General features: G+C 38.8%; 1 protein-coding gene and 2 long non-coding RNA genes across 4 annotated transcripts; 1 reads left to right on the top strand and 2 right to left on the bottom strand.

Moving 5' to 3' along the window:
* Positions 1-300: 300 nt before the first annotated feature.
* Positions 301-31,787, bottom strand: LOC137257685 (Iroquois homeobox protein 6a-like). Of its 2 annotated transcripts, none has more exons than XM_067795059.1 (5): positions 31,294-31,787; positions 21,046-21,285; positions 12,417-12,526; positions 9,798-10,144; positions 301-2,185 (listed from the first exon to the last, which is right to left on the bottom strand). In XM_067795059.1, the coding sequence occupies exons 1-5, from the start codon at positions 31,354-31,356 to the stop codon at positions 1,587-1,589; spliced, it is 1,359 nt and encodes a 452-aa protein (XP_067651160.1). In that variant the 5' UTR covers positions 31,357-31,787; the 3' UTR covers positions 301-1,586. The 2 variants fall into 2 exon arrangements, with proteins under 2 accessions (XP_067651160.1, XP_067651161.1); XM_067795060.1 differs by having other exon boundaries at positions 21,046-21,282; positions 31,294-31,770.
* Positions 31,788-53,962: 22,175 nt separating this feature from the next.
* On the top strand, positions 53,963-56,481 carry LOC137258827 (uncharacterized). Its single transcript, XR_010954651.1, has 3 exons — positions 53,963-54,059; positions 54,406-54,505; positions 55,408-56,481. It is a non-coding gene; the product is annotated as an uncharacterized lncRNA (long non-coding RNA).
* A 2,287-nt stretch (positions 56,482-58,768) lies between these two features.
* LOC137258743 (uncharacterized) lies at positions 58,769-60,749 on the bottom strand. Its single transcript, XR_010954638.1, has 4 exons — positions 60,679-60,749; positions 59,641-59,680; positions 59,362-59,490; positions 58,769-59,109 (listed from the first exon to the last, which is right to left on the bottom strand). It is a non-coding gene; the product is annotated as an uncharacterized lncRNA (long non-coding RNA).
* Between the last annotated feature and the right edge of the window lie 199 nt (positions 60,750-60,948).

Raw genomic sequence — 60,948 nt, 5'->3', positions numbered from 1 at the left:
AGCAAATACAATGTGAATCTCTTGTGCTAATTTGTATGTGTGCTTGAAACTATGTCTTAAATAACATTTTACAAACCCTTCAGAATTACCACCAATATCTTACGTGAATAACGCAGACATACATGACAGCAATATTCCAACCTTATGGCGGCGGTTTGTAAATAGTCGAGTCTGGACCAGAAAATCCACTGATCAACAGCATGAGCATCGATACATGACAGCAAGATAACTTATCATAATTGAATTACCTCAGTTTTCAAGAGCTCCGAGGAAAACTGAAAAAAAAGTCAACACGTAAGATAACAAGAAAGTTTTATTTATGTAGCTCTGATTAACATATTGACAGAGCCGAGATAGACTGTGTATATGAAGACATAACTGGCGATAATAAATGTTCGATAAAATCCCCCTCATTTCCCCGACGGTACATTAAATACATAGCACTACAGGATGAAATGATCTATACAGAATACCTACAGCCGTCAAATGTACAGGAAAAATTTACAAATTTAAATAAATAATTCAAACATTCTTAAAATTGACAAACAGCGTGATATTAAGCTGAATTCAGATTACAAATATAAATAGATTCTAACTGGATAAGGGATGATTGTTTTGTTAAAATTTATTAAATTTTTTAAATTATGTTTTTATACTCAATAGTCTATTTTTCAGAACCTGCTCACGCAAGCGTTATTTTCATAATTATAATCAATATTCATGACGCATAATACATAACAAAATTGAATAGACAAACTTATTTTCGTGCCTCATGCGAAACTACAAAATATAGATTTTCTTGGACGATGGAGTAAACATTTAAATCTTTGTGTTTATTTATTGATTACAGTGCCTTTTTCATATGATTATGATTATTTGATCATATGTCAATCATCATTTTCCTGTTGGTTTTAAACGTGCTATTGTAAAGAAACTAAAGGTTTCCTGTGTTTACTCTTAATGCATCTCATACAAGAAACAGTCATCATTTAGGCAAATAAAATTACCAAACAAAAACGCATTTGCCTTCTAAAACTTTCAAAACCACGTCAAAAGCGTGGTCGGATTCTATCGGCAACAAGTACACTAAGAAAACATTCACAATTGTGCAATTGAAACATTTATACACGATGACCATGAGTAAGCAATACTCCACCTTCCAATATTGCCGTGTGTGATACACACTGGTTATCGCCCCTGTGTCATGGGCAATGTAAGTTCAGCAACGGTGTCGATGAAGTAGCTGAATTAGTACAAATACGCTAGGTATTTCACAAAAAAAAAGAAAAAAAGAGAAAAACTAACAAGGCTTTGTCTGTATGTGGTCATTGAACTTCAAATGTAAACATGAATGAAGATACATGTTCAGAAAAAAATGTTTATCAATGATCAGCAACAAACATCTTGTGACGTCGAGACACCTTGAAAGCGATCCTTTCAGTGTGATCTTCGCCAGCTGTCGGTTTTCGTTTCGCTTCGCCTGTCCAAAATTTAGGTGCAAAGAAAGGGAGATAACTCCTCCTAGGTGACTGAGGTACACAGAGTTGCGTGGCGTTGATGAAAAAGCACTGAAGAGTGTCATACTTTCAGTCGAGCGATAATTTGGAATTAGCACAGAATGAAGAAAGTTGTGAGTATGCCAAGCTACTAGCGCTCATGTTGGCAGAAAGGCCGCCTAGAGAGGGACCAAGATTCGCTGTCCCAGAGTTCTTGTGTCCGCCTAGACTCAGGGAACTTCCGGTGTAGGGGGCGCTGGCGGAGAGAGCGCTCTCCCACGGTTGACTAGCTGAAGGTAGAGGGGTCTTGTCCTCCATGACACGAGAAGATTCTGGGAAGGGACGCATGCCCACTCCGTTAAGGTACGAATTGTCCGACGTTGCCACTCGCGCCAAGGACCAAATCTTTGGTCGGAGTCCATTTTGTTCACCATTATTTCCTACGTCAGCAAAACTGCAGTTGACGTCACTTAAACCCGAATCATTGCTGTTGGAGCAGAGAGAGTCCGGACGTTTGTGTTCGTGGGGGGAGGGGCCGTTCACTACGTTCATTTGCCCGTGGGGTGAAGCTACAGAGAGATGTGTTGTCTCCCCTAGTGGTCTGTCAATCACAGTCTTATCAGCCTCGCTCTGGAAATGTGATGTTTGACTGACGTTGTCAAAGCCTGCCAGAGGGTCTTTGCTCATGTCTGAAAAAAGAAGACACGTTTTACGTCTGGGGCATGAAAAAATAGACATCAAGTTTATCTGAAACACACGAGATAAATCTGTGTACATATTTACATATACAACATATAAGTTGAACACACATGTATCACCCTTTCAGAAACAACGTGTTAGATAAGTAGCTAGTTTTATTATTCTCAAGTGTAACGAGATTCTTATCAAATGCCCTAATGTCTTGAATTTAGCAAGATAGAGCGAAAAATACACGCTGGTCGCATATTTGAAAGGAAATTAATATTTAGGATCGGGGAAACTAATCATAAACAGATAAGCCTATCCAACGCTAATGACCAAATAATCGGAGAGAGTTATTTGTAGAAACGGGTTTCCTAGCTAATTCACATTATCTAAATCTGCTAAAACTCCACCACACTGCGTTTTGTCCGTATTTCACGCCAATGCACTCAAGTCATTATCAAGAACGTATAAATGAGACTAGTTTGGGGCAAAAAAATGAGTCAAAGAACAGCGCTTTATCAAATTAAATCTTGCGTAGTGTTGCCACATTAACACCTACTGGCGAAACTTTTGAAAATCAATAAACAACAGTGTAAGCAAATGCGTTATGGATTTTATATCTTGACGGGGAATTCGTTCATTATAGACAAAACGCGATATGAGGTCTGTAGTCCAACGGCAATGCGTACGCTCTTTATCTTTGCATCTCTGTTATCGCAGAGGCCATGCTCGCTGGCTGTCATTCCCAAGCAAAATAGCTGTATTCATTTGCACTTTGACTTTCAGGACGATATTTCCATTGTAAAATTGTCATTCTATGTCAGAAAAGGGAGCTTCGGTTTAATAGTGTGTGAAAATCAGATTTCGAATCTCTCAGAAACAATTACTGCGCAACACACAAGGGACAGCCAACTCCTCGTCGACCATTTGGAGCAGGTCCCATAGGGAGACCCCGTTTCTAACAGAATTGATCCCTCAGCGACTGGCGTTTCCTCTGTGTGCCGGCGCACCGGCCCCAAGATCCCCTCCCGTTGATAAATCCCGTAAAAAATGTTGATGAGAAATGACTACACTTTCAAACAAGGGATCATAGGCTAGGAATCAATGGTATCACCGAAATGGAGTTTGGACGCTTTATATTGCCTGTGTAAATACCCACTGTCTTAATGACCATGCCTCGAAATAATTGTGATGAGTCGAATGGGTCAAACGTTGGATCAGCACATTAAAAGCTCGTGGAACCGCGAGGTAATGGCTGCCTCCTTGATACCATTTCCAGATTCATTTTTTGGAATCTTTTTCTGAAATTTATTATTTAGACGTGCAAACAAAACTTGCTGGTGATTGTCTGTGTGCGGTTGACGATGGATGGCAGTCCCGAATGAAAGCTGTTGTGATTTTTACGAGCGATAACTTCACGTGATAAAAGTCCGTTTTGAAAATATGGTTGCGGCTCTGGCTCTGTGTGTATCATCAATCATCATCATCATCATCATCATCATCATCATCATCATCATCATCATCATCATCATCATCAATCATCAATCATCATCATCATCATCATCATCATCCCCTAACAGCCATTTTCCTCCTTATCGTCAGTATCATAGTCCTATTACAGTATATTATATTATATGATACAGGATGGCTCTCGGCTTTGGAGCGTGGTATGAACAATGGTTACATATAGTCTCTCGATACGTGTATGCCTTACGGAACTTAACTGCTTTGAATGTCTCAAAATCCGAATAACTCGAACGTTTACGTTATCATCTACTATACACGTCAACCTGTGCTCAAGAAATTCACAAAAATGTGAAATACGTGTCTCTAAAACACCAGTGTTCTAAAGTATGTTGCTCTTAAATAGATTCTAATTACATATATAGTTACCGTAACAAATGAACAACGTCGTAAACAAACCAACACCGACTCATGATCACACAGGCAACGTCAACATGGTAAAATATGCCCATGTTTACCAAACAGAAACAACCCAATGACAGTGAAATACTGAAAAGAATATCACATAATATTTCTCGGATTTTCCTCCATATTCCAAATGACAGAGGCGGTGGTATTTATTTGGGGCAGCTCCCCCCGGGGGCACGAGGTAATTAATGAGGGGGAGGGGGTGAGATGACGCCAGCAGCACGGAGATGTATGAGCAGGGGACGGCTCCCTGAATGTTGCCTGGCTTATCTCCCACAGGTATTCTACCTGTCAGCAGTCACCCATCGCCAGACTGGCGGCACGGTACTTGACGTAAAGCAGGGTACAAATTATATCTTTCAGTTCCTAAATCCTTATCTGTGGTATCTTCCCTGTGGCTGTGGATCTCACCAACAGACGATCCATATCTACATCCGTCTCAGGATTACTACCTATATCCCAAGACTCGCTAGTGTCTGAGCGACCCAGTGATATCATTCAATATCAGAACCTCTCAACTGGCTGGAGCATTCTCATTTACCCCCTCAAATAAATAAATAAATAAATAAATAAATAAATAAATAAATAAATAATAAATAAATAAATAAATAAATAAATAAATAAATAAATAAATAAATAAATAAATAAATAAATAAATAAATAAATAAATAAATAAATAAATAAATAAATTCGTACCTTTCAAAACCCTAAAAAATGCAACAACAAACATCATGTGCCAAGTACCACATAATGTGCCCTTACAGCTGTTGCACCACTCGCCAATCATTACAAAAACTAAAACTAAAACTTTTGAACAGATCGTTTACGTCCATCGCCATTTGAAGAATCTGACTTCGTATGAAGTCTAAATGTCGTGTGACTTTGGAAGAATTTGATTTCAAAACCACATGTTGGCTCAAAAGAGGAAAAACGAAAAGTAAAAAATCATGTTTTTTCTAAAGGTCATCCAGCTGAGATTTGTGCTTGAATAATTACAACTTTGTATTTCGCACGAATGTAAAGAGAGCTTATCGTACACATACAGGTGATCAATCAACTTGTAGGCATTGACCCATGCGACAGGTTCAATTCTTTGAACCACTCCACTACACAGCCCTAACATCTCCTCTACTTTTTTTTCAATCATATTCTCACCACTGCCCGACTTCATGTTCACCCGTATTCTCAACACTCATATCTTCACATTCACTCACATTCCCGGCTCCTTTATATTCACTGTGATCTTCCCACCTCCACATTCACAAATATTCTCCTTGAATATATATATATTATCTTTTATTCTCCCCATGCTTCTATTCTCTCATATTCCCACCACCTTACATTCTCTCTTCTTCCGAGGGCGCTGAGGTAGCCTAGTGGTTAAAGCGTTCGCTCGTCAAGCCAATGACCCGCGTTCGATTCCCCCACATAGGTACAATGTGTGAAGCCCATTTTCTGGTGTCCCTAGCCGTAATATTGCTGGAATATTGCTAAAAGCGGCGTAAAACTAAACTCCCTCGCTCACTCTTCCCCAGTTCCCTGCACACAAATATTCTTATCTTATCCCCGCCTTGTTTATATTCACAGATATTCTCCCCACCTTTGTATTCACCCTTTTCCCCCACCTCCATATTCACACATATTCTCCCCGCTCTCTTTATGCTGCTATCCTGTTCCGAGTACTATGATGGACTGCAATGTACACTGACTGATGGCCTAAGAACTGAAATAAACACGACTAGCTTTCATATTCTCACTTGCACCTGTGCACACACCCCACACCCCTAACCCTTGCCCTCAGTCCTCTAGTCCATGTCTCCCCAGCCCACTTTCTTAGCCCGAATTCCCCAACCCCCCACCTGTTACCCTCGCTTCTCAACACGATTTATGTATGGCTTAATCACGTAGAAATTACTTCTATTTCCAGTGGAGTAGAGTCAGCAATAACGACATAATGATGCTATTATACCTAGGTCCGCAGGCGAGGCTTAAAACTGAAATACCTCCCTGTTATTTATTGAAGTTATATTTAAATTATCATACGGGTGTTAAACTCATGAAAGAATGAAGCGGGGTAATAAGCATTGTGGAAAAAATTAAATTATCATCCAAATAACATTAATATAATTTTGTGTATGAGTTCCGATTGAATGATTGTAATGATATGGAAATATTATTTTAAAATGAAGTGCCCGCACAAAGAGTTATACAATAAACAAATGATAGATTGGCTAAGCATTGGGTACAACTCTCACATCAATGCTTCGCTTACTTTTCAGTTTCAGTTCGTGTTGGAGTGAGTTTAGTTTTGAGCCGCTTTTAGCAACATGCCAGCAATATCACGTCAGGGAACACCAGAAATGGGCTGTACACATTCTACCCATGTGGGCTGTACACATTCTACCCATGTGGGCTGTACACATTTTACCCATGGGGAAATCAAGCCTTGGTCTTTGGCATGACGAGCGAACGGCTTCACCACTAGGCTACGCCACCGCCCCACATTTGAGCTTGAAGACAGGCGATAACAACAATGTCCTACTTGGCTCTTTATAAAATACGCAATGGAAATGAAATATATACATTGACGGTACCAAATGTTATCCTGCCTGGTGCTCTTGGCCGTAGGCCAGTGGCCTGAGTTCAACTCCCCACATGTATGAACCCTATTTCTTACGTCACCCGCCGTGATTTTGCCGGAATAATGCTAGAGGCGGCGTAAAACTAAACTCACTCACTCTTGGAAGACACGAGCAAGGGGACAAAATGGTCAGGTTCGGTGTAAGTTTCATCATGACAACACTCCTTCAGCAGGACAAAGCGGTTTCAGCAGCATTGCATCAGCATAACGCATTGATTCAGCATAGCAACGCCGTTTCAGCGTGACAACACTCTTTCAGCAGGACAAAGCAGTTTCAGCAGCATTGCATCAGCATAACGCATTGATTCAGCATACCAACGCTGTTTCAGCATGACAACACTCTTTCAGCAGAACAAAGCGGTTTCAGCAGCATTGCATCAGCATAACGCCTTGTTTCAGCACAACACCGTTTCAGCTTGACAACACTTCAAAACAGCACACAATGCCGAATCATGTCATCAATATGAAGTTTTCATTTCTCTTTCATTGCATTCTGTGACAAGACTTGTAGACGCCTATTACAACATCGGGACTGTAAAGCGTCTTATGGATATGAAACTGACAAATTTGCAATTAAATGTCTTTACAAAGTTTTGTGTAAACCATGTGCCTTAGGGCAACCAAGATTGTCCGTGAACAACGAGAATCTCCGACGTTAAGAACAGGTAATGCAACAAGACTCAATCTCATTACTTAACTGGACATCCTAGATTATCCAGAGTATTAGATTTTCATTTTGTTTTGCTAAAAACTCTGGCTCCCTTCCCTGGCGTAGCTTTTGACAGAGATTAATCATTACGTACTAGTAGCAGTCATGTCATTTCAAACTCGAGTGAAACTTGGAAAAAGTTCATAAGTGAGTAACATCTCTTCCCAAACAACTCTGTGGTGCGAATGTGTCTCCGTGTGCATGATGACAGAGATTTGCTGTCGCTCAATTAAAAACAACTGTTGGTTTCGGTTTCCTAGAAGTGAGCATGGTATTTGTGTTTGGACGTTTTAAACACATCACCATCGGTTAACCGAACCTCGACCTTCACGATGACTGATGAACTAATATCTTTTCCACAAGGTTCATGGCTAACGTAATGCATTTGTAACATTGTGTATATTAGTCGACGTGTATTGAGGATACAATTCGAACAACCGAGTTATCAGCTTACGTGTTATATCATGTGGTGCATGGGATACCTGCTTTGAATATTGTTACCTAGCAACCGATGTTGTTTGTATATGGTGACGATGAGGATGGGGGCAGGATCCGCTGTTTGGGTCATGCTACCATTTACGTGTATTGATTCGAATAACGTCTGTATATATATGATGTTGTTGAATGCCTTTGAACAAAACAACAAGAAACCATACAACAAAACAACAAGAAACTATACAATATCAATGATGACATAATATAACGATATGCAATTCCCTCGTGACTTATCTTGCCCTGTAAAAGGTCCATGTAGCGGTCAATAAGAAGTCTCTGACAAGAGGAACCTGTGGGCATTTTCACACGCCCTATGCAACACATCTTTTGGGTTGTTGCGTTATATTTTTGTTCAGTATACGATCAATTTTCCTGATTAAGTAACCTTCATCAATCACTGACAGTTTAAGGAAGCTACCACCTGAAGCCATTTTGGCGTGACTTATGTCACGTGCTTTGGATATACGTTTCAGTTGTCAATCAATCACGTGACGTATTATAGATTTCCTGGGACACCGTGACATACACTTCGATCGGATAAGCGTCAATTAACGGACACTTAACTTGTCATTGACTAATGAGCGCCAGATAAGTAACAGTATATATTAACGGGTTCCCACGACCAAGAGCGAGTGACTACTGTTTTACGCCGCTCTTAACAAACAAAGTTCTTAAAGCATATATGGATTGCTTACGTTACATGTAAATTCATTTCACTTTTGACGAAAAGACATTTCTCAAAAGTAAGCTTCTCAATTAATTTTTCAAAGGAGTTTTAAATTGTTACAGAAATTTACCGTACCAAAATGTTAATATATTAAATATGACATGCTACTTGTCAACCTGAAGCACGATTTTATCCTATGCTCTGACCTTTAAATGGAGTTTTCACAATTCGTGTTCACTGGCACTAATGTCTTGGTAAAACATATGCGAATGGCAGGCGCATCTGTTAGAGCAAGGCATTTTTCACTGTTTCACGGTTTCACTGACAGTAGGGACCCAATCATATTTTTACATAATTAAGTCTTTCGGGCAGCGGAAACTGTTACGGTGGATATTCGAGACTGATTATTTCCAAGCCGTGACTCTTGGAACTTTTTGTCCGAGCTAAACTTGAACCCAGTTCTTCCGGCGATACCGGCTCATTGTCTACTATCCCACCTGATATTGTCCCCGGATCTTATGTGAATTCTATGCCAGAAACCCACATCTTGTTGCACCATTGCAATCTGTAGGAATTGGGTGCTCAGTGGACAAAAACGTTCGCTTGTCACAACTCAGAGTCTGGTTCGATTCTCTGTTAAAGATATCAACTGTCCTATCTGGGTGTTCTCGCCTTAATCGTGGGCACACGTGGATTATCATAATTAGTTTGATCAGTGTAGTGAGTTTATTCAACGTTGTAAATGGACAACGTTCGGTCTTCTGACCCAAAACTGCTCAGTGCGGCTTAAAAGAATCATCACACACTGACCAATCCCTCACAGGGAGTGTATGTTCTAATAACCCTGTTTATTCTTGGTAACGACGGTCATTACAACGAAATGAGGTTGTTTCAAACATGGGATAATTTGATCCACACTTGTAGTAGATATAGTGGGTGTGATAGGCTTATCACTGCTGATAGTTCGCGTGGGGGAAAACTTCTGATCGGCCCATTTATTTGTCACATCCTAACCTACACCCTCCCAGTACCAATTTCAAACCCATGTGAAAAGCCCATTTTTGGTGTACCCCTTCGTAATATTGCTGCAAAGTTGCTAAAAGCGGCGTAAAACCACACTCACTTATTTAACGTTCAGCTAACAATGATTCAATGATCAAATTTCGGACATACCTATAGTTTCTTTATCTTGATCTTTATCATCTTTATCATTGTCTTCATCTTTGTCTACATCGTCGTCATCGCTGTCGTGACATTTGTCATCGTCGTCTCCATCGCCCGATCTGTTCCGAGGAGACCACGTCATTTTATTTTCTTTCTTTAGCCTCCTTCTGGCGTTGGCAAACCACGTGGACACTTGGGTCAAGGTCATTTTTGTGATGATGGCTAGCATGATCTTCTCCCCCTTTGTGGGGTAGGGGTTCTTTTTATGTTCATACAGCCAAGCCTTCAGGGTGTTCGTATTTTCCCTTGTTGCGTTTTTGCGCCTGGCTGCACTGTTCAGATCCATTGTTCCGTACCTGCAAGTAAATCAGGTTGCGTGAATATTGACTCGTGTGTTGAAATATTAATGGTGGCGACATTGATGAAAAATATTGCGAATGCAGTATTTTTTACAGTTTTAGTTTTTTTAAATTTCTTAGGGGTTGAGGTGACAGGTACATTTTACAAATAGACAAACAACAACTTTTTCTAGGAATACGTATATTTCTTGAGGTATTGGGATGGCGGGGGTCGGCGAGGCGAAACCCAAATCTCCTCACCTGGAACTGCTAATGTACTGGAACGTGATTAGTATACATCTCAAAAGAAGTTAAGCACAATCGATTCTTCACTACCTCTGCAGTTGATATGTCTTGCTACTTTATACTATATTACCAACAGTAATGTAAAACACTGTTAATTCCTTAACTTCTTTTGAGCAGTATACTAAGAGTGTCTGGAATTAATCATCAACTAGCGGTACATATAACATTTATATGTGAGGTACATAGCAGTATATAGCAAAGTGAACGTGATGATAAATCGGGTAATTTGAATTATATATATCCAATAATTCAAAAGGAGACGACAAGAACAACTTAGGCCTCCATCAGTACACATTGAACAGGTCAAGGTGTCACTCCGGGTTGTCTATTTCAAATGGTGACCGTAATAGGTTTAGTAACTATGCGTAATGGTAAAATCAATCAAGTCTGCTAAACATCATGACCGTCTTGCAGACAATAACCTGATACAGTGGTTTTCTCTCTACATAAAGAGACTTGCATTAGTGTTAAGCTTACTTGGAACATCTGATCCCAACTGGTCACCATTTGGGTAGTTTGTACTACATAGATATAATATAGTATTTATAATTAATAATCCCATGTCTGCATGCAATGCTCTTACAATGGCTACAATTGTAAAATATGTATAATAATATGATAATATATAATATGATGGGGCAAAGACAGGCGGTAATCAAAACGTTAGAAAAAACTAAAACTAGCAAGGCAGTTACATTAAAGCAACTTCCAACAATATGACTGAAACCAAAACAATATTGAATAAAAATTTAATTTGATAGCGTATTTAAAAAATGATAAACCGTCTCCAAGCTCAAGAGCTGAACTGACAATGTCACATTAACATTAATAAGTTATTACTTTTATCTATAAGCTTCTATAACGGAATTTGCTTTTAGAGAATGTCACATGTCAGTGGCATTTGAAGACCTGTCAATTTCTGTCATTTAAGGCCTCTTCAATCTGTCATGGGGACGTTTAACAAACGCAAGTGTATTAATCATATTGCGCGTAGTTCAGTCACACCTCGGTTGAGTAGGGTACTGCCGGTTTGTTTGAAATCGAATTATCGTGCCAGGTATGTCTTATCTGGGAATGCCGGAGTCCGCCTCCGTGTCTGCTCAACCTACTACCCCCTCAAGCATCGGGGTGGTGAGGCAACAACCTACCCCAGGGGTCCAGGGTTCACTCACGCAACTCAACATTCACAGTCTTAGGGTCAATGTATTTTTTGCACTTTTTCTCTACGAAATATACAATTGTACACTTCATGACTCTTTGTATAGTCATTTATACGTGACAGCAGTGTTGATTGCAACAAGAAACATGTATATTTCATCAAGCGGAAATATGTCAAGACTGTCTTGTATGTAAGTATAATGTCAGAGACGAGACAATGCTTTTTTAGCATTAACCAATTGCGAAGAAAAGATTCACTTTAAAGTGTCTTCATCGTATTCGAAAACCAATAATTCAACACAGTGGCATACGCATTGTTTAAAACTAAACCAAGGCTTGTCCTGAACTCTTGATTTAATTTGAGTTAGTTAAACAATTTCATATGTGAAATTAAAAACGAAATATACTCATGAACACAAAAACAACAACCTCTCTCTGAGAAGCATTTGTCCTCCTAACCTCAGTACAACTAAATAGCAATATTTTCAACCGATAAATATGCAAAGGCGAATCTGTATAAAACAAATTAGCAAAAACAAATTGTTATGAACAACAAGAACGCATTGTCTGTGTAATATATGCCAGTCTTCATCCTATAACCTATCCGGTATTATTAAAGTGTAATTTAACCATCCAACTGAAAACATTTAAATCTGAGTATATATCTGCTCGCTACATTCAATAGTTTACTGATCTTAAAAATAAATATACTTTCCAAATAGGTCTTTAAGAAGGAACATCTTTTGTTACTTCTGACAGAAGAGAACCATTACGAAAGGTCAGCTTGCTTCACGAGATTCACATGTTCCTTTACAACTTCACTTACGCATTGCCATAAGGATAAGCAGACACTGTCGGATCGTAAGGGTAGCAGGCAGTGGGCTGACTTATCCCGCGCCAGGTCTCGCCGGGTTCTTTGATGTCGTAATGAGTATTCTGTAAACATAAACAACCACAATAAACTCTCTGTAAACATCAACAAACATTATAAAAGGCATGTGCATCCAGACACACGGATGAACATGGAGAAATTGAGACAGCATGCAGCAGATTAGACTTCAAAGACATAAGGCTGAATCTGGGGAGATCTGTTTAGTTATTGCACTTGTCTCTCTGATCTATTTCGCGTTAAAATGTCGGGTACCATTTAGCCAGAATGATAGTTCTTACAAAGACAGGAATTACCTTTGGGTTAAAATGGAAGAAATAATTAACTGTTTCGATATTTGTGCGATCATCACACCGCTCTGGTTGCCAGGCTATACATGTATGTAATATGTAACCTTTGTATGTTAATCCTCTGTAAGTTATAAGCTTAATCTATAACTCCTTCTCATACATGAGAGAGTGAAGTGAGTTAATATTTAATGTCACATCGGCAATATTTCAGCCATATCCTGACGAGAACATATTTGACATTGAAGTCTGATATATTACCACGTGGAACATGGTTCATATTTTTAATTCATATATCTAAATTAAACTTCAGGTGGCATTTTATCCGTTTACCATGGTATAATGTAAGATGTAAATCGAAAATAAATTTCGGTTAACAATTTATTACCTACATAATCATCCATATGCACAAACAATAGACTATTCATCGTGGGATTTGCTCGAACCATTAATCACATGTTCAGCGTAATATATTTTGTAATATATCATGCGAACAAAACATCATATATCACGTTTCCCTCCATGTCTCTAATCCCTTTTTTTAAATTAACATCTTGGTAAAGATGAAAGATGCCGCATGTGCCTATCAATCACACTATTGATATCGGACGGGAGATACGAACGGTCACTTTTCATTATTTGTTTTTCTGTCCATCCACCTGTCTGTCACTCCCTCTTAGCGTTTCGGTAACATCAAAGAAAGAGGATATTCTATCCTGAGAGTGAAATTAATCACTTGAAATCGACAAGCGTTTACTACAGTGAATCAAGTTTCTTCTATTGTTATTTCATGTTCTGTCTTGCGCTTTGTTTTTGTTCTGTATGCGGTAACAACAATGAAATAGTTGTTTCATTGTTTGCGTTAATCTTTCCAAAATAGCAGGTTCATATAAGATAACTTAAACCTCCATACATTGTGCTTCTTAAAATAAACTGTATGTGCAGTAAAAGTAAGTTGCATTTCACAATGGGTGTGTCTTTTTCACAGACATCAGTTTCCAGTTATCCTATTGTGTACACTCCGTTAATCGGGACACTAAATATTTAAGTCATCAACACCAGAGAATGTCTAATGTGAGTATCCCACAGTTCCATTGGCGTAACATTGGTGAAATATACATGGCTGGACCTGTGAAAATGCGTGATTTATGAAAAGCAATGAACACGTTCGTTGTATGAAACAATTAATAAGCATTCTTGTTAATATTTAGTTATCACGCAATAACCAGAGAATCAAAGTACATTACGGAAACGGTATCGTTATATGTCAAGAAAAAAGTATGTCAGTGTCCGACACAAAAATATACACATTTTGTGTTGTAAATATTAAATAATACAGCGCGTAATTATCGTCAAATAGTAATTGGATTCAGTTTCAGGAGGATTTCGGTTTATGACACACAAGTGTATAAAGAACACGATCAATCAAACATAAAATTCACAAGCAAATCCCTTGTGCGAACGTACCAGTGACAACTGGGCACAGAGCTATATACACGCATTAATACGGAGTTATATTTGACAGAGACATCAGGGATCTAGACACATACATTCTCACAAGTACGTGTATTAAAGTGATTAACTTGAACTAAAACGCAATCAACACGCGTCCATGCTCAAACCTATCACGAATACAAAAATACATATTCCAAGAAACCCCCGATGTTTAAACTCCTAAAGTTCAAGATCCAATAACGTTCTCGCAAAATACTTCTTCACTCCCAATAAAAGTAAATATATTTCTGAAATTCCCATTTCAAAAACAAGCCCTCTTAGACACGAGCCAACTCACGCCATGCACGTAATAGTCTGTAGCAGTTTCTTCTATTATCATCTCATAGCCGTCTTATTTAAACCAGAAGGCGACAATTAAGAACCTGTTACGTTTAATTACTAGGATACCCCCCTACTGTGTTCAATTTGAATAACATTAAATCACTTCGTCGGCCTGGGCGGTTGGGGATGCTGTACTGGAAACGAAATCCTTAGTTACTGATGGACAGAAGATGAATTACTTTCTTAACCGATTCCGTCAGCTATTTTGGATTTTTAACATTTTGTTGTTGAAGCACGACGCGTGTCTCATACGCTTGAAGATGAATGTTACAGCGAATTGTGAAAATTAATAGATCGAGTTTAAAAATGTGCAGTTTCAAATTTTATTTTTAAAATGTATTTTAATGGTTGACGCCATACTTCCATAATTGTAAAAATGAAAATAGCAAATGATTATACCCATGGGTCACTTTAAAACACCCCCATCATGATAACAATTATATATAATCCGAAATAACTCTGGTAGAATTATTATCAGGTTGAATGGAAGAAGCACTACCGAATATTGAAATATCTCCACATCAGTTATATAAAACGTATGACATTAAGTGTTAAAACATACTCGTATGTGTAAAAAACATTTTTATTATATATGTATACGATTAAATAAAAGATGGAAATGTTACAACATTATGGACACTGGGACACATCTGATTGTTAGCTGTAATGAATAACCAGCACAAGAGACACGGATCAGATGAATGGTCAAATCAAAGCAGAACGCCCCAGACCCTATTTATGCAACGTGTTGATAACAGAATAATTCAGTTGTGACGTTCGGCAGAGGAATCCAATTTTATGAAATCACCTGATAAGGATGCTATTACATTTGGTCGTTTGATGCGCGGGAACATTAATCTACAACAGTTAGATTCACGCTCGGAAGAGGTATGCTTGTGCGAAGTGATGTTATACAAGTTCATTATTATCTTGACTTGATCAAATTGTGTTTAAACTATAGATTGAATATTTTGCATTAATCAGGGACCCCGAACGCCGATTTAGGCGCCGTCGCGGCATTCTTATCTCCCCTTAATTATTTCAAGAAGAGCCTCTTAGCTTAATTTCGTTTAAATAGCCATCTGAAGAAATTCTGAGAACCCAATTTAAAACTGGCATGACGCTCTGGGATATTTCATAAGAACTTCTCTCGCTTAATTATACACACACCCGGCAATTTATTGTGGCAGTTTTAGAAATTAAGAGGAATTTGCTTTGAGGGCATCGGATGATGAATAAATTCATTTTATTTGCAGATAGATACATTAATTAATTTTATTGGAAGCAGATGCGGTCAAGATTGCGTTAATTTACAAACTGTTTTTTTCCAGATTTAAACCTGCATGATATAGACAAGAGACAACCGCCGCCGGTTCGTCGCCTTTCATTACGCTATGTACATCTGTTACATATAAACTGTGTTACAAAGCTGAAGAAATACACTCTGTCATTTTTTAGATGGATCGAACTATATTATTGTGGCATTCGTATACAACAACGATGGTTCGATTATTAATTTCTAGAACAATCTTATTTGTTAACATCCGATCTTCATTTGTGTATTTGTCTTTCATATGTACACTTGCATATAGAGATGCACCGTTCATCCCACACATGCAACCAATAGTGACACTTTAAATTGCTCTGGATGTGCACATTTTTAGATTCGTTGGTTGGTATACTGATCTGAAACTGAAACTGATTTGTAATCATATTTTTATGACTCTTCGCCTTGTGTATGTTTGAGAAGAAAACAATAAATATAATCTATTCATAATCTTTGTAGCTTTTCTTCACCTTTTACCCAAATGTAATCTCATCATGGGGACAGCAAAGGGGGTGTTCTCACGTGTTTATATAATATATTTAACTCAGACAACACCTGTTTTGTCAAATGAATGTTACTTAAGAAGTCATGTGCCCTTGTCGGAAAAAGATGTCAAGTGATAATAAGAGATCGGATACCCGGCTCTGGCTTTACAGGAGACGAATAGCTACTGCTGCCGATGATGGTGCTGTTGTATTGCGAGAGCAACTACTATTTCTGCAGTCATTACAGCTGCCACTGCTGTCAATGTTAATACAACAACTCCGACTACTACACGTACTTCTTCCTCTTCTCTTATTACCATTACTGCTGCCATTACTACTACTATTACTGCTGCAGTTGCTCCCTTTACAACCATCAATGTTGGTGCTACTCTTTCGGCTACTACTACTACTACTACTACTACTACTACTACTACTACTACTACTACTACTACTACTACTACTACTACTACTACTACTACTACTACTACTACCGCCGCCACCACCACCACTACTACTACTACTACTACTACTACTACTACTACTACTACTACTACTACTACTACTACTACCACCACTACCACTACCACTGCCACTGCCAGTGCTACCACTACCACTACTACCACCACTACTACCTATGCAGCTATGACTACTATCGCTTCAACTGTTAGTGTTAGCACCACCATATACATGTAGCTGGAATATTGCTGAGTGCGGCGTAAAATTAACTCAACTACCTATGTTAGCAAGTGCTATATTGCTACCACCATTACCTCTTAAACAGCTACCTCGCCTTCTTTATTGTTCAGTCAGGAAAAAAACATTCCCGTTAAGATCCGTTTTAATATTACCCTGTCATAAGAAAGAACCAAGGGGATCCAGTGGTCAATCTCGCAGACTTCGTTGATGCACTCATATACCTTAGGTCGAAACTGATAATGTCTGGTCCAGACTCAATTACTTATCATATAGCCGAGATAGTGCGGTGTTCGACAATATTCAGACGAACCCTAAACCGACACGATCGTACAAACACCCACGCACCGACGTGGTAAGGTATAATCTCACAGAATGTACAAAGTCAGGTCTGACTATGCGCTAACGGCACCGGAGATGTGTACGACTGACTCTGGTTTCTAACATTGTACATTAATCCCCTCCACCCCCACCACCTCCCCCCTCCCTCACACACCGGCAGCGTGTGAACCACACCAGGAGTAATGGCGGCTATTGACTCAATCAATCAAGTGCGCCCGTCAATCATCGTCGATATTGACACGCGCAACAGTTAACACTCCGGGCCAGGAACGTACAGTGACCACAGATGACCACTCGAGTGGGCATCCATCATCCTGTCGGCATATTTACCTGTGCGAATACAGGCAGGAAGATTTTCACCTGAACCTAGAGAGATGAGATAGGACTTACAGGTAATCCTGTTAACTGGGTTCTTGACAAGCGATATTTGCTGTGCCTTTCGGTAATGTGATAATTCAATTACTGCCTCAGAGATACAGTAGACGGTTGATCTTCCTTTCAACCGATGATGCAGTTGTAGCCATCGCTGTTCAGGTACTATTTGTTTAGTTATTAGATAATGTATGTGGAAAGCTCAACACGCACTGAACAATAAGCCGAAGTTTACCCATTCGTCCAGTCACCGATTTATAAGTCCACCTACAGACCACCCACCTACCCATCTGCCAACTGACCCACCCACCCAGCTACTAAATGACCAATGGATCCATCTGTTCACAGTTATTTAAGTCCAAACATCCACAGACCCATCCTATGACCAAATGACCCATTCATCTAGTCACAGTTACACAGGTCCACCTAGCCGCAGACCCATTCATCTAGTCACAGTTACACAGGTCCACCTAGCCGCAGACCCATTCATCTAGTCACAGTTACACAGGTCCACCTAGCCGCAGACCCATTCATCTAGTCACAGTTACACAGGTCCACCTAGCCGCAGACCCATTCATCCATCCATATATGCACTCAACAACTGACCAATCCATATAGTTTCAGTTTCACAAGTCCATCCTCCCATAGATCCATCCATCCATCCACCGACCAACTGACCCATCCGTCTTTCCATCTATCCACCCATTCATCCAGCCATCTATATAATCAACACCTGATTTAGTAAATCAGACGTGCTTCTGCAACAAAGTCTTTTTGTGTTTATAAAAAAACCTCCACGATTCCAATACATATACACACACCTACATTTTCCATACTGTTCATTCATCTAACTGGCCCGCTAACATACATGTTTGTGTCGCTACTGAAATAGACAAACATGCATTACAAGCCGGGCACTAGTTCCCCGAGCAGACATCGATACACAGACACCGGTTCTGCTCTATAGGCTCCTGCAGTAAAATCATCGATTTCAGAACCCGTTCGGTTTGCCTACTGCGACAGAAAAGCGAATTTCAACGTCTATGGTGCATTTCATAATGCAATCGATTTCAACACAGAATAGAGGAAGAAATGGGTATCGACCAAGTCTTGCTTATTTCACTTACCTAAAAGTTTTTAAAGAAATTGATGGATTGAAAGCCGTTGTATATTTCAACATTTGACACAAGTGACGCCAGTAGATCAGGGATAATTTAATCACAAAGTTTATGAAAACATCTGTTAGAACCTACGTTTCAAGCCATACGTTACCATAAGACGTGACAAAGAGACTGATTCTATTTATAATATGGGAGACAGTTGGATTGAAATTAAACCTGATTGTTAATAACAATCGATGTTCTTGCAGTATGTAAAAAGCTCTAAAGATTCCAGTTTAAAAGTTATAATCGTGACTGCGGTGTAGAAATTGATTTGTCATCACTTGGAGAAACTGACAATAGAAGAATAGCATCTGTGACGATATTAAAATATGTTGTCTTGGGTTATTGAGTGAAATTGACACCTTTATAGCCGCATGATTGACATGTCACAACGTTTCCTTGGAAGAAGACGGAGACAGTATTCACAGCTTCAAATACACGTGGCTAGCTAAGTGTCCCTGCTGTCAGAACTCACATTCTTCAGCGCTCCAACATGCATCCCTAAGATGAGATGTTTTACAAGAAAACCTCTGCATCTTATGAACACATATTTTCTTAGACTTCTCACAAGCCAGTTTATAAATAAATAAATGTGTCCATGCATATGCATGTAATCATTGTTCTGCCTAATAACTCCAGAGGAAGTCATCTCTCCCGATAATGGAGACTGGTTCGTTTCTGTTCATGATGTATACTTTTTAACCTCACCCAGGGAAGTGATACATTCTGTCAATCAATCTTTTTTCCGTACTGAGAAGTACACAAACCATGCATGCACTTATATTCGCCCGAGTAGTATCTTTTACATTTTTACAAATATCGGTGGTTTGGTTTTCTTTGTAATGTTGTATGGAGCATTACAATATTTACATGTTTAGGTTTAATATAAATCTTGGAAATAAATTATCTCTAAAATAATACATTTACAAAAAATAATACATGTTTTCTTCTAAAATCAGAGTACAGTGGACAAACAAGAGGCCAATGGTACTCATCCTTGACAGTATCTAAATGATACAGTTGGCATAATCTCTCGTGTTGGTTAATATCAATATAGCATTCCATGTTGTAACGTTACGTGTGTTTTGTTCAAAAAACATTCTTTTAAGATAGCCGAATTCTGATTATTCAGGAGGCGCTCATTTGGCATTGGTGAGTGGGCAGTAGACCGAGTTTCGTTGTGTTACAACTTACAGAAATAGTTATAAATAGAGTGACAAGGGTCGAAAAGAGAATGGGGATAAAGGGATAAGTATGTATATACGTTTTTTGAACATGTATCCTAGGTTTGCAAGGAGGGTTAAAAACCTTTCAAACTTGTAGAAAAGGGTTCGGGCTGTATACGTCTCGTTAAACGATGAAAACAAAAAGGACAGGTTTTTCGTCCATAATTTATACCGATTACTCCAGGGAGAACAGTTATGACAAGGTTTTAATGTAAATTTACCTTAATGTTCCTGCCATTGGATATTTGCATGAAAGTAACATGACAGTTTCAAGCATTAGCGGGCATAAACTGCACGGTGAACAAAGGCGTGCTTGCAATCCACGTGGTTCACTGACCTTCCAGATCTGTCTGCAAATCTGATGGCTGCCGTCTGTGTCATGTCTGTTGGTCTGTTGTGTGATACCTGTGTCGTGTCAGTATGTCTGTTGTGTCTCTGTGCCACGTCTTTAAGTCTGTTTGTATGGTACCTGTGTCATGTCTGTATGTATGGTACCTGTGTCATGACTGTTATAGGTACCTGTGTTATGTCTATCATTAAGGTATATGTGACTCATATCTGTCATATCTGTATTTTTTCTGTCATTTGAGGGATTGGCGAAAAGGAGATTCGCCCGTAAGTGGAAACTGACTACCGACACAAGCCTTTTCCAATGGCACTGTGCCCACTGCAAATTATTTCGCTGACTAACAATCTTCATCAACGACTGCCCCCCATTAGAGAACATTAGGTATAAGCTGTTTTTATTGAAATCCATAAAAGAAAGAAATTCGGGTTTTGAAAAGTCATTTGTGACGTCATACGTTCCCGAGTTCACGGGTGCCATTTTACTCACCAAAGGTGGGTAGAACGCTGATGGGTCGGTGCCCAGGGGCACATAGCCCTGTGTGGCGTATGGCGTTGTGGGGTAGACGCTGTCGGCGAGGCCGGCCACGCGGGAATAGGAGAGGAGGGATGGGGTGTACTGGCAGGAACAGACGCTCTGACCAGTGTGGGGGTTGGTCACTAGAGTCCGGCCATTCTCGCAACATGAGTTGGACGTCGTCGTGGGCGGACTGCTGGACATGAGGATCTGCTGGAAATAAACAAGTTTCAGTGACATCCTTTATATATATACTGAGGAACAAAAGAAAGTATACCGAGCTTGTTTTATGTAACTGAGAATTGAAATTGTAGGTCTCATTCCAGCAAAAGATTGTAAAAGTAGTTTGTGGCTGGGCAGTTTTGAGTAAACATGATCCAATGAAGTGTGGAGTGAGGATAGAAAGTCCTAATGCATTGCTTTGCAAAGATAGAAGCCTAAAGTACCCATTATCAACTGTGTATGGTGCAACTGTTTTTATTTTTTAAATATTTTAAAACCATAACTACGTAGAGTGCAGACTAAAGTATGACACTTGTTGTTTCTTTGCCAAGTACATGGCACGGTTATCGACATATAAATGCACACTTTGAATAGAATACATTCAGGTAAATCCATGCCAAAGGTATATGCATCTGAATGTACATAATCTAGGGTACATGTCTTGGCATATATCATGACATATTTCCATCTTACTGCGATGCGATTAAATCATTGTTTTTTTTCTGTTACTGCGACGTCAATACAAATCTTTCTGTTGTTAAGATGTTAGTGACTTTATCTCTGCGCTGTTGACATTGTTGTTGCAAGGTTGCTAACATCTACATTTCTATGCTGTTGACATGTTTACTTAGACGTAAACATCTATATTACTATGTTGATAACATGTATACTTCCATTCTCTTCAAACTGATGCTTCGGCATTGTTAACATTCCTTTTTCTATACTGTTGACATTGACATTTCGACATTGTTTACATTTTTCTATACTGTTGACATTGCTACTTTGATATTGTGAACATCTATATTATTGTGCTGTTGACAGATATAATTCGACGTTTTCAATATCTCTTGACATTCCTTGCCAGTCACGACGAATGCAAACATACTAGATTGATGCTCACGGTGTTGATCATGGGATTGTCTGGTTCAGACTACATTATTTAAAGACCACCGCCACATAGGTGAAACTGTGCTAAGCGACAAACAAAAGTAGGCTGTATTCTAGATACGTAAAGAATTACTCCCAACACCGGTAACCATGGCAAAAGACCACTTTCGTTTTGTGATGTTCCTTATTTTCAATCCCAGTGATACATTAATGCTACAGTATATCAGATGTAAACATGTCTTATTAACACATGTAAGTCTAATCAGTTCGCAAACGTCTGGATACTTAAATACTTAACCAAGTGAATATCCACTGAGCGAGAGTGAATTTCTTTTTTCACAACAATCCGACATTATCGTGATGAATTATAGAAACACGAAATATTTTCTACAATAGGGTGAACTCAGCAATATTCCATCTATACAACGACGGTAAGTGAATAATCTAGTCTGGACCAGACAATCTAGTAATTGACAACATGAACACCGATCTGCACAGTAGGGATGGGATGCATCAACCATGCCAGCGGCTCTAACCATCCGATCCCGTTTAGTCGAATCTTAGACTGAAAGGGATCTTGACGGAGATGGGAGAATCGTATGCAACGTACGACCATAAATTATCCCAAGAGTTTCTAACACAATGCCATAAATAACATGTACAACGACATAAACATTAACAACGACGCATAATTAATCTCGATCATTGTCATACATTTGCAGCCGCACGCCCAGCATGCATTTCTCACTTCACCGCGCATGTCTGACATTGTTATTAAATGTGGACGTGTCTGGACTGTCGACGAAGGCAGTCTGTCTGGTCCCTGTCTACCCAAGCATCCGTGGAAGACATTCGTATCGAAATATGTTCACCTCGAAGTTAATCCACAAGCACATCTTGGACACATATTATGTGCATACAAGTTCAAACCGACCGAGACATATTATTATTTATCCCTTTATCTCAAAATGTTTATCTCGAAGTCGCTTGGCCAATTCGACCAAGAGACTAATATTAATTTTAAAGTCATGTGACGGCTTTATCTCGAAATTATGCTTAACAGATCCAGCAAGCTAATCGACTAATGTATATTAACGTGTAATACGAGTTCCATATTACAGAATTATGCTTAACTCGAAATAGCCTAACAAGAATCCATTGATGTATAGTCGAGAGTTCTTTCGCTCGAAATTTTAACCACGTGGACGCTAAACAGGCCAGATCTACATCTCAACTAAAATGTGTGTTCTGGTCATATGAGTCTTTTGTCTTAAAATGTTGACTTCAAAGTCAAATAACAGACCCAATAGACCAATCTAGTAATACTGTTCTTGCTGACATATGAGTCTGTTATCTCGAAGTCGTACAACAGACCGAGCAGACCATTCGACCAAACTGTGCCTTTCAGTCACGGGCACAGGGTCGTCAAACAATTTGCACCATTCTCACAAAGTATTGATTATCTATGGGTTTTAACACTATCAAACACATATAATATGTATCAACACTCGTCATATTATATTCATACAATTATTTCGTATTGTGTTGTGACAGATAGAATAATCTATCTTTCTATCTTTCTATCTTTCTATCTTTCTATCTTTCTATCTTTCTATCTTTCTATCTTTCTATCTTTCTATCTTTCTATCTTTCTGCCTGCCTGCCTGTCTTTCTCTCTGTCTGTCTGCCTGTCTGTCTGTCTACATTCCTTGTACACCTAAGAGCCGTTGAACGGCGAAATATATTGTGCAGATATAAAGGAGTTTTTGCAAGAGGAAATATCTGGACTCATCTTTTGTATATTTACTACTCGTACACCTGTACAAATCAGTTGTGTGCGTGCGTATTTGTTAAATGCGCGTCACTGTATAACAGTTGGGAAACAATTCGAAATATGTGACAACATATCATAAAACGTATATACAATAATATGATAACATTAAATTAACTCAAAATCTCAAGGTCGTAAAACACACAAAGTAGACCGCAGAGCGATGAAAGTAGACATGTGTATCTTCTAGGCAGAACACACAGTAGAATAAAACAACAAGACTTTTGACGCGTGAAAGACACGTTGACACCTTGGAAGATCAAAGCACTTGTTTTGAGAACATGCGTACTTGGGACTAAAAACTTTTTCAGTTATTCACAGGCGATATTCCAGGATATAAGAATGTGTGGCTGAGACCAGGTTACTTGGATGGCAAGTCGTGCTGGTGTTGCCTTTCCACTCCTTACATACTAGTCTACATATATCTACAACCATCGCTGTAAAGACATTTTTCTTTACCCTCCCCTCGGCCGTGGAACCCGTTAGTCCAGATACCGTTAGTTTTAAACCACCGTTACAGCGAGTGCATGTATAAGAAAGACATGTAAACCTCCTTAAACCGTACATTTCAAAGTCCGGACAAATTTACTTGGAAATACTGTCCGGATTAATGCGGGTTCACAGTATCTATCCATGTGTAAATTTCTCTAGTTACATACTTTCCAACAGAAAGTCTGTCTCCTCTTATTCCTTAACTAGAAACAAGTCGCATATGCTTTTAGTCACTAGATACAAATCACGCATGCTTCTCGTAACTAGAAACATATCATGCGTCTCAGGCATTCATCTAGCTTTTCTCGATGGTGATTCAAGCAATTCCAGCAATCGATCACTCACTCACTCGAACTGAGCTACGAGCACAGATCCATATCTACGTATGTACATACATTAAACCTGTTGGTGGGCAAAATAAAGGGGTCTATCCTTACACTCATCTATGTTCTATAGAGGTGCCCATTCCAGATACAAAGTAGACTCCTACTTCTTTCAGTCATTCTTATCGTTGTTTCAGTTTGCCATCAACGTCAGAGAAGACGATGCCTCCATACTTAGAGGTACAGAGCCGGCGTGAGCGGTGATGGCGGTGTAGGTAAGTTCATCCCGCTGCTGACGATGCAAGGGCGAAAAGTCCAAAGAAACCCATGTTCGGACATTAAGGCATAAGGTTTTCTGCTGTGTTTCTCCAAAACCAAAAGCCACAGAATGATTTGTTCATGACAATTGGAAAATTTGTCTTTTATAGAAAAATAACACAATTCAAGGGCTTGTTTGGGATGATTTCTCACCCCTTGGGCGGAACGATGCACTACATATCCTCAATCGTCATGATAGGGTGAAATAATTATTCGGAGACACGTGTGTCCGCAACATTAGAATATTTGTATAAATATGAGTTTATGACTCGCTCGAAATGTAAAACGAAATATTCAATCGTCGTGCAAATTGGACAGGTTCTATGCATTGAGATTTGAAAGAAAATGAGTTGACATATCTCGGGGCTGTTGATGTATTCTCTTACCACACACACACACACACACACACACAGAGAGAGAGAGAGAGAGAGAGAGAGGGAGAGAGAGAGAGAGAGAGAGAGAGAGGATAGTTAAATATAGACACGCCCACCTCAGTTCTTAACACACGATGTAACATAGACAATCTTATAAACAGCATAACCGTCTTTGCCATCCGCGTATTATGAATATCACATCCCGTAATAAAAAATCTAAGCTCCACAGTTGCCGTTTCTTGGTAAAAGAATATGCTTCCAAGTCATATCCAATGATAATCAGCATATCGGAACAGTTTGGAAACTAACTTGCTTCATGTGAATTGAAAACTATGCAATACAAACATTACTGCACAATAGCAAATAAAGTACTCGGTTGATTCTAGAACAAAATAATACCAGCACAAGACAACCAAACCGTAATTGCAAAGCTATATTCCAGCAATATTACTTACTCGAGTAGGACCACTTCGGCTTACCGCAGGAGAGTGTGAGTCGAGGAGAGTATGAGAAGACGCCGTATGTTTCAATATATTGGCCTCGGGACTAATGGCGCATAAATCATAATTTAATCCGCGTAAATGCGAAACGTTTAAACTTTATCTAAAAGCGAACGTATCGGGCTTTTCACCGACTGCGATAGATTAGCCCATTGACATTAACACGAAGTCAAGCCACCATTAGGACTCGTGAATTAAGGCTTAATTACGATGCTTGCGTTCGTTTTTAGTTTCAACTTTTGAAAGATATATTTCAGCAGGTGTGGAGGACCGTATGGTAAAGGCATCCACGCTTTTTCAGCTTCCCGAAATATTCAAGGCTGTGGCTGAAAATCGGAAGTTTTTTTCAGGTTGTGGAATGTAGAATACTAATTCAGAATTCCTATTCGTTTCATTGTTTTTATTGTTTAATTTTGCAAAGCATGTGTCCTTTTTATTCTGCTTTGAACATTTTATAATACTGTTTTGTTTCCCTCTCCAGTATCTCGAACATTCGAAATTGACATGTTGTTACCTAATTTGAAATCGACACGTTATTTACAACACGTGCTATTTTGCTTACTTTTCTTATGACGTTGAACCGCTGTCAAAGTTGGCAAAATGATGTATGCATAAAGAGTTTTCACTTATTCAAGACTATGGATTTCCATAAATAGCAAAGTCAATCCTAAACCCAAGCAAACACATCATATGTGAGCGTTATATATGAAATAAAATAATCAACAATATGAATATGATAATTAATATCTTCATAAGCACGTCACATCAGGTTTGGAGATATTCCCAGCTGGTCAAAATACATGAAAATGCATAAACACACAATAAAAACTTGTACAACACAAACAGAAGTATGTTTTTCAAAAGATTTATTCGTTGCTAAAAAGTTTTTTTTGAAAGATTTAACATCTGATTAATTAAACATCCTCGAGTCATAAAAGCTAGGTCAACAAGATTTTTTGGGCAAAATATTTAAATTGATTGTTGTAAAAACAGGTTTTTACGGGTTGACTATTTCCATCTAGGTCAGCGCTGTTTACTTTCCAAATCAACTTTAAAAAAACTATTTAAATTTAACCTCTGCGAGGAGTAAAGTTGTGAGAAGCGCAAACGGGCTTCCGGTAATTTCGCTGACAGCCTTTGAAAACGGCTAATTTTCCTAATCGCTATCAGATGTTAGCAATGGTCACGTGACACCAGCGTTCAATATTGATTAGCAATATGAAATTGACTCGTCTTGCTGTCAATCATCTGCAGTGATAACGACATTGGGGTAAAGATTGAATTAACCTGCACGGGTCTTTCAATTAACACCGATAACAGGGCCGACAAAAACAATTCACGGACACCAAATTAATTTAATCAAGAGAATAAAGAGTACAATTGATCACATCGCAGAGAGTTACTTCAACGCGGGAGTTTTTATTGTGTGGACGTGGGGTTAACTTGTTCCTCTGAAGACACAACAATCCCAATTTGTGGGTTAGGATGATTTGACTAATTGTTGAGGAGGAACTGTTTCATATTTCTTTTGATTTTATCTGTATCTTGTGAGCTGTCAAAACAAATTTAAATTTTAAGGGTGACCGCGACTGTTCTCACTAACACTCATTGTAAATCTATTTTTACATTGTCAGAAAGCTTGACTTATTTAGTTATGATTTGGTTAACGTTTCAAAATCTACCGCTTAGACTGAGATATAAATCCAACAATGACATTTGTTAAAATGTTTTACATCATCTGACAGCAACATTTGTTTCGAAAGCAATTATTTCATGACATATTTCATATATCTGTAACACAAAGCATTTTTATGTTCATATTTGAGACAAAGCGTTTAAGAAATAATACGTAGACATTAAAAATAGCATACAAGCCATAAATATTTTAAAATTCTAATAAAATAGTATTTTCCGTTCTAGATCAGATGGATAGAAAAGTCTTGTTTTAACCCAGCTCAGCTTTAACACGTAAGACTTTAGACATGTTTTCCTGGGTTTATACTCTCCAAAATTCAATAATAACAGCAGAAGATACCTGCCTCTGTTCATCCCTCTTGATAACATTTTCAATGTCGTATCGATTTCATTCGTTTACAGAGTGAATGCATTTTATATTAAAACTTTATGTTGTTGATTACATCTTTTCGCATGTCTGTTTCAGTGAACCGTTCCATGTCTGTTCCAGATTGTAATCGAGCTGTGATGTGCATTTCTGTCGCTCTCCGCTTGCTTGTCTATTTCAGTGAGAGTACTTGCTTGGAATGGTGATGTTATGGCTAACTTTAGGCGAAGATCGATAACATATCGGATTTCACACCGTCATTTTCATTTCTGTTAAGCTACGCCATTCATCGGGGATTCGGAACGTTTTGCAGAATCTTGAAATTGACAAGGTCGGGAAATCAGCATCGATGACAAGAACACGCTGTCAGCTGGATGTGTTCCGTTTCTTCTTTATATTGTACACACTGTTTCTTAGGAGTCTGATACATTGACTTTTTAACCTATTCATGATAAAATATGCGTTCTATTCATGATAAAATATGCGTTCCTCAATCGTATATCGATGTTGAATGTAAGTGGTTTAAAATTTCTGAGTTAAATGAACATTTCTTTGTGAAATTGACAGACATGGATACGTTTAGAACGTCAGTTTGAGGAGAAATTTGAATACATAGTAATGACCAGAAACCAGATGAAACTTATTTGTCTTGCGTTATGAAATACACGTTTACGTCTCAACCAAAACAATATCAACATTGCTAGGAAGATTATGTCCTTTCAAATATAACTGAACCAAACATGATCACAGACACAAGAACTACATGACACGTAATCCCACCGCCGCAACAGTGCTTTCCTTGCATCTAGACTTACAAGCTTTTCTTATGACCAAAAAGTAGAGAAAGGGAAAAAAATACAAAAAAGGACGAAATCAAAGCCAAGGGCAGCCAGACTAGTGATATGTCAATGTCACGAGAACGATTTTGACACTCTGACTATACTCTACATCTGTAAGGCAGTACAGAGAGGCGAGGTTGTTGTTTCCAATGGCGAGATTATTACCAGCAGAAGCGGTCCACGGCTGATATCACTTGATCCGAGTTTCCCCATTCCTGGGATATTTCCCTAAATAGCGACATGGCGCTGCATGGTAATTCTAGCTCAAACTATGAATGGTTTATCAATCTGTTTTTGTTTGGTCCTGGTTATTACGTCCTTTCTAAAATGTATCTGCCATCTGCATTCCGATTGTATGCTCATTCGCATCGCTGTTCAATGAAATGATATTTTACTTACCTATGTACCTGTGTATGTACCTATGTGTGTACCTAAATATGTATCTTTGTATCGCACCGGATCTACATATCTATTTACCCTCTCTCCATCTTTGATTCAGCTCATGTCTCGTATCGTCCTTCCTTTTCGGATCTATTTACGTAACAGTTTTAATTCATATACAGTGTCGTTTATACACAAGCTGTCAAGACATTGTGTATACAGACATCGTGTATATAATGCACTGTGTGTATATTAAGACATGGTAACGAGCAGACCAGCTGTTCAACAAGCTGTATCTCAAACTGGTTATTCATTCTTCTGTCTATCCAGTTACAAAAATACACTTATATTTGTGTGTTCATACACACACGTGTTGTACTGACATCATTAAACACGATTTAATGCTAATGTGCGTGTTAATGGATCATATTTATGTACGCACATGCTTTTTATTACGACCACATGCGCGTTACACGTGTGGTTTGCAAAATGTCCATTTCATCAGAAATCGACAGGGAAATTATCATTGATATAGATTAATTTTACTGTTTGTGATTTGCATTCTAGATCCGCGTTCCTATACATCAACTTTAGCAATGAACAGATACGGCTATGTGTGGTACATGAAATGCACACCATATCTGTTGAAATGTACATCACGTGTCAGTTGTTTCTCTGTTCAGCATCCTGACGTATTTATTTGCTATCGATGCTATCTACTCTCTGGTCATGTAAAGACACGTGTAAGTTTCACCAATCATGAAATCGACTCATGTTTATTCAGATGTCATTCCGATAGCGCCATAATAAATAAAGCAAACAAAGCTTGTCGATTTCAGCTGAAATCTAAAGGCAATCAGCATGCTATGAGCAAATTAAATGCTTAATTGTTACAGTTATTATTCAGTGATGTGACTGAGTATATCGAACAGGTGCTTGCCTCATCAAAGCTTCTGCAGCTCTTTCTGACTTAATTATCAGATGGGTAAACACATGCTCTGTCCAATGTTTATTATGCAATTGACAAGGTAAATATAACTTTTTGATGTAGTTACAATTGTGTGTATGTACCGCTACATGTTGTCGTTTTCATGCTGAATGAGATTGATTAATGTAATTAGAAGTACAGCCTGAATGCAACAATCAATAATAATATTGTTTCCAAGTAAACACAATTATAAAAAAGAATTTTACTAAGTGAAAAGTACTTTAGAATCCAATATCGTTCCTAAACAAGCAATATGAAATGTATGAATTAGCTTGGACTAAACTTTAACATAACATTAATATGAAACAGCCTCCTTATAATTGCTTTAAGATGTAATGTAACAAAAGGTGTAAGGTATTAAAACAAATTGCATTACATAAATCAGTATAATAATTATGTCTTGTATGAAATATGAGAAGAATTATTAGCAATCAAAACGTCGTAGGCAGCCGTTTTAATGAACTATATTTCAGACCTGTGTTTGTCAGTCCGGGACAGGTTTAAAAGAATTATTTCGAGGTGTCCACGTGTCACAACAGAAGCAGTTAATCATATTTCATAGGCACTCATAGATATAGAAAAAAAACCACATGTATCATTCTCGTCATAGGCTTTCAGGACTAGACAAACAATGACTGCATGCGTTGACATAATACATTAGCCTGATACCAATATATACACTACAGACGCAAAATCTCATGTTTAGTCAAAAATTATTTCCAAATCATGAACACCCATCGAAGAGCAAAGCATTGGTCCATATTAAAATACGCAATGGCATTAATTTATGTTTCATATGATTTCATTTGGCATACATAAATGAATATATATATTACACGTGAGTGAGAAACATAAACATGGAATTACAGCTGAATTACAGTAAAAAACTTCATGCTGCTATCAACATGCTGTGCATGAAATTGGCATGGCATGTTGTGAAATAAACACCAGTTACTCTGTAGGAATGTAGTGATATCTATCGGATATATGCACGCATATTTACCTGTGATGATGATAGTGATGAAGCTGTCGATGGGTAGCTATAACCGAACTGAGGTAAGGACATTGTCAACAGTCAACAAGGTACGTAGTTTACTGATAAACAGTCCGCATAAATAAACAATCCTTTCCAAGCCGCTCTTGAATCACAGGTGTGTGATTGTCTTAGAACCTCAGGTAAGTCATTTACCACCTGTCGTGCTCATCAGCTGACCACTGGCTATCTCGGGGTGGACCCCTATGGTCACTCCGTCCGTTCACTGTCCAGTTTGAGACCTTTGGTTTAGAGGCCAAGAGCGGATAATTCTTATCATGCGTTCCCTATACACTAGGACAAGACATAACCGTTTCCCGTGCGTTTAGTGACCGGCTTGGCTGTCATCATGTCTCTTGCTTGTCTAAGCAGCAGATAGTACAAGCCCACGGATTGGCTACACTCGGAATCCCCCGAAGCTTTGGGTGAAAACGAGCGTCTAAGTTCGACGAGAATAGCTCTACGCGCAGGGAGGCCAAGCTCCGCCCCTCACGTTTGATTGACAGCCGCGATAGTCATTTCATCTCATCTCCCGGCCGATCTTCTAACTCATTACTTGATGAAATAATTTCCTTTGCGTTTTACAGCTAAAACGGGGAGTACTTAGGAACGGCAATTTTTACACATTTATTTTGTGCGTTGGGTACAGGTAATTCACTAGCGTTTGGAAATGTAAATTGAATTTTCAGGGCATTTGGAGGATAAATATTCATCTGCGCCGAATCGCCCATTGTTTCATTATCTCGTCTAAGTAGACAAACCCTTCGGTCTCATTTCTCTCAAGTAGTTATCAAACATGCGAATAGATTTTTCTCTCCACACTAAAAATTAACCGTCCGCTGAGCAAGAATGCAGACTAGAAAATCATTGCAGTGCGCCGTCCGTGTTGACTTTCATCATCCAACTGACTCTCTGCAAAAGAAAACCCATCGTTTCACGCAATGCCCACGCTCATTTGAACAAACTAGCCGTCGCTGATGAAATTACCTGTAAAAATATTGCATTGTCGCTCGGTTAAGTGCCTTCAATCGATTTTTAGTATTGACTTTGTATTTCTGGCCCGTGTGTGAATGTAATGCTCGGACTCAGTAAACAGAAGGTGTGTAACACTCGTTTTAGCTAACTTAATCGTTCTCTAGGTGTGTAGGGATTGCAATTCAAGCCTAATCCATTTGACAAAGGCATTGTCATTGCAGCATAACAGTGTCCAAACAATAGTGGTCATTTTCAATAATATTTAGATACAGAGAAATGAAATATGAGCACTGGCGTCATATTTTCAGCGAGGTTGTTTAATGCATAGACAGCACCCAACTGAGTTACATTCGCATGGCAAAGTAGAAACGAGTTATTGTTAAATATTACAAGTCTCCTGGGTATTGTCGAAAATAATTGGGATCGACTTTTTTATCACAACGATTCAATTGTTATAAAACAACTTTGCTCTTCGAGTGATCAAGCAATGTTCCTGTGTACAATTTGGTAGGAACATTTGTCGTGAATACCATTCACAATGGTAGCAATCGCTGAAAATAAAGCCTTTTATCAGCAAATTTCATTATTTTCGGGTATCAACGAAACTATAGACATAGAAAGGCTTTGTGACGCTCTTGACTGGAAATCAAAGCAAACAGTACAGACAGCGACAAATTATACCTGTCAACATGGTAGATTTACTTTTAATTAAACAGTTGTAAGTCGCTTGCTTATTTCAATATACGACAGTCAAGTACTCGCAATTATATTGTTGTTGAATCAGCGTGTTTATTGTTCAAAGCTTGTAGTAAGCAGTGCATTTTCAGTTCTGAAACACTGGACGATTTTAATACGATGTCAGTAACAACTGTATACTGTTCTGGAACAAATAATCTAATGCTTTTTATTTGAGAGGTTTTCCTATTCAAACAAAACATTTCTAAACACGAACTGGTTGTGTAATTATTGCAAACATTTCAATACTCTAATCTTCTATATTTGATGTTTGACTTCATTTCACTGTTTTAAACGAATGAGCATGAAATGTCTTAGTTAATATTTACTTAATGAATCGATGAGAATGGTTTGGGAAAATAGATAATGGTTATTCGTAGTTTAATTAACTAATCTGTATTAATCTGATCTGAAACATTCACGTGCAAATTATAATAATTCGATGTATACCAAATGTTGAAAATACATATATGTCTTAAATAGTCCTGAGAGGATTTTGTTTAGTAACAGCACCTTTTTATATCTAACTATTTCCTGTCACGTATACAGGAACAGATTTCACTCATTTTATCTTAAATATCATCTGAAATTGTAGCATTATTGTTTCCATGTGGAGTGATGACGTCACTACACCAGTGCGTCACATCCGTTTGTGAGTAGTACAATGTTGTAGTAGGGACACCAGTATATAACAAAACATAAATGACAAGGAACAAAACATAAATGGCGAGGAACAAAACATAAATGGCGAGGAACATTCACTTGATCGCGGTTGATATATATCTTGTGTTGTTTAAAATTCACACTGTACGAGTTGACGTAATCAACAGTTTTCGTGTGCAGTTACATGGTGACTGTCATATACTATCACGTATCAAATGTTCACACACGCACACACACACACACACAAACAGACAGACACACACACACACACACGCTGAATTTATATACACACACGCTGAATTTATATAATATCGAACTGTCATGGACTATGTGTCTATGACATCGAACTAAGATGGCCTTGGCGCGTATGATACCGAACTAACATGGAACATGGTCTGGGGGTATGTAATATCGAACTAACATGAACTGGGTGTACATGCACCGAACTAACATGGAGTGAGCATATATATAATACCATACTAACACAGACTTGATGTGTATAATACAGAATTAACATGGTCTGTATGTATATAATACCGATCTAACATGCCCTGGTAGTATATTATACCGAACTAACATGGACTTGATTAATATAATACCGAAATAACATGGATTGAATGAATATAATACCGAACTGCCATGTATGTGACACATATTATACCGAACTACCGTCCATACGCATATTATAACGAGCTAACATAGACTTTGTGTATTTAATACCGAACTAGCATGAACTGTACATGTATGAATACCAAATTAACATGGATTATATGTTTATGATGCCGAACTGTACATATTTATCTGTAAGGGTAAACACGTGTATTGTCCCCAGAGAAGGATGTCATGCGAAATCCGCGGTGATAAGGCAACGGCCAGCAACTACCTGAGTGTGTTAAATGATGGCTTGGTGTTAATCTATTTCAAATCAACAAACCAAAATAGTTTGATAACAAACAAAGCGTTAAATACTCATTGCTGTATGTCTTCGTATGTCAGAACGCCATGTTGTTCATTTCAAACAACGCGTTCGTCGTTGCTTGCCTCTTCCGTTTCTGTTTAGTCGACTGTAGTTAGAGTTTCAGTTTTCGGTTGTGCGGCTGATCAGTTTCAATCAGATCAACAAACTACAGCAGCCAAACACCAAATAACACCTGAAATACTCATAACGTTGTTCATTTCCCCAAACAAATTTAACACTGTTTGCCTCCTGTGTATTCGACTGTTCATTTTTTAATTTTCAGCTTTCGATTGTTTGTTCTGATATTTAGTTTCTACCACCCATATCACACAGATAGCCTTCTATTGCACATTTAACACTACTGTGGTGTCACTATGTAACGTACATTGATGTATAGAAAACTACAATAGATATGGAATAAATACACGTGTAAAGAGAAATTGAAAAATCTCAAGGGTTGTCATTATTAGTGTCATATCCACAAACAATATTAAAATTTTTATATTCTAAAATCATTACAGCTGAAATATTGATGACGTTAAATATGAACTCACTCACTCATCCCAACTCAGTTATTACATGTGTGTACTATTGTTTGAATGTAGTGAGCTGCTGATAACTTCCCAACAATTACCTTGTGATTAATTGTGGTGTCAATTTCAGTTTACCTATTGTACATTTCACATCAAGATAATGACGTATGTGGGCATGTTCTTGATTGTCAACACCAAACTCCATGTTAATTCTCACAGAATTCCTCTCAAAATGTGCCACTGTGGTAAATATGAAGGATGCAAATTCAACAATTCCATGACGTTTTTAAGAAGAATATTCACGGCATGCCGAGCAACGTAGTCAAAGTTCCCTAAAATGACCGATGGCCGTGTATATACGCTACATTAACCAGAGTTCACATCGTGAGACTATATATTTATTAAATGATATATACAAGAGAAATGTACATCAACACTGAAATGTACAAGCAATCCACGTTCTATGTAATGAATCATTTCCAAGAAGGAAATTGATTGTCATGTTATACCTCAATAATTTCAAGTCAAATACCAGTGCATATCCATGACATTAAATATCATCCATACAACTTAGTAGAGGTCCATAGTAAATTAGAAATAATTAACAGGTTCACATCTAGTTCAATAAAACAGACATGAACATCTTCAGTCTTGTTTTTTTTAAACCTTTATTTATACAGAGAGAGACGAGGCATAATAATACCATTCATTTTAATCTAATTGTTTCAAATATTTCTCAAAATAGATGCGAAACTGAATACAACACCTTAATACAATGCACATATTATGAACAAGCGTTGAACAAGCGTTGAACGACTTGAACAAAACTGCAGGGCCAAAGGAATTCGAAGTGTAAGCTTCTGTTTAATGGTCATACACTTGGAACAAACAAGACATGGTTATTCAGTGTTGATGGATTTGCTATTGTTATTATAGTTTTGTTATAGGTCTCCGAAATGTAGTGTCGCGGCCGTTGTTTTCAATCTCGTTCTATTCCCATGTCGTTTAATTTGCCTCGATGAGTGTGATACTGGTCGGCAGCTTTCCTGGCTCTGCAATCAAAAGATATATTTATTCCTTTTTTATTTTGGGAATGATGTGGAAATATATGCAAACAATATACAAACAGAACAAGCAATTCGTCATAAACTGGGTTCCCCTGTCGATAATCTGCAGTTTAAAAACCCGAACGTGCATTCAGTTAAAAACCTGAACATACATTAATTCTTATGGTGTTTTCTGTGTGATATTGTTGAAATATCTGTGAAGTGATGATAAACCCACATCACCTGCAAGGATACATATGACGAGACATTAAAGATCCTCCGAAAAAGAAGGAAAACAACCCTACATTTTTACAAGTGACAATAGCTAATCAACCGTGAGAGGAAATATTAACTTGGGGCTTATGAAAACAAACCGATTTCTTTTGAGGATTATATATCGATCTCTGAACATAACAATCGGGCGTTGAAATCCTAGAGTATATACAACACAGGTATTCGTGTACATGTCTAAAACGCGTACAAACACTCAGTTGGATCAATATTAAATACAAATTCAAACCCTGACAAATTTAATTTAATCAATTATATATTCGATATCTGCATCAGTTAACCTGACAAATTCTTTTTCAAAACTGGATTATATATTTTAAATATAATGCTCTAGATTGTTGCTGCTTGTGTGCCGCTTAAGTAGCTAAATGTATTCAATAGAAAGTCTTTCTTTTAAAAAAAAATGCAACATCTCAGACGAAAAGATTATTTATGCAGGTGTCTTACAAATTATATATCTGGCGTCCAGAGGACGGTGGGATTCCAGTCTTGTAAACATGTAAAACTGCCCCGATTTTGATAATTACAAGTGATAATTGATTTCTTATATTCGCGTGAATCTTTAAGTACTGTGTACAGTCATGGAAAGTGGTGTGAGTGAATTCGTTCTGCGTGAAGTTTGTCAAATTTATTACATACAGTTTAGTCATGAACGATTATTTTTAAATTTTTGTTTTTACTAACTGGCCTTAATCCAGGCATATGATTCAAATCACATTGCATGTTTATTACAAACTGTGACGAAAAATGAATATTCATATCTGCCACTTGACGCCCTCATTTGTAGAACAAAGTTACAAGGATCTTGGTACGATCCCCTCACCGTCTCCCCCTCCCCCTACCTCTCAACCCCTCCCCTTCAGGGGTTACCCATACATCATCGTCAAGTTCCATGTTACCTGCATACCGGTTGATATGACATAGCAATGGCAGGTGCCAACAGAGCCCTCTAGCGGCGATCAATTACATTAACGAGGACACCTTGGGAATGCCGAGACGGAGACCTGTCGTGAGACAATGTCGGAAACAGCCGAAGCATATTCGTTCATTTCCGGCACACGGTTCGGGATTATTCGGGTCATTGTTCAAATTGCCTATCAGTCCTTACTTACGCCAGTCGACAAAAGTCGAGTGAACGCCGTCAACATCTCGGGACACATCGGGTACTTTCGGTCAAACTCGGAGAACGCTGACAAATTTGCAAGGTCTTGGTCATTAATTATCTCATTTCCATTCTTGGCAACGCCTTGCTTTTTCTTGTGAATATCACTTCGTTGAACAATTAGCTCGATATTACATGATCGTAAGTTCCTCATTCCAGTTACACAGAACCAAAGTTTCAAGGACCTGTATATTCTAAATCGCACTGTAGGTTATGCTGTGCACTCCAGTCATTGGATTATTAAACAAAAAATGCAAGGGAAGAAACAGCATCTAACCAAGGCAAGGGAAAAAATTGAAAAAAACCCCCCCACTTTTATGTATATCATGTAGACTCGGCATGGTTTTCGCTACCATCAAAATGTCGAAAACGAGAATACGTGCCGGCAAATTAAATAATGTTTTCTGCTTGCTGCCAAGTTACTTGTTTCTGTTTTAAACAGTTGCCAAAGAGTCAGGTTCTCTTCAGGTACATCGTGTCCTCTTGACTATGACTCACCTTGATTATTATTATGGTTATGGTTATGAATTATTCATAATGAGATTAGCATAATGGTTCAAGAGTTGGAAAGATTACATTTTGGCCGACGTTGCCAAGACCGTGAAAACAATCATATATCAACTGGAATCCTATTCGGTCGAAAACAAAGGACAGTTGCTTTGGACATCGTTATTGACTTCTTTGTTAAATATTGTCCGCGATGTGATGATTGATAACGACGATAGTGATGACTCTTCATTAATGGTCATTGACGAAAGCACTTTTTGTGTGATGGTCAGTTGAAGATAGAACCACGGTCGTAGGACTTCTCTATAGGTTTGTGTGGTTCTTCATTGGTTACAATATACTGATCTCGTACATCATCGGTCAGAAAAGACCAATAATCACGTACTTCTGACCTTTACACCTGACTGAATACCAGTATCTCACATTTCATCGGTCAAAATAGACTGAATATCTCACAGTTCATCGTTAAAAACAGATTGAATACCTCACAGTTCATCGTCTACCTGCACTGATTATGTGGCAGTTCATCAGTTAGGATAGACTGATTATCTCGCAGTTCTCTGGTTACACTGGACTGATTATCACATGTTTCATCGGTTAGACTGGGCTGATTCTCTCAAAGTTCATCGGCTGATTGGACAGATTATCACACACTTCATTAACTACCTGGACTGTTCATCAATGAAACAAACAAAAAATAATAATAAAACACGTTACCCAGACTGTCGTTTGGCAATAACACGTGTGTATCAGGTGACTGAGTAGGGAAGCCATTTTAAATTAAATACCACACCCTGTCTGGGAACGCCTCACCTGATTTTCTGACTCTTTATCAGTGACTAGCAGACTACGAAAGAGCATATATAGGTTAACCCCTGACCAGCACTTTCAGATCATTCGTGATCTCCGAACTCGCATCATAGCCAGTCTGACGTGGACTCCTCACGGACTCCGAAGTCACACCAACAAAACCAGTCAATGCAACCAGTCAACACATCGACACAACCAGGAACAGTCAACACAGTCAGTCAACACAACCGGTCAACACAACGTTCTGGTCTGATACAGCCATGCGTCAGGACAAATCTCTGTCTCCGAAATCACACCAACATTATTAGCCCAACGCTTAGTCTCTGAATACATAATTATAATTTTGATAAAAGCAAATAATTCGGATAAATGAAAAATGAGCGCCATTGAGAGAGGAGATTCAGAACCAGTGGAGATATAGGAATGCTCCACTTAGGGAGCAATACATTTCAGAAAGGCTCAACGGGAGGGAAAATAAAGCGGTTCAGAGACTGCGAGGCAGAACACTAACACGAACAGACCAAAAAATCGACTAAGACCTTTGGTTGGTTTCAACACGTTTTATTGTCAAAGACGCACACGATCTCCAATATACAAATATATAACTAGGTCGAAACAAGTGAGGAGTGTGTATATCGTATACATTTACTTACAATAAGTTCAGTCGTCGTCTATTGCACAGTCCCTGAACCATTATATTTCCCCCTTTGTCAAGCTCCCAATGCACTGTTTAAGCTCTGGATGAAGCACGTCTATATTTCCTCAGGATCTGAATCTCTCAACTCACTGGGACTCCTTTTCACATCAAATGGGATTATGTGTTGCCATGAAAATTATATATGTTCAGAAAAAAAATGCTTGTCAAGACGTTCAGATGAGAGCGACTTGAGAAATGTGTATCTCCATGGCGATAAATCGCTACCGGCAAATCTTGCAGCAACAATTTAACAGGTACTGGTTAATCCACAAGATTATTGCTTATGTGTAGCTGATCTCTTGGGATGTAAAACATACTGTTCATGCATTTTATCGTTGCTTGGCATCAATCGTCAACATGTATACCGCTTACATACATAGTTTTACAACGGTCGTACTTCACACTGATCCATCAGATTCCAGTCATGAGTACTCCGTTAGTAAGGAACGTCATCATTTCTCACGGGTTATGTACGAGCGCATATTAGTGAAGGGGATTATCGTATTATGTTGACATAAGATGACATATTGACGACAACAGCATGTTGGCCTCATACTGAACCATAGCTAGTGGTCAAGAAGCTCCTTCCGAACAATGCAACAACATCTCGCCTACGGTCATCGTTGCGTCACGGACACGGTGACCATTGGTTCTCACGCTTAAGACAATGTGGCGTAAGGATGACGTCACGGGTTTCTCACAGTGGCGCGTCTCGGTGTGGGGGGTAATTAATGGGTTAAGTGGGGCATCTTACTGTAGGTTAGCATAATACTGGGCCTGTGTGGAGAAGTCTTAATTGTGCTGGTTGATGATGTGAGGGTAGTTTCCCAAGATGGATGCTGAGAGTGTTGGTAGCTTGAAATGTTCCCATGGATGAAATGAATGCGATTTTTGTTTCGGGCCTCAGTGATTGATTGGTTGTTGTTGATTTAACCAAATGTCGTCTATTTTCATTTAGATTTTGATTTTTTAATATTTGTTTAAGAAGACGTCTGTTGCGAGGGCCTCGATAACAGGAGCCTTCTCAAGAATACCCTGATTGGTGCCTGAGCCGATTTATGACGATCGAAATGTTGCAAAATGTGTGATCTGCTTAATTGCATGTCATCATGGATTGCTGCGCATGCTATTACTCACTGGAAAGATTTGAAAAGACTCCTATGTTTTCGGGCAACAGCAATTTGCGACTGCCGTTTAAAATATTTTTCACTCTACTTGATGGAATAAGACTATTTCGTTATGGCCTATTGTGGATTCCTTTCTGATATCGACATTCCGCTTGTTTCGAAGAACTGATTAATCGAAGTATTTTCGTTAGTCAGAATCGGTATGTTTCACTATACTACTGAACGGTTTAGTGTTTCACGTGTAAATTGTGACATATATCGACTATCTGGGGTCGATCGTATGAAGCAGTCTCGGTTCGCGTGTCATCATTCACCAAAACGTAACCTATTAATGATTTTGAGATTTTGTGATAAATAGCTAAATGCTACATTCTTTGTTGGCCTTTGCCAAGGCGTAATTAGTGCAGTCTGAAACCCAAAGACCATTTCGCTTCCAAACATAACGGTCGATGTTTTATTGTTTATTACTGATTACGTTAACTGTAATATGCTCATGTGTAATGTTTGCAGTAAGTGATGGTTGAAACTGACAGCATTGAAACGACAGATTTTATTGGCACAATATGAGTGGAAGCAAGCCTTAGAAGAAGGCCTTTTTAAGGTGATGACAGGTGAATCTAATGCAATCATGTTTGAGAATACACGAATGTTTGCAAGTGCGTTGGTGTCAAGGGTTACTGTGATACAGTATATTCACAGTTCTTTATTAAAAATTACCCAAAATCATTCACCCCAGAAACGCTTTTTGTCTTTTAGGTGGCGGTTTCTCTGGAATAGTGAGAAAACGTGTAAACTGCACTTTTCTGTGTTTTTTAGGTTAGGCAAAAACGGCATGTTTTTTCTGGTGTTAATACCACACCACGATTGATTATTGACCCATTTATTTGTGTTCCTTTACAAGAAACAGATTTCATTGGCTCAACATGATTCGAAGTAAACAGTTAAAGAATGGCTCGTTAAAGGTGATGGGAGATGGATTTGAAGCAGTGGTTCGAGGAAGTAAGAAGTGGTTGTATTAGCCCACAGAAAGGATGGGACAGGGATTCAGGAGTTCTCCGTTACAAGTATGAAATACAACTTTCATACATTTTTGCGAATAGAGGATAGTTGAGACATAGCAGGACATGTGTTTTAAAGAGACAGTCGAGAGTAGTTAATCTCTGTCCTTGATGTTATGTTATCAAACTGACACACCATAATCTTATCGAATTGTTGGTCAAAGCGAAGTCATACTCACTCACTCACTCACTCACTCACTCACTCACTCACTGATCCAAGGCAATATGTGTATCTGCCTTTCTATGATGGCGTTTCAAATCACCTTATCTGTATACTCAGCTACATGACCAATGAACACAGTTCATGAAAACACTTTCCTGTTATACAGTTTAGTGTTTACGCTGTATGATATTTTTTCCAACACTGATACCGACGACAGCCAAACAAAGGAACTCTTGTGTGTCAACAATCGGACCATCCGTTGCTGGATAAACATTAGGGATTGAAATGACATGTCCAGAATGAAATAAACGATGATACTGATTTCACGACATAAATCATTCTTCCTGTTATAACAACACGTACACAAGGTCTAATCGGGACGAATATGTAAATATCTGTTCATTCTGCCCAATTACAAAAGTCACCGGTCCATATGAACTTGTAAGCAAACACAATGTCGGTGTACGCCTGCTCCCCACTCTTCTGGTAACCCTATCCTGTTTTATCTCGTCAATTAATGCTCAGATGTGTTGATTTGAGTATTGTCATTCAAAGTCTTGTTGACAGCTGTCATTATGTTGATACAGATATTGTCAATTTCAGTTGAAATGCATCACCATTTATACACTGGTATTATAATCGCGGTATTGTCAGAATGGCAATGGTTCCTATCATCAGTGTTAAATTCCTTATTAGTATTCTCGCCCACGTCTCCCGATCACCTTCAAGGCTGCTTCTGACCCGTGTCCACTGCAGGTGCCCGAAGTGCATGTCAGTATCTCGACAGGTCATGTGGTCAGTCGACCAGGTGCGTGGATGCACTGGAAACGTTACGTTAGAGAACATGGGCCCCTCGGACACTAATAGGGATGTCCACTGTTCTGAGATGACCAGTGCGTAACGTAGCGTGGTGATGGTCAAGGTGAAAGACTGGTAGGGATCGGTCACCAGTGGACGTCATGGGGGTCATCCAAAACATCTTCACCAACTACGCCATCATATCAAAATACAACATGGCAGACTACACTGATTTGGTGTGAACTCAATTTGTCAAATGTCAGATTGAAATTGGCATCATAACACCTTGAAGAGTCAAAGACAATACCCCGACACTAAATAAATTGAGGCATTGTCACTGGAAACCTAGTTCACTGGTCACAGACACACATCTAACACTACAAACAACCCTAAGCCAAATAATACCCAAACCTTCAAAGCCTTGGGTACATTTCTTATAAAAACGGACCTTTCAGGTCGCTTGTTATCCCCATAACCAACTAGTGCTAACATATATAACACATAAAAACAAAACATAAAGACAAACAAAGTACATCTCCAAATCATCATCATCATCATCATCATCATCATCATCATCATCGGATAGTTGTGATGGTGACACATTGGTATCAAAGTGAAACGTATCACTATACTAAACTCAGGATCATATCGCACAAGTGACAGTGTTCAGTGTTCAACGCCTGATGTTGTGTATAGAAACAAAGCGAATGACAAATCATTGCTCGTTGATGATACAGATACTATAGTGATGTTTGGACCTTCGTGGGTTGTGTTTTGGCGACTTTTTGCAATGCTTATTTGTGAAATCCATTTGTCAAGTGTATTCTCTCTTTTGTCCAGCTGACTTGAACAGACCCAGAGTCATCCATAATGTTTGGTATTTGGTCAAAGTCAGTTACAAACAATTATTTTAGCTTGTGTCGTGATCCCGCCAATTACGTCATTGTTTGGTGGAATCGAAACTTCAAGGGTATGCTTTCTCTTGTTCCCAGGGAATTCGAATGTTTAGACTCCAGTGTCTAACAAACCACTGCCATGCCTGTCGATATTCACAGATGTTCTCAGATCTGTAACAGAACAGAACAACCCTGTTCCCCTAATGGTGAGTTTCATCAGAAAGGTAAATATCTGTCAGGAATTCCTTCCCTGTTCGTGGACAGGACGTGGTCTGGCTGATACAATATTCCTTGGGTAAGAATACTCACTAACACATTACTGGGTAAGGTAATGTTGTACGTAGTTAAAAATAAAACAGTTTGCACGACTCGAGAAGTAAAAAAACACGTATGATTTGCACATGATAGATATGTCATGTGAGATGTTCGTAACCTCCTTTGTATAGTATACTTACGCGAGGTTACCAGTTCCCAGATTCCATGTATTGTTACTGTCATTATGATCTGTTTTGAAACCAGTGTACAATATGAATATACTTGAACATTCTTTTGTGACTAAATCACAATAAGATCACAAGATACCATCTTCCTTTCCATTGCAGCTTTACTTCCTTTCACCATTGTACATGGGTAAGTTAATCACACAAATATTGATCTGCATTTATATGTTGATTGTGGTTCCTTTATGAATCACTTTGCGTAAAGACGTCCAGATTCATTTATTGTTTCATTCTATAATTGGTCCACTGTGTTAATTAGTTGAATGATTTGTCACGACATCAATAGTGTCTTCGGTACAATATGTTCGCTATTATTCAACACAATAATATGATGGTGTTATACATATACATATAGAGAGAGTAATATTGAACATCATTTGAAAAATTATAGCGTACCTGGTACTTGCTAGAAGTAGACTAGCTTGCAGACAAATCTACTGCAATATATTATTACAGTGCATAGACAGCTCACTAATTTCATCTGTGATTAATTAGTTAAGGCTGGCATGGACGCGTTTGCTAATTGCCTGACGCTTTGCTTGACAAGTTGTGTCATAAACAAGATACACTATGCATAGTAATTGCTCCTATACGGATTTCCTTAGTTAAGAATTATTTTTGAAAAATATAAAAATATATGAGGAAATATATGCACTGTAATAATATTAAAGCTCGGTGACCGTGTATTTACTGAATAAATCTGCCTGTCATAACTATCAGTGAACGTCTTCTGAGGTGACTTCAACCAAGCCAGCATCGTGGCTTCTTTAATATGGCGTAAGAGACATCGTAAGATTTTAAAATAGCTTGGACAAGTTGCCAATGCAGTAGACAAAGAGCGCAACACACACTCCAACAGTGGTGCATAACAAAAAACTGAATAGTTTGTACCTAGCGCAGAGAGTGGAAAATTCATACACATCGAAAGGTGTGTCCATTAGAATATACAAACGCGGAAGTGAAATGTAAGGAATAATCAGCTGCAGATACCAGGGATCGATAGTTGTTGAATGTGGAACACTACTGCCGTAATCAATAGATTATATTGATTTTGGACATTGGAAATGATGCGTTTGGGTTTTTATCCTGCGTTTTGAGTTTAACGTCTTCATATGACCACGACGACGACGACGATGATGATGATGATGATGATGATGATGATGATGATGATGATGATGATGATGGTGGTGGTGGTGGTGGTGACGGCTGTCGAGGAGTAGATTGAGAATGCGAAAGGAAGATATCCGTACACATTCAACCTCTGTAGTTCGGAAACTTCGTCTTTCGGTCTAATACCTACCAGATGTAGAAAGAAACACCGCTAATCCGTACTTTATCGTTGGTATTGAAATCTCCCATACTATCGATGTCCGGATAATTGGCGTGGGGCATTTCACATCGTATGCTGACATTTCCAGACCAGATAGCGAATTACAAGAACATATCACATCACTATGATATTTTCATTAAAACAGAGATTAAAACAGTATACCAACTGAGGGGCTATGTGAAACAGACAATCCTAGTGTGACTACAGTTTTCTTATGGAAGGAATCTATAAATAAGATCGTTCGAGAAAATGCATCCTTAACTAAGGGAAAGGTGTTTTCCCAGTAAGCCTTGTGAAAAAAACTAATCTGCCCCTTACAATGTGGATCCTTTGTCGCCATGGTAACTTCATTTTCACCACGTGTCATATTTATGCGTGCGCCGTGAATACTTATCGGAAGAAGCTAAGGACAACCTGATTTCTGCCTGATGATTAAAGTTAAATCTGTTATGATATGTAATATGATAAAATAATAAATTATTAAAATATTTTTATTACAATCAACATACCTTGATTTAAGTTAATTAAATCTTTTTCACTCTTCTAAAAATACAGTTTTCTAGTGCTGATTTCATTTACAACAACGACATTTTCATTTTAATGGTTGTGATAAAATGAAGAACAGACATTTTGCGGTCATTGTACAAAACTACACTGCTGGACAAAAAACAGTACACACAATGGTTGATGGCGGTTAAAACTGAAACAAACAAGAAACGGGTTGGGAGGTTGACGTATTTCATACGTGTCATGGTTGTGTTCCGGACCTTAAATCTACAGTGTTGTGACGACATTTAAGCCGGGTAACATTTTGGCAATTGCAGTCAAATCCTGTGTTCAAGTCAACGCATTCTAATGTTGAGACAGTTGATAACAGATTCCCAGTTCATCTATGGTTATAACCAATCGCACAGGCAATACATTGACAATGGTGACCTTATTTTGCGTCATTTCATTTCACGAGGGACTTTATTTGATACTTATGGCATTCTCGTAACGATAACAATAACTGTCATTTCACAAGCGTTAAAAATCAAAACTTCATACAGCACATTTAACTGTTCATTAAGTGATTGACGTGTGTCACCTAGTTTGACGTCGGCCGTCAAAGTAACCATGACGGCACATTGTGTGGGTTTAGATATCGTTATTGTACCTAAATGTTAAATATTTTCATGAATTTTAAAGACAAGCTGCAGTGGGCGGAATTAGAAAGCGTCACGCTTCGACTCGCTCGCCGCGTTTATATGACAACCACGTTTCAGCACTGCCACGTTTTAAGAACCGCGCCTTCTTCGCGTCATGGTTGACGTGCCATTGTCTTTGCAGTGTCCATGCTTGAGAGAATCTGTAAAGGGTCACAGACTGTGTCACTTGAGAGTACGAACGCCAGTCAAAGTCAAGCGGGACATGGTCGACCGATCAACAAGTAGAAGTACTGCAGCATTTCTGAGTGGATGCAATGGAGATTGTGTTGTTGCTGTGGCAAGACGTCGTTGCTTTATGTCGAAGATGTCTTACATCTTGCGTCACAGGTGTTCAAGTTGCCTGGCACAAATTCTGCGTTCGTCATACATGAGAATGGTTTTACACCGCTTTCAGCAATATTTCATCAGTGCGATGGCGGGGATATTATAAATGGGCTTCATATAATTGCACCGGGTAGGAATTGAACCCGGTCGTTACCGCGAACATCATCACCACTCAGCTACCCATCGCCCCTTTATGTCATAAGTACAAGATATGTACATCAGCGTCTTAAAGTAACGATAGCTGCATTATTCAGGCACGTCTATGATGCATCAGTCACGGTTTGACATAGTGAACATAGTGAGCTGGGTTTTTAACACTGTTAAACTGAGTCGCTCAGATCACGGCACCTCCGCCATAAACCCAACAGGCGTGTGTCCTAGCTGTTGTCATGTTGGTGGTGACAGACCAAGGCTGACATGGAATAGAACCCAGGACTAGTTAGGATCATGGTAGGAACACTACTTCAAATATTAGTACTAGTCACGTAAATTTGGTTTTTCAGTAACTTACCAGTGGAGCCAGAATTGCATGTAGACTACTTGGCCGTTCGTATCTGGAAAATGCAAAAACGTGGTAACGTATCCGAGAGAAACTGAGAAAGTGAAAGTACTAGAATTTGTACTTTACTGAGAAAGTGAAATCCCAAATATGACATATGTTGCATTTGGCTACTTTCTAAAATGACATCGTGTAATCGATTTCATGTGTTTCTGACGCTAAATAGTGATGATACCAGGTATTCTAAAAAGAATGAGGGTATCTTGCCACACCGGTGACACCCGTCACAAACACATGCAAGGGCACATCGTGTGTTCACCTTAAAAACGGACATATGGTACAAGTAAAATAATAAACTACCCTGGACAGTTCTTTCGCCACAGGTGCGTCAGATTTGGAAATGTTCCCCACGTGACTGTCCTTGTTAAAGAAATAGATCGATGGCCAGGTGTGGTATGGTATTAATAGCAGTTCAAACATAATGTTTTTCTCTAACGTCGGAAAAATATTTACGCAGGTCAAACGTTTGCTCTCTATTCCAGGGACAACGTGAACCAAAAAGTAAAAAAAATAATATTATTTTGAGAGTGAAGGGTTAAGACAGTCTTTAATAAAGAAATGTGAACGAACTGTATTACAGTAATTCCTGACGCTAAAGCAGTTGATTTCGGTTAAAGAAAAGCATTCTTGCATTCTCAATCATGAATGCACCAGAATCACCAGTCATCACCTTAAAATGGTCTTTCTTTAACGGCTTGCTTCCACTCATATTGTGCCAATAAAATCTGTCGTTTCAATGCTGTCAGTTTCAACCATCATTTACTGCAAACATTACACATGAGCATATTACAATTAACGTAATCAGTTATAAACAATAAAACATCGACCGTTATGTTGGGAAGCGAAATGGTCTTTGGGTTTCAGACTGCGCTAATTACACCGAGGCAAAGGCCAACGAGGAATGTAGCATTTAGCTATTTATCACAAAATCTCAGAATCTTTAATAGGTTACGTTTTGGTGAATGATGACACGCGAACCGAGACAGGGGGGTCGTACGATCGAGCCGAGTAAAACAATATTAATCAAGATTTGCACGTGTTGAAACGGACTGTTGAGAGACTTAACACAGGGCTTCCGAATCAGGCTCTGATTAAAGAAATCTAAATAAATGCCGGTTGGGGAAGCTGATAATCAATTTAGAGGCTAAGAGATGTCAAAGTGGGTTATTAAGACTTGGCTAATGTAAACACGGCAATTAGCACTCAATTTCTTGGTTTCAGACTCGGATTTCCCGCTTTGCAGTCCCTCACTGAAATGAACACGTCTGAAATCGACAAGCCATAAAGCGAGTCTATTTCATCCACTGATAAACCGCCATCGTTCTACATCCGTTTTAATTTTACGAAGATTATCGTCGACAGATTTTGAGAAATAACGGGGGTCGCGATGCACATCACGTGATTGGAACATTGTGAATTATACTTCGCGATCAGGGAAACAGGAGCACAGGACAGATTCCGTCTTGAATGCGTAATTTATTGAGGTAATTAAGATTAACAAACTTGGCCCCGGAAATTTCTTTCCAACTTTTACTAAATACCAATGCAGTGTTCATTATTGAGTGGGCTAAGCCCGCGAGATTGCGGAGAAAACAGATTGATTAATGGCCTACGAATCCAGAAAGCCAGTTGCTCTCGAAGAAGCCTAGAAAAAGACCAAGTCGGCTTTGAAACCGAGCCTCTCTCATACATCTTCTATTCTGATTTTGCACATCTGAGGAAAGAATGGAATATTTCGAATGTTTGCTTTAATTAGCCCCGCTCGCAGATTGTGAAAATATACGGCTCCGATAAGCGGTCCCTTTAGAAGAAGGCGAGATCCCCCTAGAGAAACGGGCGTACAGAGGTAAAGGCGAAAGCGTCTCCCCAACACAGTCTTTATATCTAACACATTGCCCGTGATGTAATTTAATAATTATTAGCTCCTGTTATTTGTTTTGTCAGAGCGGCTAGCGATTTACGTGGGCTAACATCCTTCAAGATGATATTTTCTTTAGCAGAACATCACTACCCCATGTCTCAACGCAAGGAAACATGAGAAACAGAGGGATCGCGCGGGCGCCGTGACTACTCGGGAAGGTCCGTTAATCCATCACTTTCTTCACGAATTAGCCCGACCGGCTCAGTAATAAAAGTGTCCAGGTCAAAGGTCAACCTAAATGGGCTCGCTTCACCTGGCATTTATTTCAATAATGAGGATACTGTTGGCGCGCGCCTATAAACACGTTAGGAGTAAGTCTACTCAAACTCCATGTCTATGCTTGGCCTCCCCTTGCCAGTAAATTAAGTCACCATTTTCAACTAAATCAACGAGACGCCTGGAAACGTCCACCCAGAGCGCCATCGACGCAGATCCTGTCCCAACGCCCTGTCGACAAAAGTAAACACATAAATAAACATGTATCTGCTCTGCTTTGTATAGTGTGAGTCAAGTACGTAATACAGTGAAGTGTTTAGGCACTTATTGCACTCTGTGGCTCGGGTCTTACAGATGGACTCAAGAAAACAAGCTCTTGGCATCACAGGGAAAGTTACAGGTATTTTAAAACTATTCAACTCATTGGCGGTGATATTAGAAGAACATATCTGCTATCCTGTTTCATTTCTGATTACAGTGATAATGCACCTGACCGGCACCTTGACTAACAACGTTTGCTCCAGTGACTCATTGTGTTGTTCACCAACATCCTACAAAATGAAATATATCATATTTAACACAATCCGAGTTAGGAGAAAACGTCATTCCTGTAGTTAGCATCCAAATACGTTATGAAGAAGAAAAAAAAGATGAAAAATGTTTTACTTGAGTTTCACACAACGTACATCCTCAAAAAATTACAAATTTCACATATGCATGGTACGTTGTCCGGCCAAAAATGGCCTACGAGACTCTAATTAAAATATATCTCATAAGGGAGGCAGAAGTACAATACTCACGGATATAATTTTTTTCATTATAAAAGTACTTTTTATGTTGATTACTAAAATTGCGTACGGGCCAATTAATCTCCAGTCACTGGCCCGACTGGGCATGGCCTGATATTACTGTTCATGATATTAGCAGCTTAATGTTGAAACCCATGTCTTGCCGACAATTCTTATTCGAATCTTTTGTTGTATATTTTGCCTAGTTTTTTTTATTATTTTGTGGGCTAGTAACTTTCAGGCATAGTTCAGCAGGATTATCGTGTAAAATTTGGAAACGATTTCGCACACTGTTTCCACAGTTTTGAATGTTCTCTAACGCCTTCCCCATAACATACAAAACAATACAACTACTAAGGTCATGTTCTGTATCCAAGATGTTTCTCAAATCATCCTCTGTCTAGATTTTAGATGTTCATTTAACGATGATGATGGTGATGATGATGATGATGATGATGATCATCATCATCATCATCACCATCACCATCATCGTCTTTCTCATAATGTGCATATGCTATATCATGACCAACGCATTATTCCTCTAGTCAACCATCGGTGTGAACTCAAATTTCTCTCTCAGCTCCTTGAGGAGTACTACAGTGGCTTGGTAATGTACGTAGATGGATGGAGCTATTATAACCTTACTCTGTAGGCCTTTAAAGATATTTCATGGGAAGAATCGGGAAATGTATCTGTGTAACGTTAAACCGAAAGAGAGAAATAATCACCATTCCTTATCTCCTTATTATCTCCATATTCCTTATATATTAATGTGAAGTCACAACGTGACATCATTTATTCTGTGATGGCAGGTTATTCCACACGTTTTGTTATCGTTTTGTGTAACTACATATGATAAACATATCAACCTTGTAGAGAAACAGTTGCAATTATTGTAATGACAGCTTGTTGTTTGGATAACATACATGCGTCAGTTCGTGACGTCATGACTTCATGCTGTTCTCAACTCTGAAGTCTTGTCAACTGACCAATAAGCACAAAGGGTCAGTGCGCATGTACAAATCCTGGTAGTTACCACTTCTAATCTGTCTACCCTTCTAGGTAGGACCAGACAATGTGCCATACATTAAAGGCCTTTGATACACTTGAATCGCCTATGTATGTGGTATTTGTTGGAGCAGTTGGTCAGTCATTGGTCAATCCAGGGCTGCTTCTCTTCGTTCGTGAAACACATGTCTGTTTGACCTTTCTGATTCTGCGGTTTCTTAACATAGCCCACACATGTTCCCCATCCGTATTGACATGGAGGGGTTCCAATCATGAACCCTGTCAGTGGCCATCAAAATACAATGCGTCAGTGCTTCATAGCAATGCACAACTCCTAGATTAACAATGTGCCATTAAATAGCGTATGGTTGAACAATGCATTGAACATCCTCTTGCAGAACAATGTAAAAGTGAACAAAAAGACAGAACAGCGTTTTTTCTAAACAACATAAAACTGAACAACCTCTTCATGAGCAACGTGCAGATGAACAGCGTCTTGCTGTACACTCATCTGCTGAAGCTGAACCATCCATATATCCTGCTCATATCTCTATGTAAAATATTAACTAAACAGATCAAGAAAACACGGAAGACGAAACATTGAGCACACTGTTCTTATCTGTTTCACATTTAATTCCTGTTTATCACATGGTTGCATATCAAACCCTTCTTGTTTATTTATTGTTTCTCATTGTATATTCTTTAACTTTCATTTTATTGGTTTTATATTTTCAATTTCTTCGTGTTTACTGATTGAATATTCCCTCTTGTATTGTCATCAAATTGCATGCTGTATACGCTGCTTCAAACGTGTGAAGTTTGAACAGAACTACATGTACCACTTAAACATGTTTATTGACGAGGACAATTTCCTTGCTTGATCCAGAAAACCAGGTCTATGTCTACAATCAGAGCCTACATGCACAAAGCGATCTTAACGCTAAGACTACATCTTGTCTTTGATGGATTGTGGGAGTTACGATAACAGCAGCGCTGAGACAGCTTTGTGCATGCAGGTCCTTACCAAACGACTACGTAGACGTCTAGCTGGATTTCAAAACGGGAGGCTGACAAGTAAAATGATTACACAACTGACAATGTCCATGAAACGCTGTCAGACTAGACTGTCACGGTCTAGACTTGTCCATTTCTCTCAAATTTATGCAGATACATTTCAACACTGAAAACGGTAACGTATTTGTCATCGAAGATACAAAGGCTTACACGGACGATAAGTCGGGAATTTCCTACTGTCCAGCACGGATTGTCCCTTGTCCTTGATACTCCAGACAGTATCCTATCGCAGTCAGACAAGGCGGGACGTGGTCATAAACACCCAACACAGCGGTGATATCAATTATAATTAGGTTAATAGGCTATCATTAATTGTAGATAAATGACTACCAGGTCTCCTAGTCTCCTCCCCTTCGGCTCACAGCGTAGTAAACCGGTCGCCAAAGTGTGTACACGCAGACAGGTGCGTGTGTTCATTTCATGTACATTTCAGGGCTGTTATTGTACATTTCAATTAAAACTTCCAAGTGACAATTTTTGGTTTTGTGGACGTAATATACGTCACGTTTTTTAACAGAATGTGAACCGTGCGAGTCTTCCTTGACGCCAGTTGAATGCAATATTCTTAACGTGATTCTCACGGTAATGAAAACAAGATAAACACTCATGTGGGCTGCTCTGCTACTTACATAGTTATAACTGCCCAGAAAGCAGAAAGTATTCCATTAAAAATAAACACAGGAAAAACAAAACGAAACAAAACCCCACCAACACTTCACTTTCACCTGGAAATTGTCGTTCGTTAAAAGACAACATAGTGCTACAAACGTATAACAAGCGTTATCAGGCGTACGCATTTTTTTTCGAGCAAATCCCCGTACAAAACCACAGATATCAATTCTGTCCTGACGCATAGCTCAATAATGAATATAAATGACTAGGTAGTTTTAAATAATGACAGTTCTCGCCCAATACGTTGTTGCGTGCATCAAACATGTCTCAAGACATCGCCTGCCGTTTGATCCGAACACAGTGGTTATATTTGTCTGTAACGAGGCATTTTAGGATTACCATAGCTAGATAACTTCTCTCTTTAACCCGGGGGCTAGGCTTTGATGCGGAGTTCAACACTTGATAAAAGTTTATATCACTTTAACACGGCCCATACCAAGTGATAATTATCCCATCCCATAATTACCAGCACGTGGACAAAGTCCGTCGCGTGGTCAATGATAAACGATGGTCATTTGAAGAAGCCAGAGCCTCGTTGGTTTCTCGCCTCGAGCAAAACAGGAGGGGATAATAAATATCATGCGGCCGCCATCTTTGTTAAATCAAAGGGAGGTAACTCTAAACTAACCTGGTTCGTGTTAAAAGTGACAGAAATTAATCCTGTTATCTGTTGATAATGTCACAGGCATACAACACTTGATAGCTGGGAGATTAGGGGTAAGATAGCTTTGTGTTTACACTTGTTACATCGTAACCCGTTAATCCTGTGATTGACAAGGTTTAAATAGAAGAACTAGGGTAAGGGGAGGTCGGAACCTGAGATTTGAAATCCATTCTTGAGGACATGCGATAAAAGGCCACTGGTGTCGGACCGAGGTATTTCAGATTTATATGTATTAGAATAGTTTGCAGTTGGACTTGAGGTGAATTTGAAGGGTAACTATGGTGGCAGGTATATATATTTTTTTCATTTGTCACCTTTTGATATCCACAACAACAATGTAATGTATGTCGGGAAACACGAACGTTCACACATGCCTCTTACATTCTTAACTCTACATAGGAAAAGGTGATATAAGTGGCCAAGAGGGCAGACATGGTGGTACCTGTGTGGTAGAAAGGAGACGACTCCTAGCCTGTATGCATGACTTCTAATGGATGAGGTAAGAAGAAAGGGTGGGTGCGTGGGTGAATTTTTAAGCGATATTCCAACACCGGAAATGGGGCTTCACACATTGGATTCGTGTGGGGAATCGAACCCGGGGATTGGGTATGACGAGCGAACGGAGACCCTGGTTCGATTCCCCACAAGAGCACAATATTTGGAGTCCATTTCTGGTGTCCCCAGTCGTGGTATTGCTGGAATATTGCTAAAACCAGCGTAAATCCACACTAATGCAGTCATTATACAAAGGCTGAACAAAATTGGGTGCGTTGGTGCAGCCAAGTGGTTCGTTCGTCCCACCGAAGAAAAGATTTCGATTTCCAATATATGTACAAAACCCTTTTGGGGGGCGATGGCTTCGCCTAAACGTTAAACCGTTAGCTCGTCATGCCTAAGACGCGGGTTTGATGGGTACAAGGGTACAATGAGGTCCATTTCTAGTGTCCTCTTCGTGATAATGCTGGAATAGTGCTAATGCGGCCTAAAACCATGCTCTCTCACTCAAACCCATTTCCTGCTATCCCCCATGCCTATATAATGGTGAAATATAATGCAAATACATCTATTCCCATGTTGGACAGGCATACGGTTCTTGGTTGGGTATCCTGACCCTACATAAACGCAGGATCATTTGAAGTTGTTCACTGTAGTATAGATCATTTCGTTTGTGCACAACAGCGTTAGTATATCACAGTTAAGTGAAAGTGTTGGTAACATGAAATTCATAATCCATAAAACTCCAGATAAACGCAATGATATTAATTGTATTTTGGTCTTCGTCTTTGAAATACATTGTTGCTAATCAATATTATGATGATTTTTTATGGCGATGAGGTTAATCTTACTTGGATACAATTCGAAATGTATTAAAATGCTTTTAAATCTGTTCACTATTAACAGCAACCTGAAGGCAGATATGGAGTGAGACCGTGGGCTGTATAATCATGGCGATATCGACAACGATGTGGATTTCATGTCAACACAAATCACCGTGTACTCATGCTAATACCGACAGCGATGCGAATACCACTCCTCAAATACAATCAATTCAATAGGAAATGGACTACCGACCCAAGACAATGTTATCATGGCGTTATCAAGTGTGATAACCTGAAGGCAAGAGGCATCAGGACAAGTGATAATGAACCCTTTGATGTGGTGACCAGTCCTGGGAAGGTCGCGTGGCCATCCGTGGACGCTGGACCGTGTGCTGATCATATTGTTGTTGATAGCAGGTAAACAATGAAATGTGCATGTCACATGCATGTTGATAACACGCGATCGTGATATCAACAACATTTGACAATAACTAATCTCGATGAGGGCTTATTTGTTTCATTGCCTTGCCCTGACCACGGATGTGTATACGCGCCCTTCCAAAGCTGACAATCAGGACACGGTTATCTTGTAAGGTTACTGAAGAGGTAATAGTGATATGTTGAGCGATACATTGTATTGGCGTACGTAAACGCATCCATATTAACAGTCTGTGAAAGGATTTAAAACACAAATATTGTATATCTCAAGGAGATGGTAGGTAAATGATACTCTATATACCGCTACAAACGTCTGTCATGGGTCCTCATAATTTGTGGTTTGATTGTTTCGTCTTGAATACAATAAATATGTGACTATGGTTCACCCTCCCCATTACTCAAAATCACATGCATATTGTGACTCACTGTTTAGGGTAGTCCTCAACCTGTTCAGTGATAAGGGTGGTGGGTTATCCTAGTGGTTAAAACGTATTCTTTAGCCGAAGACCCGGGTTCGATTCCCCACATGGGTACAGTGTGTTAAGCTCATTTCTGGTTACTCCAATGTTGCTAAAGGCTGTTAAAAAACACTCACTCACTCACTCACCTACTACCCATTTATTATTATTAAGTACTCGGAAGTTATTTTAAAGAGAAAGACGTCTTGATGAGTTTGTTTGAAAACAGTTTGCAATAAAATACCCGAACTTTATGAAAACGGTGTCTTATCTCATTTTGATACTTATAACTGTGATTTATTGTTTGCTTTATTTCGCATTATATTTAAACCTTTGTCATTTGAAAGCTGCTCTCTTTAGCTTAACATAACTGGCGATAAACCAGTACGGTCATCCCCACAGTTGGTGGGGCTTAAGTTAAAGAAACAACGTGGTTTTCAAAGTCAGACATCAAGAAATGGTATACACGCATTTACCTCTAGGAGATCACGTGATGGTTCAGAGCCTGTTTGTGTGTAAAGCCGCTCTGACCGACCTGTGGCAATAATGGATGGTGTTTGGAAGGCGGACTGGGTTTGCCAATGTCCTTATACTAACTAGTAATGCAACATCGCTTAAATCCCTCTCCTTGGCAATAGTTAATTACAAACAGCAGTTAGGAAACGACGGGAAAACAGATAACCTCAGTCAGAATAAGCACACTTCATCACTCCGGCGGTCTGTGTTTTGGCGGGAAAACTCACGCACACCGGAAGTGCTAGAGGGCGCTTTAAAAATTGATGTCATGTCTATTCGAAGTGGCCCAGCTGGTCGTAAGACAATGGCAGCTTGCAGACAATAGAAGCTCGCGAGTTTTTGCTGATACGGAAAATGTGTTATACAGATATCGTAAAGATAATGGTGAAAGTTAATCTGTATTGCCACATGTCACAGGGAATATTAATAGCTAAAGGTACAATTGCTTATACTATATTTATTGACAGTTCATTACTTTAGGTAATAAAAAATGTGGTTTGGTGTTTATTCCATTGTGCCATGTTCATGTCGGCCATGTGTCATGTATATAGGGTTTCTCTATCTGTTTAAAGACAGTTCAGCTTATATTCAAAACCAGACCACTTACCATATTATGGGTTTTTACTGTTTCGGATTATCTTAAATAATAGAGAAAAAATGTTGATGTGTTTGATAAAAAAAACAAAAAGAGACAAACAAGCAGAAAAACCCAAGTCTGACGATTGGGTAGTCATCTAGTCATCATTCAACTTCAGTTTTTACGTGTAGAGTTCTGGGGTAGTCGTTTTGTGAAATTTCGCTTTAATGTAAATATTTAATATTTTTGTGAGATAATCCTCGGGAGTAGATGGTCAACAGAGAACGAGAGATGGGACGGAGACTGGACGAGCAAAGAAGAGAATGAGAGCTTGAAGGAAGGAGAGGAGGATTGTTCGAAAACGAATGATTTTGATTTCACTCCTGTCACCGTACACCCACTTAATGGTGGAAATGAGGTTATTACGTTTCTTAACCACTTGTTGTAAATGTACTTCCAGTGTTGTAAGAAGTCATCTGTCAATGTCAGAGGAAGTCGATCAGCTGTTTGTTCAGACAGTGTCTCAAAGACAGGCAATGTATCCGGGGGATGTAGATTTCACTCAGTGTTGAGCAGGACAAGACCGATCACCTACCGATGTATCTACATCGAACATGTCTATTACACCGTGCTGACATATCATCAGCTGGTGTAAGGCATGCTCGGTGACTTGTGGTTAGTTTCAACACGAACACCTGGCAAATGCAACGGACACGATTTTTTTGCATACATACAAGTCGATAACTATGTGGTTTCAAATATAACAACCGCTCCTGAACCAGATTACCTGAAACAATGTAAGCCAGTATGTTTTTTATGGGAACAAAAAACATATTTCAGAATTATTGGACATTCTTCTACCGACATGTAATAAAATCTGTTTGAAGTCATACAAAATACAAGTACTATCTTCATGTTGTCCCATCCCTCTGAGTAAAAACACGTGTTATGTTAAAACGATTCAGTAAAGTTAACATCTTGCAAAAAAATATTACAATATCAATAGATCAAATAGTGCGGTATTGATTCCCCTGTCAAATTCATAAGACACACAGCAAAAATAACTTGGTTTCCGTTCTTGCGGAAACCTGATGGATACTGGGTAATGTAGGTTTCCGTTAGGTTTCAGTTTCAGGAAACGCGCAATGAGAGTTTCCGCATAGTTTCCACAACTGAAACTAACAAGTCTTAGTTTCCGTCATGTTTCCGTCAACTGAAACTGTAGTTGGAAGTTTCCATTTAGTTTCAGTTTACTGAAACCTTTATAGCTGGAGTGAGTAAGTTTCTGGTCTTGCGGAAACCTTGTGGATCTTGGGTAATGTAGGTTTCCGCTAGGTTTCTGTACAAGGAAGATGACAATGAGAGTTCGCTTAGTTTAGAAAGCTGAAATATGTTGTATTATCTTGTTATATTTATTACATATTTATTTGAACAAAAAACAAACGCTGGAAATATTATGATCCAACTGTTTCATTTCTTAGAAAAGCTCACATTTTAATGCAACAGGGCAGTTGCAGTAGTACACAATTCGCTGTATTAAGAAACTGGGGCGCTCAGAGAAGAGTAACAGAATTCTCTGCACACAAGCATTGCTCAGGAAGTAGGCACACTGAATGAAGACGAGCTAGCCAGTACACAAAGTGCTTTGTTCTTCTGTAGATGTTTGTTGGTGTATGCGAGTCCTGGTTAATATCTGGCGAAACATCTGAATCCGAATCAATCAGGCTCTCACATTGTGGTGGTAATAGCTCGCAAACCTTGAATGTGCTGTTAATATCTTGGTCACTGTCAGTGTCTGGAAAGGAAAAGGACATTCAGTTTGAATCATCAATTCAACTGAGAGACAATTCAATGAATGAAACACAGCAATATATATGATAATGCAGATAACATGTATTACAAATATTAAATACGTATTACCATTTGCTAACTTTCAGTTATTACAGTTACATGTATGATACATACATTAAATATATTAAACATGGATAGCAAAGTGACAGTGCAAACTCGATTTTTAGTGAAATCTAAAAATTCTTTGATGACTAACCTGATGAAACATTTGTCATTCACCCGAAAAATCTTTACAAACTAACAAACATCTTGTTACGGAGATGGAGATAACGTGTTTTTCTTGAAACAGACGTCTGGCAGTGAGGACAGAAAAGCCGTATTTCTCCTGGAATTTAAAATATATGTATATATTATGCTGGAATCCATGTACAGTTACACTTTGAGTGAAGTCAAAAAGGTTTGTTGTATGTATTAACAGTGTCAGCTTCATTATAAAGCTATATGAATAATATTGTTATAAAAGAGATTCCCTTACCGGGCATCATTCTCCGAGTTTGTTGGTCCACAATCCATATCTGTAAATCAAATAACTGATACAACGATTCTTTCAGAAATATGAAACTTGAGGTGTGATGATAATGTCAATGCATTGTAGGGCTAACACATGCAACGTGTACTGATGGACAAGGTTTTAATGGTTATAAAACATCTATCAAACCATGAAACTGATTAACTGGTACAACTGGATACACAGAACTGACACAGAACATAAGATACTAGATAATTTGATGAACTAATAAATGTATGATGTGACTTGGTTGAAATATTTCTGGAGTACAGATTATATGAATAGATATAACGAAGACATATATGCGGAATATCTCTGGGTACCCATGTTAAACCAAATATTGTAGAAACCAACCATATTTCAGAAAAGTATTTCTCGTGATTTTAGGCTGTTTTTCTTGACAATTACTTGTCGCAATGTCCACAAAGAACTGTGTCCCTGCAGCAGAAAGTGCCACGAATAGTCTACAGAAATTATGCATGTACAAATCATAGCCAAAGGGTCAGTGGGATTGTGCTTCATTCTTCATTCACACTGACAAATGAATTAAGGTTTCAAAGAAATTGTGACACATCACCAAATTATATTAGTAATAGTAGTAAAGTTAACTTAAAGGGTAGATAGGGATAGTAGATCTGGGTGTATAACTGAAAAGAACAAACAATGTTGTGAGCACAGTGCGTAAATTACTTACATGGTACGTTGGGGGGGGGGGGGGGGGGTCCATCCAGCAGAAATATATCTGGATACTACCTTCTCCTGACAGGATTTTAGAAAATAACTTATTTGCCACAATAAAGTTTCCCATGAGTGCTAAATCAGTAGGACTCATGACGCTCGGGCATGTTAAAGTAAGGTGAACATGTTTTCACAATTAATCACTGTTAATAATCACAAGGTCTACATATTGATGCTTGACACTGAGAAAAAGCAATCAGTGACGCTAATGCGATGAAAAGACTGCTAAAACCATAACTGCTCACTGTTGTCACTTTGAGTACTTACATTCAATCCGCTGAATTCCACTTTTCACACTCCCCTTTGATGTCGGCAATGTAAACAAATAAACGAATGGCGACAGGATCACGTCCACGTGAGACTATCTAATTGTTAACAAAACAACTCACAACAGGGTGTACCTTCTTCTTTTGTTGTAGAACGAGGAAATCTACTGTCAAATGATCACATTAGATTTATTTAAAAAAACACAATGACAAAACTGTCTATTTCCCGTGAGTGTTAGCGAGACGCCATCTTGTTTGGCGGGTAGGAACA

The sequence above is a fragment of the Haliotis asinina genome, chromosome 12, assembly GCF_037392515.1.
Source record: "Haliotis asinina isolate JCU_RB_2024 chromosome 12, JCU_Hal_asi_v2, whole genome shotgun sequence".
NCBI classification, from domain to species: domain Eukaryota; kingdom Metazoa; phylum Mollusca; class Gastropoda; order Lepetellida; family Haliotidae; genus Haliotis; species Haliotis asinina.
The sequence above is the reverse complement of the archived record's forward strand: the minus strand, read 5'-3'. Positions and strand labels throughout refer to the sequence as shown.

What these genes read in the sequence shown, in the direction of transcription:
- LOC137257685 (XM_067795059.1), bottom strand. Translation starts at nt 31,356, where the DNA reads ATGTCCTTACCTCAGTTCGGTTATAGCTACCCATCGACAGCTTCATCA. An exon ending in CAGCGTTCTACCCACCTTTG is followed by an intron (nt 12,527 to 21,045) that starts GTGAGTAAAATG and finishes TTATGTTTACAG; the next exon opens with AATACTCATTACGACATCAA. An exon ending in GCTTATCCTTATGGCAATGC is followed by an intron (nt 10,145 to 12,416) that starts GTAAGTGAAGTT and finishes ATTTACTTGCAG; the next exon opens with GTACGGAACAATGGATCTGA.